The 67,786-nt window shown below is 47.7% G+C and overlaps 2 protein-coding genes and 1 long non-coding RNA gene across 3 annotated transcripts in view; all 3 read left to right on the top strand.

Annotated features, from left to right (window-relative positions):
* Positions 1 to 2,547: 2,547 nt before the first annotated feature.
* Positions 2,548 to 7,156, top strand: LOC139321874 (uncharacterized). Its single transcript, XR_011600816.1, has 2 exons — positions 2,548 to 2,614; positions 5,406 to 7,156. It is a non-coding gene; the product is annotated as an uncharacterized lncRNA (long non-coding RNA).
* Positions 7,157 to 19,225: 12,069 nt separating this feature from the next.
* Positions 19,226 to 53,731, top strand: EHD1 (EH domain containing 1). Its single transcript, XM_070950657.1, has 5 exons — positions 19,226 to 19,690; positions 28,172 to 28,269; positions 42,140 to 42,552; positions 50,194 to 50,358; positions 51,791 to 53,731. The coding sequence occupies exons 1-5, from the start codon at positions 19,287 to 19,289 to the stop codon at positions 52,313 to 52,315; spliced, it is 1,605 nt and encodes a 534-aa protein (XP_070806758.1). The 5' UTR covers positions 19,226 to 19,286; the 3' UTR covers positions 52,316 to 53,731.
* A 9,643-nt stretch (positions 53,732 to 63,374) lies between these two features.
* LOC139322202 (serine/threonine-protein kinase MRCK gamma-like) overlaps positions 63,375 to 67,786 on the top strand; it is a 106,981-nt gene continuing 102,569 nt past the window's right edge. Inside the window, 2 exon segments of the mRNA XM_070951219.1 lie at positions 63,375 to 63,521; positions 63,523 to 63,547. Of these exon segments, the coding sequence (XP_070807320.1) occupies positions 63,375 to 63,521; positions 63,523 to 63,547 (172 nt within the window).

Genomic DNA, 67,786 nt, shown 5'->3' with positions numbered 1-67,786 from the left:
AAAGCTGATTTGTAAATAAAGGCAGGGGTCAGAGGTGGGTTTCAGCAGGTTCTGAGCAGTTCTGGAGAACCGGTAGCGGAAATTTTGAGTAGTTCGGAGAACCGGTAGTAAAAATTCTGACTGGCAACGCCCCCATCTATTCTCTGCCTCCCGAGTCCCAGCTGATCGGGAGGAAATGGGGATTTTGCAGTAACCTTCCCCTGGATTGGGGAGGGAATGGAGATTTTACAGTATCCTTCCCCTGCCACACCCACCAAGCCACACCCACAGAACCGGTAGTAATAGTTTTGAAACCCACCATTGGCAGGGGTGGATAGAATTAGAGTAATGGGAGATGCAATGGGCGGGGGAGATAATGTATTCACTTTAGACACTTTGGATAAGTTGTGACAACATCAGTACTAAGCCAATGAGGAAAAGGTGGGAGGCAAATTTGTAAGGGCCGCAGGGGATATAAGGAAAACATATTGATTAGTTAAGGTGTGTCCACTGTACCTGCCTCTGCATGGGGCACCCTCTTTGCAAAGTAGTAAATAAGATTACCATTGTTTTCTCTTGGATGTTTTGGCTGGTGATGGTTGATTTCAAAATTAGACAACGAATCCTACATAAATGACTGTTTTCTAGGCAGCGACTCTTCCTCCTTATTTCCCAGAATTCCCCAGCCAGCATGCTTTGAGATATGTGGATTTTAACTCCCAGAATTCCTCAGTAAGCATCTTTTAAGATGGTTGGACTTCAACTCCCAGAATTCCTTGGCCAGCATGCTTTGAGATATGTGGACTTCAACCAGGGGTGAAATGCTCTCGGTTCAGTCTGGTTTACCCAAACCGGTAGTAAAAAATGTAAAAAAAAAAAAAAAAAGTTCCGATGATCAACTGAGCGATGCGCAGTTCTCCAGAACCGGTAGTTAAAAATGCTTTAAAAAGTAAAAAAAAAGTTCCGAAGATCGCACGTTGCTCAGCTAATCGTCGTAACTTTTTTTTTTTTTTACTTTCTAGGCATTTTTTTACTACCTGTTCTCTGGAACGGGTAGTAAAAATGCTTTTTAAAAGTAAAAAAAAGAGGCTCCAACGATCACAGCTGTGCCACGCGATCGTCAGAGCCTTTTTTTTTAACCTTATAAAAGCATTTTATTACAAGCTATTCGGGCAAATAGGTTGTAAAACAATGCTTTTAAAAGTAAAAAAAGAAAGGCTCTGAAGATCGCGTGCCACAGCTGATCACGCCCCCTCCCGCACACTTTTCTACTTACCCCATGCCTCCTTTTGGCATGCACTGTGTGCATGCACGCACCTCACATTTGGTGCGTGCTGGGCACTGCACATGTGCGTGCTCAGTGCACAAGCGCAGCCAGCAAACTGGTAGTAAACCGGTTCAGATTTCACTACTGACTTCAACTCCCAGAATTCCCTAGCCAGAATGCTTTGAGTTATGTGGACTTCAACTCCCAGAATTCCCCAGCCAGCATGCTTTGAGATAGTTTGACTTCATCGGGGTGAAATGCTCCCAGTTCGGACTGGATCGCATGATCCGGTAGCGATGGAGGCGGATGGTTCAGAGAACCGGCAGCAAAAATCCCTGCCCCACCCCTCCATTGTCCAGCTGAGCCGCACAATCATTAGAGGCTCTTTTGGGATCATCAGAGGCTTTTAAAAGCATTTTGTTTACATTCAGCCGAAGAGGTTGTAGAAAAAATGGTTTTAAAAGTAAAAAAAAAAAAAGTTGGCCACGCCCACTCAGTCATATTACCCCCCACCACCAAGCCACACCCACAGAACTAGTAGTAACAAATTTTACATTTCACCACTGGACTTCATCTCCCAGAATTCCTAGCCAGCATGCTTTGAGATATGTGGATTTTAACTCCCAGAATTCCCCAGTCAGCATGCTTTAAGATGGTTGGACTTCAACTCCCAGAATTCCCCAGTCAGCATGCTTTGAGATGGGTGGACTTCATCTCCCAGAATTCCTCAGCCAGAGTGGCTCACTGGGGAATTCTGGGAGTTGAAGTCCACTTATCTTAAAGTTGCCAGGTTGAGGAACACTCTGCTGGAGTCTGGATTGCTAATGGTAAAACTTCGAAAGAAGAAGGTCAGCTAGGCAAGCAAAATTGGGGGACAGTTTCTCTCCTCGGAGAGGGACCTTGGATGGTCATCTGGGGGGAGGGGGGCGGTAATGAGACCCCAGTGGTTAACATGAGGAGGTCTGACTCAGATCAGGGGTCCAAATTTGCTGTTTGAGCAAATTTTATGTTGTGTTTCTGTTTTAAAATTTTGCTCAGGTGCCTGGAGGGCTTTTTCCATCAGGAAAGTAAGGATACCTCTTAGGTCACTTTGAGCTGGTGGGGGGGGACATGAAGCCCCCAGGGTCTCCAGCGATCATGGCACCTGTTCTCCCCCCCCCCCCTTCCTGGGGTGCTGCCCTTTGAATTCTCCCAGCACTTATCAAATATTTGCAGCAGGCTAATCATTAACCAGCTGCCCTTTATGAGCGAACGGCCCTGCTGGGTGGAGCTGATCTGACTTTGCCCGTTTCCTGGATGGGTGGGGGGCTCTCTCTACCCAGCAGCGGCCACCGAAGTGCAGCACCAGACTGGGGGCCCTTGGAGAAGGTAAGGTGCAACCTTGGGTGACTGAACCATTGCCCCTTCCTTCCTTCCTTCTCCCCTTCTCTCCTTCCTTCCTCCTTCACTCCTTCCTTTCTTTCTTTCTTTCTTTCCTCCCTCCCTTTGTATTTCTCCTTCCTTCCTTTCTTCCTTCTCCCCTTCTTCCCTTGTCGCCTTCCTCCTTCACTCCTTTCTTTCCTCCCTCCCTCCCTTTGTATTTCTCTTCCTTCCTTCCTTCTTTCCTTCTTTCCTCCCTCCCTCCTCGCCTCTTTCCTTCCTTCTATCCTTCTTTCCTTCCTTATTACCTCTTTCCCTTCCTTTTTCTTCTTCTTCCTCCCTCCCTTCTTTCTTTTTCCTCCCTCCTTTTGTATTTCTCTTTCCTTCCTTCTTTCTGTCCTTCTTTCCTCCTTGTCTCTTTCCTTCCTTCTGTCCTTCTTTCCTTCCTCATTACCTTTGCATTCCTTTTTCTTCTTCCTCCACCCTCCCTTCTTTCTTCTTCCTCCCTCCCTCCCTTTGTATTTCTCTTTCCTTCCTTCTTTCATTCCTTCTTTCCTCCCTCCTTCCTTGTCTCTTTCCTTCCTTCTGTCCTTCTTTCCTTCCTTATGACCTCTTTCCCTTCTTTTTTCTTCTTCCTCCCTTCCTCCATTCTTTCTTTTTCCTCCCTCCCTCCCTTCCCTATCTTTTCCTTCCCTAGAGTGAAAAGAAGAAATGTCCTCCTTCTGATTTCCCTCCAGCAAGTGAAAAGGAGAAGGGGGAGATTGATTCCAGACCTTCGCTTGACTCAGAAAAGGAAGATTCTTAAAAAGTTTCCGCCACCTGTAAATCTTCCCTTCTGGGCTATGCTTTGAATTACCCTTGAACTATCTGCTGAAAAGGGTGAGAGGTTGGAGCAGCTCCCTGTTAATCAGTTTTGACTTTACAACATCCCTGAGAGGTAGACCAGGCTAAGGTTGCAGAAGGGACGGACTCAATTTCCTGGGTCCAAACTCACGTGGGGAGAGTCCATTTATTCCAACCACAGCAGCCCTCACTGCATTGCTGCCCTCCCGGTGGGTTGGGGCAGCAGTTGGGAATTCTCCGTCAACCAGGGGATTATGGGTGGTGTAGTCTTGATACCCATGGAATAACAGACTGCAAAAGGTGTTTTTGGTCCCATCATCCTATCTGAGGAACTTTGGAGAAGGTTGGAGAATTTATCTGTCTCAATTTTGGTCACCACACTATAAAAAAAGATGTGGAGACTCTAGAAAAAGTGCAGAGAAGAGCAACCAGGATGATGAGGGGCTCAAACAGACGATGAACGGTTGCAGGAACTGGGCATGGCTGGGCTAGTGAAGAGAAGGACCAGGGGAGACAGGAGAGCATCTTCCAATACTTGAGGGGCTGCCCCAGAGAGGAGGAAGGGGGTCAAGCTATTTTCCAAGGCATCCGAAGGCCAGACAAGGAAGAATGGATGGAAACTGACCAAGGAGAGATTCAAAATAAGGAAAAAAGGAGAAATTTTCTGATGGTTAAAGCAATCAACCCATGGAATAGTAGTTGCCTTCAGAAGTTGTGAGAGCTTCATCACTGGAGGCTTTCAACGAGAGACGGGACTGCCATCTGTCAGAAATGGGGTAGGGTCTCCTGCTTGAGGGGGGGGTTGGACTAGATGACCTCCAAGGTCCCTTCCAACTCTGTCATTCTGAATTGCCTCACTGCCAACGGCAGTGCCATGCCCCACTGTTTGTGACGGGAGAGCAGGGCCTGCTTCCGGGAGCTTCAGGCCACATGCACTGCCAAGTTCAGAGTCCAACATCAGGCGGGTCAAGGATGGCCCTGGGCATGGCTGACAAGTGGGGGTGGGGGGTGGGGGGCAAGGTTCTTCCTGGGAGCCAGGGGTGGCACTAGAGAGGGTGTAACTGACCCGGGTTAGCCAGCCAGGTGGAAGACAGAAACTCAGTTATGACGCTGTGCCAAGCAAGAGACTGCTGGGGTGCCCCCCTCTGCCCACAGAAGAGAAGAGTGGGGCATGGGGGAGATCTGGGCGCCAGGACCGAAGAGGGTCTCCTCCTGAGCCCCTCCTGCCAAATGGATAGAGAGAAGTGGGGAGAGACGGTCCCACAAGTGACCTCAGCAGCTCTTTCAGGCAGGGGTGAAATGTAAAATGTGTTACTACGGGCTCTGTGGGCATGGCTTGGGGGGGGTAATGTGACTGGGTTGGCATTGCCAACTTTTTTTTTTTTTAAACTTTTCAAAGCATTTTTTTCTAAGCATTTTCAAAGCATTTTTTCTAATGCTTTGAAAAGCCTCTCTGCCGATCAAGCAACTCAGCTGGGATCGTCAGAGACTTTTCAAAGCGTTTTTTTTACCACCTCTTCGGCCAAGAGGTTGCAGAAAAAAAATGCTTTGAAAAGCCTCTGAGGATCCCAGCTGAGCCGCGGGATCATCAGAGGCTTTATTTTACTTTTAAAAGCATTTTTTCGTCGGAAGAGGTTGTAGAAAAAATGCTTTTAAAAGTAAAAAAAAAAAAGCCTCTGATGATCGTGCGGCTCAGCTGGGCATGGTGGGGGGGGCGCAGGGATTTTTGCTACCGGTTCTCTGAACCACCCGCCGTCATCGCTACCCGATCGGGTGATCCAGCCCAAACCGGGAGCATTTCACCCCTGTTTTCAGGGCAAGAATCTCAGGCAGGGAAGCCCCAGCTGAAACCAGAGGGAAAAGTGGGGGGTGGGGAGGTATGTTGAAGGCAGGTGGGAAAATACCCCTTTGCAAAGAGCATGAACTCACCTGGCTGCCCGTTCTTCCTTCTCCACAGGTGAGCATCCGGGAGAGGGAGGCTACCTGCACAGCCCCAGAAGGGCTCCCCAGAATGGTGGGGAGAGGGCTGCAGGGGGGGCTGCCTACTGAAGGGGGTGTCTATCGACTGTAACAGCAACTCCATGTGGAAGCTTGAGGCTGTTCCCGTGGGGGGGCTGTTATTTTCGATGGGCACTCAAGAGCTGCCTGGAAACACACACCCCCCCCACTTCCTGGTCTGGAGAAGGAGAAGAGGCCGGTCTGTGACCCTCCCATCCACTGGATCATAAATGGATGCAACCCACTGGATTGTGAATTGATGCATCAAACCCCTGCTGGGTATTTAATTGATGGGATCCACTGGATCATAAATCGATGCCATCCACTGGATCACATATTGAGGCAATCCGGCGGCTGTAAATGGATGGATTGTGAATTGATGCCACCTACTGGATCGTAAATGGAGGCAATCCGCTGGATCGTAAATGGAGGCGATCCACTGGATCGTAAAGTATTCGATGTGATCCGGTGGTTGTAAATGGATGGAACCCGCTGGATTGTAAATTGATGCAACCTACTGGATCATAAACTGAGGCGATCTGCTGGATCATAAATGGAGGTGATCCACTGGATCAAGTATTGATGCGGTTCAGTGGTTGTAAATGGATGTAACCCACTAGATTGTAAATTGATGCAACCCACTGGATCAGTGGTGAAATCCAAATTATTTTACTACCGGTTTTGTGGGAGTGGCTTGGTGGGCGTGGCAGAGGAAGGATACTGCAAAATCCCCATTCCCACCCCACTCTGGGGCCAGCCAGAGGTGGCATTTGCCGGTTCTCCGAACTACTCAAAATTTCCGCTACCGGTTCTTCAGAACCTGTCAGAACCTGCTGGATTTCACCCCTGCACTGGATCCTGAACTGATGCAAAGGGTTGGGCTTGCCGAAGGAAAGGGGAGGGGGAGGGACATTGTGAAACTGACTAGGGGCAAATCTGTATTGAAGCTGACGAGGCGTGTAGAAGATTGACCAGCTGGTGAAGGGTCTGGAAGGGGAGGCAGTGAGCAATCCTGAAGGGCCCTGGGGAATGTTGTGGCTGACACAAAAGACAACAGAGGGAGGCACGCTGGCCAACTCAAACTAGCTACCCGGTGGCCGGAGAGGAAGGGAGGTGGCTACCTGCATGAAATATGGTGTTATATGGCACAAATGGCCTTGTTAGTACATTAACCAGCCGCTGCAGTACAGTGTATGAAATTTGCTGACTGTTGTGGCCTATTGGCCGCCGGCCCCTCCAGCAGCCGAATCAGAGGAGAAGGAGGAGGAGGCATGGGATCAAGGCAACCTTGATTCCCACGCCAAGGCAACCTTGGAGCTCTGAGAGGGAGGAGGGAATGGAGTTGGCAGAGAGAGAGAGAGAGAGGCAGAGCCTGGGCCGTCCGTCAGCCCTCAGATGGAGAGTCGACAGCCCCCAGGTCTGGAGGTGGCTGGTGAGGAAGAGGAGGAGCAGCTGGGTCCAGTGCCTGATACGCAGAAGGCAGAGGAGAGGAGAGCAGTGGAAATCTATCGGCCGGTCCTTGGGACAGAAGAGCCACCACTGCTAGTGAAGCCCCACCCTAGCTCTGGGGATAAAAGGCAGAGGGAGGAGATGAATAGACATGTCAGACAACAATTCATCTCACTGCAGGACAGACTTATTAGCCTGCGTTGAGAGATAAACTTTTTGCCGAGGCTGCTGGTGCTCCTAATAAAGGAATCATTGATTCAACTTCAGAGAGTTTGTCGTGTTTGGGGAGCTGGGTCAGAACACTGAGTCACTCTACTTAACCTACGCCACAAAGTTGTTGTGAAGACGAAACTGGGTATGAGAACTGGAGACAAAACTGCTGACATTTTAGCGACATCAAGTCTCCCCCAAATCGATCTCACGGCAGAATCTGACATCCTAGAAAGGTTAGCGGCTGCCTTTTTCTTTCAAGAGACTTTGCAACTTCCCACTGTGGTCCTAGGATCGCCTAGTGGCCTCCTTTTGAAGGAAAAACAGGGCTTAAGCTAAATGCAGAAGGCAGCCAGGCTCAACTAGGCACTGCCCCCTGATGGATCAGAGAGGAATCGCTGTAACAAATCTCCAGCCTTGGTTCAATGGGAAAAAAAACATTCCTCAAAAATCAATCTGGAATTTAACAATAAATGGAACTAACCAAGAAATAAATAAATTTGGTCTTTGGTCTTTTCAGGTCACGGATGACCTCACTCATGTATCCCTCAGGCTCTCTTTGAAAAAGCATATCGCAAGTTGCATTGTGTGTGTGTGTGTGTCTATCTTAAACTAAACACAGTCATGTGGCCAATTAATAACTTACTTACTAAACTGCACTGTTGTGGTGTGCTTTTGTTGTTTGTTTTCTCTTCAAAACTATGGTCAAAGTTCATGCATCAATGTTTGCAATAGCCTTAAACCAGGTTGGAGAAAAACCTATTGCACTGCAGTAATGGAACGGTTTATTGCAGTGTTTTTCCAATTAAGTCACTTTAAGAGAGTGGATTTCAACTCCCAGAATTCTCTAGCCAGCATGCTTTAAGAGGGGTGGACTCCAACTCCCAGAATCCCCCAGCCAGCATGCTTTAAGATGGGTGGACTTCAACTCCCAGAATTCTTCAGATAGCATGCTTTAAAATGAGTGGACTTCAACTCCCAGAATCCCCCAGCCAGCATGCTTTAAAATGAGTGGACTTCAACTCCCAGAATCCCCCAGCCAGCATGCTTTAAGAGGGGTGGACTTCAACTCCCAGAATTCTTCAGACAGCATGCTTTAAAATGAGTGGACTTCAACTCCCAGAATTCCCCAGCAAGCATTCTTTAAGAGGGGTGGACTTCGACTTCCAGAATTCTTCAGATAGCATTATTTAAGATGGGTGGACTTCAACTCCCAGAATTTCCCAGCCAGCATGCTTTAAGTGGGGTGGACTTCCATTCCCAGAATTTCCCAGCCAGCATGCTTTAAGTTGGATGACTGGGGAATTCTGGGAGTTGAAGTCCACAGATTTTAAAGTGGCTAAATTTGAAAAACACTGGCCTATTCAATTAGTTTAAGATTTGCTCCGTTGAGCAAGGTCTCCAAATGTAGGAGCAGAGTTAAGAGTGTGAATGCAACCCCTGCCTTCTTTCTGAACCATCATTTACTGAACAAATAGAAATGGCTGGATTGCACATTACATTATAAATAATGGCTTACTAATCCATGCTAAAAGTAAGCTTCTACATTTAGGCAAGGAAAACCAAATGTACACTTAAATAGGAGCCAGCCTTGTGCTGCAGCAGCCAAAAAAGCCAACACAGTTCTAGGCTGCATCAGACCGATAGAATGAAGATCCTGTGAAGGATCTTGGTACTACAGTGGTTTAAAGCACCCTGTTATTAACACAGCTGCCTGCAATTTACTGCTGGTTCGAATCTCTCCAAGGCTCAAGGTTGACTCAGCCTTCCATCCTTTCTAAGGTAGGTTAAATGAGGACCCAGTTTGTGGGGGCAATAAGCTGACTTTGTATAAATATACAAAAGTATGAAGGCTATTGCTTAACGCACTGTAAGCCGCCCTGAGTCTCCGGAGAAGGGCGGCATATAAATCAAATTAAAAAATAAAAAAAAAAAAAAAAAAGTCTTAATACCACTTTACAAGGCCTTGGTAAGGCCACACTTGGAATCCTGCATCCAGTTTTGGTCGCCACGATGTAAAAAAGGTGTTGAGACTCTAGGAAGAGTGCAGAGAAGAGCAACGAATTAGAGGACTGGAGCAGTGGTGAAATCCAAATTTTTTTACTACCAGTTCTGCGGGCGTGGCTTGGTGGGCGTGGCAGGAGAAGGATATTGCAAAATCCCCATTCCCTCCTAACTCCTGGGGGAAAGATATTGCAAAATCTCCATTCCCACCCCATTCTGGGGCCAGCCTGAGGTGGTATTTGCCAGTTCTCTGAACTACTCAAAATTTCTGCTACCAGTTCTCCAGAACCTGTCAGAACCTGCTGGATTTCACCCCTGGACTGGAGGCTAAAACATAGAAAGAACGGTTGCAAGAACTGGGTATGTCTAGTTTAATGAGAAGAAGGACTAGGGGAGACAGGATAGCAGTCTTCCAATATCTCAGGGGCTGCCCCAAAGAAGAAGGGGGCGGGAGAAGAAGCAAGGGGTGGAAACTAATCAAGGAGAGAAGCAATTTAGAACTAAGGAGAAATTTCCTGACAGTTAGAACAATCAATCAGTGGAACAACTTGCCTGCAGAAGTTGTAAATGCTCCAACACTGGAAGTTTTTAAGAAGATGTTGGACAACCATTTGTCTGAAGTGATGTAGGGTTTCCTGCCTGGGCAGGGGGTTGGACTAGAAGACCTCCAAGGTCCCTTCCAACTCTGTTATTCTATTCTATTCTATTCTATTCTATTCTATTCTATTCTATTCTATTCTATTCTATTCTATTCTATTCTATTAAGACATGCTTCGCAGTGGCTCAGTTCACACAAGTGGCTAAACTAAAGGCAAGCTGAGTTTGGCACAATATGTAAATTTAAACAGGAATCACAGCTAAAAAAAGATGAAATCTCCTTCAGCTCAGTTGTCGGTGACTTCCTGCATTTTGGCAAATTTACGGATGTGGTACATCACCGCATCCTCTCAAACTTTGTCCCAGCTTCCTGGTGACCTCCCCTTCAAAGACCAATCCTAGTTCAGCTAGGATTCAGCTCATCTTCTTTGAGCCAGCTGTTAAAATTGAATTGATAAAAGATAAGGAGCCTTGGTGGTGCAGGGGACTAAAGCACCGTTAAGTAACACCAGCTGCCTGCAATTACTGCAAGTTCAAATCTCACCAGGCTCAAGGTTGACTCAACCTTCCATCCTTCCGAGGTAGGTAAAATGAGGACTCGGATTGTGGGGGCAATAAGTTGACTTTGTATAAAAAAGAACACCGCTTGGGGGGGCCGAAAGCCCTACTAAGCAGGTTGATACAAAAGTATGAGGGCTATTGCTTAATCCATTGTAAGCCACCCTGAGTCTTTGGAGAAGGACAGCATATAAATCGAATCAATCAATCAATCAATCAATCAATCAATCAATAAAGAGCCCTGGTAGTACAGTGGTCTAAGGCACCCTGTTATTAAGCTGGTTATTAAGACCAGCTGCCTGCAATTACTGCAGGTTCGAATCTCGCCAAGGCTCAAGGTTGACTCAGCCTTCCATCCTTTCTAAGGTAGGTAAATTGAGGACCCAGTTGTGGGGGCAATAAGCTGACTTTGTATAAATATACAAAAGGATGAAGGCTATTGCTGAGCACATTGTAAGCCGCCCTGAGTCTCCAGAGAAGGGCGGCATATAAATCAAATTATAAATAAATAAATAAATAAATAAATAAATAAATAAATAAATAAATAAATGTGACTAAGGACATCTTTAAAAAATATATGTTTTATTAATACATTTTTATATCATAAAAATCCATATCTATCTGAACAGCATGTTGTCTGGGCACAATTACTTTTAAGTAAAAGGTAAAAGGTAAAAGTTCCCCTTGCACATATGTGCTAGCCCTTCCCGACTCTAGGGGGCGGTGCTCATCTCCGTTTCAAAGCCGAAGAGCCAGCGCTGTCCAAAGACGTCTCCGTGGTCATGTGGCCGGCATGACTCAACGCCAAAGGCGCACGGAACGCTGTTACCTCCCCACCAAAGGTGGTCCCTGTTTTTCTACTTGCATTTTTTACCTGCTTTCGAACTGCCAGGTTGGCAGAAGCCGGGACAAGGAATGGGAGCTCACCCCGTTACGCGGCACTAGGGATTCGAACCACTGAACTGCCAACCAGTCCCTGATTAATTTTAAGTAGAAATGCCATATTGATCAACATTAATCATAATGATAAACATAATAAACATATCAGTAATAGTTGCAAAATAGTAATACAATTCGTTTATCTATCTTACAAAGTTTTCAATACAAATGCTCTGATTATCTTTTGGATCTTTTTAGATTTTAATCTCTGATTCTGTTAATTAACCATTGGTAAAATAAATTGCATGTCAAAAAGTATTCTGTTTCTCCTTTTCTTTTCTTTTAAGTGTTGATCTGTCCATCTCAGCACATTCTAATATTTTTTTATAACACTTTCCTCTGTAGGAATCTCTTTGTTTTTCCATGGTTGTGCAAACACAATTCTTGGGTTTAATACATGTAAAATTAAATATATTTTCCCTTTGTCATACTGTTCTGGTAATATATCCAACAAGACTATCTCTGGTTTAGAGCTGTTCCTACTGGGTATCCTTCCAGAGAAAACTAGTAAAAAAAAAATACCTATTTGATTATACATGTAATAACAGCTGCAAGGATTGTTTTTGCAATTGGAAAGAAGAGAAAATACCCTTGGAAGGAGAAGTAATTAAAAAAATTTTAGATTGTGCAGAAATGAATAGATTAACTTTGATGATTAAAGAAAGAGAAGATTTAGAATACTTTAAGATATGGGATCAATTTTACCATTGGTTAGAAAAGAGATACAGATAAACTAATAGCTATGTAAAAAAATTGTATAATTAGAATACTCTATTTTTGGAGAAATGTTGCAATAGATTTGGTGAAAATATAGATAGAAGAAACAAAAAAAGAAAATGAAGTCACAGAGAAAATGCAGAGATGTCACCTGGGAGGGATGACTGATGTATTAAAGGTTTGTTTGTGTATTAAAAAAAATATTTTTTTCAAAAAAAAAAGAATATCTCTGGTTTCAAATCTTTATGTTGTTTTATCATTTTTTCTAGCCAAGTATGTATTTTAGTCCAATATTGTTTCGCCTTTTAGCATGTCTACCACATACGATAGTATCAACCTGGTATCTGAATTTAAACTTAAATTTAATTGATAAAAGATAAAAGTGACTGAGGACATTTTTAAGCAGTTTAGAAGGAAACGGAGCGTTTATATAGAAAGAAGAAATTACATCAGATGCAGAATGGACCAGCATTTGGTACAAGTGTTCTTCGAATTACGACCACAAGTGAGCCTCCAAATTCTGTTGCTAACCAAGACTGGTTAAGTGAGTTTTGCCCCATTTTTTGACCGTTCTTGGTTGTTAAGCAAATCACTGCAGTTCTTAAATTAGTCACACGATTGTTTAAGCGAATCTGACTTCCCCATTGACTTTGCTTGTCAGAAGGTTGCAAAAGGTCATGACATGAACCCGGGACACTGCAATCGTCATAAATACGAGTCAGTTGCCAAGTGCCTGAATTTTGATCATTTGACCATGGGGAGGTTGCAACAATCGTGTGAAAAAACAATTTGCCAGTTTTTTCAGGACTGTTGTAACTTTAAGCAGTCACTAAAAAAAGGGTTGTAAGTCAAGGACTTCCTGTAATGGGTGGAAGCTTGTTTAAAGAGAGATCTAACTTTGAGTACTACCTGTACTCTAAATCAGGGTTTCCCAATTCTAGCCACTTTAAGATGGGTGGACTTCAACTCCCAGAATTCCCCAACCAGCCGCTCTGGCTGGGGAATTCTGGGAGTTGTAGTCCACACATCTCAAAGCATGCTGGCTGAGGAATTCTGGGATTTGAAGTCCACCCAGTGATGGGATTCAGCCGGCTCGGGCCGGTTCAGGCAAACCGATTGTTAAATTGGTGGCTGGCCCAGCCCCTCCCCTCCCCGCCCCTTCCAGGAGTCCCCACACACTGTTTTGGCTCCCAGGTAAGTGCAGGGAGGCCTACTAGGCCCAAAACGGGGCACGGGCGGGCAGCGCCCCGCCATCCCCCCCCTCCGCAGCCCGTTTTTGCTCCCAGGGAGGTGCAGGAGGCTGACTGCTGCTTGTCACACCCCCTGGCCACACCCACTATGGTCACGCCCACCCAGCTGGTCATTAGTGCAGATAACTGGTTGTTAAATTATTTGAATCCCACCACTGAGTCCACCCCTCCTAATACCTGCTGACTGGGGAATTCTGGGAATTGAAGTCCATGCATTTTAAAGCATGCTATCTAAAGAATTCTGGGAGTTGAAGTCCACCCATCTTAAACTTGGCAAGCTTGACAAACACTGCCCTGGATTGTTTTTCCAGGGTCACATCTAGGCCAGCTCGGGGTCTCCTGAGGTTGCAGTGGGGGACCCCCTAATGCAATCAGCCTCCTCCCCTCTCCAGCTGTGGCTTTCATCTCCTTCCAGCCTCAGCTTGGCTGTCTTTGCTGAAAAGGGGTTTCCAGCTGGGCTCTCTCTGCGCTGGCACAGCGTCACGTGGCATGGACGCAGCTGCAGGGCAGGAGGTGAGAGCCCAGATGTTGACGGCTGCCGTCCAAATTTCCCTTCTCCGCTCTTGGACGGGCCGGGAGAGACCTCCTCCTTCTGGGGAACGAACGAGGGCTCCTTGGAGGCTGCAGGGATGTCCTGAGAGGCCTCCTGGATTGGGGGGGCTGAAACCCCCTCCTACCCTCAACTTCTTGGCAAACCCCAAGTGGCTGAAATAAACACAGGCACTCTGGATTGATTCTCCCCAGAAGTAGCCATATCCACGCTGGCAGCAGCACCCCAATTCTGGCTATTTTGGATTTATTTATTTTTTTCATTTCCTACCTCCTCGTATGTATGTATGTATTTATCAGTGGTGAAATCCACATTTATTTTACTGCTGGTTCTGTGGGCGTGGCTTGGTGGGCGTGGTGGGCGTGGCAGGGGAAGGATACTGCAAAATCCCCATTCCCACACCACTCTGGGGCCAGCCAGAAGTGATATTTGCCAGTTTACCAAACTACTCAAAATTTCCGCTACCAGTTCTCCAGAATCTGTCAGAACCTGCTGGATTTCACCCCAGGTATGTATGTATCAGGGGTGGGTTCTAAATTTTTTTACTACCGGTTCTGTGGGCATGGCTTATTTTGTGGGCGTGGCTTGGTGGGGGGTAATGTGACTGGGTAGGTGTGGCCAACTTTTTTTTTTTTTTTTACTTTTAAAAGCATTTTTTCTACAACCGCAGAAAACAATGCTTTGAAAAGCCTCTGACGATCCCAGCTGAGCTGCGGGATCATCAGAGGCTTTTTTTTTTTACTTTTAAAAGCATTTTTTCAGCCGATGAGGTTGTAGAAAAAATGCTTTTAAAAGTAAAAAAAAAAAGCCTCTGATGAGGTGGGTGGGGTAAGCCAGCGGCACCCGGGCCGAGGACCAGTTCGGGGATATGGCCAACCAATGTTATTACCAGTTCTCGGAACTACTACAAATTTTTACTACCGGTTCTTGTGAACCGGTGCGAACCGAGAGCAACCCACCACTGGTATGTATGTATATGGCAGGGGTGAAATGCTACCGGTTTGCTCTGGTTCAGGCAAACTGGTAATTTAAAAAAGCTGTGGCCAAAGCAGTAGTTAGCTAGTTAGTTTAAAAAGCTACAGGTTTGATCGAACCGGTATTTCTGATGATCAGCTGTGCCGCACTGTTTAGCTTTGCTAGAAAGCAGAAAAAGCTAAATCGCGCAGCACAGCTGATCCCCCCCCACTCACTGTTCTACTTACCTTCCCAAGCCACCTTTTGGTGTGTACTGCGCATGCGCGGCCAGCAAACCGGTAGCAAACAGGTTCAGATTTCACCACTGGTATGTGGTCACCCTTTCAAAGCTGTATGCAATGAAATTTCATTTTTAATGTATGCCAATTAGTGTAGAAAGTGACAATAAAGTTTGTCTGTCTGTCTCTCTCCTATCTATCTATCTATCTATCTATCTATCTATCTATCTATCCATCCATCCATCCATCTTTCTCTCTCTCTTATCTATCTATCTATCTATCTATCTATCTATCTATCCATCCATCCATCCATCCATCCATCTTTCTCTCTTATCTATCTTTATTTCTCTCTCTCTTATCTATCTTTAGTTCTCTCTCTTATCTATCTATTTATCTATCTTTATTTCTCTCTCTTTTATCTTTCTCTTATCTATTTTTCTTATCTATCTTTATTTCTCTCTCTCTTATCTATCTTTATTTCTCTCTCTCTCGTATATTTATCTATCTATCTTTATTTCCTCTCTTATCTTTCTCTCTTATCTATTTATCTTTATTTCTCTCTCTCTTTTATCTAGCTGTCTATTTATCTATCTATCTTTATTTCTCTCTCTCCTATCTATCTATCTATCTATCTATCTATCTATCTATCTATCTATCTATCTCCTCCCTCCCTTGCAGTGGAAAATGTGTGTCGCAGGTCTGCTGGGATTTGTCAGGATGTGGCTTTTCCCATATTTGGAAGGAAAATTTCATCCTTTTCCTTTTTCTCCCCAGCCCAACTTCCCTTCCTGGCTTCCTGGCCCAGCTCTGCCTGGAGCCCCTGATGCGCCCGGTCGGAATTTCTGGCTCCGATCCTCGGAATGCAAGGAAAACAGACCAGGCGCAGCTTAGCAACGACTCAGCAGCCACGGAAAAATCACGCTACCCACCCCAAATTCCAGGATTCGGCTTTCTGACAGCCCCCACCAAGTCCCCAAGAGTACAGGTAGTCCTCAACTTACAACAGTTCATTTAGTAACCGTTCAAAGTTACAATGGCACTGAAAAAAGTGAGTTAGGGCTGTTTTTCACACTTACGACCGTTGCAACATCCCCATGGGCATGTGATCAGAATTCAGACGCTTGATAACTGACTCGAATTTATGACGGTTGCATTGTCAATGGGGAAGCCAGATTCACTTAACAACCGTGCCACTAACTTTAACAACTGCAGTGATTCATTTAACAACCGTGGAGAGAAGTTGTCATAAAATGGGACAAAATTAACATATCAACTGCCTCACTTAGCAACAGAAATTTTGGGCTCAATTGTGGTCCTAAGTCGAAGACTACAATTTCCCTTGCCGAGCCAAATGTGTTGGACCTGATTTTACGACCGTTTTTGCCACGGCTGTTAAGCGAATCACTGATGTTGTTAAGTGAATCATGCAGTCGTTAAGTGATCCGGTCTCCCTCCTTGAATTTCCTCACAGGAAGCCAGCAAGGAAAGGTGAGAAAGGGTGACCAGATGACCCCAGGACACTCTAAATGTCACAAATGAATGCCAAGCAGCTGAATTTTGATTATGTGACCGTGGGGGGAATGCTGCAACAGTCATAACTGTGAGGACCAGACGTAAGCCTTTTCTTCAGTGCCATTGTCACTTTGAAATGGTTGCTAAATGAATGCTTGTTAGGTTGAAGACTACCTATAATTCCAAGGTCTGCTCAGAAAGAATACCACTCCCCAAGAAAGCAGCCTCTGATTGGAGGGACTCAAAGTGCCAACCCAGAGCATGCACAGTCTTTAAAATGCAACTTTTGGGGCAGTTTTCTCAAGCTTGGCAGTTTTTAAGATTGTAGACTTCAACTCCCAGAATCCCCAGCCAGCCAGGGGAATTCTGTGAGTTGAAGTCCACATGTCTCAGAGCATCCTGAGCGGGGAATTCTGTGAGTTGAAGTCCACATGTCTCAAAGCATCCTGAGCAGGAAATTCTGGGAGTTGAAGTCCACATGTCTCTCAAAACATCCTGAGCAGGGAATTCTGGGAGTTGAAGTCCACATGTCTCAAAGCTTCCTGAACGGAGAATTCTGGGAGTTGAGGTCCACATGTCTCTCAAAACATCCTGAGCGGGGAATTCTGTGAGTTGAAGTCCACATGTCTCAAAACATCCTGAGCAGGGAATTCTGGGAGTTGAGGTCCACATGTCTCAGAGCATCCTGAGCGGGGAATTCTGGGAGTTGAGGTCCACATGTCTCTCAAAGCATCCACAGCAGGGAATTCTGGGAGTTGAGGTCCACATGTCTCAGAGCATCTTGAGCGGGGAATTCTGGGAGTTGAGCCCATGTCTTAAAGCATCCTGACTGGGGAATTCTGGGAGTTGAAGTCCACGTCTCAAAGCATCCTGAACGGGGAATTCTGGGAGTTGAGGTCCATATGTCTCAGAGCATCCTGAACAGGGAATTCTGGGAGTTGAAGTCCACATGTCTCAAAGCATCCTGAGTGGGGAATTCTGGGAGTTGAGTCCATGTTTTAAAGCATCCTGAGCGGGGAATTCTGGGAGTTGAGTCCCTGTCTTAAAGCATCCTGAGTGGGCATTCTGGGAGTTGATATCTACAAGTCTTAAAGTTCCCAAGCTTGAGAAAGACTGCTATCTCCCAGCCTTGGAAGGGGCTGTGGAGAAGGAACAACCTGTTATTTTCCCATCATTATGTAGCTCTTCGGGTAGCTTCTATGTAACCGACAATCATGGTTTGCTCTGTCTTGACTTATCCAGCAAACCAGCATCTTACCCCAGGGCAGCCTGGCCATTCTGGAACCCGCTGACCTCAGCTGCAACCCGCAGGCCGGTTCACAAAGAGGAGTTCCATCTCAGGCGGGCGGTTCAACTGCCGAGGCTGTCATGCAAGGGGCTCAGGCCCTCCGGAATTTGGACATGGACGAAGGCAGCTCAGGTCGGGGGCTCCCCTGCCCATTGAAAGGGGAACAGTGGGATGGTCCAAAAGGTCAAAAATGGCAGCCCACAGTGGCCTGGTTTTTATAAGCCACGATTGCAGGCTTATTCGGGGGCCCCTTTGGGAACAGTTGAAAACTGTTTCCCAGCCAAAAAAAAAAAGGCATGGCTTTGGGGGAATCTAGGTTTGAGTCCACCTCAGCCATGGAAGCTTATGGATGTCTTGCACCAGCCCACCTCACAGGGTTGTTGTTGGGAAGAATGGGAGGAAAAGCATGCTGGCCTGAATCCAAGACGGATAAAATGCAGGAAGGATAATTTATTTGGAAGACCACTAAAAATTTGACGTTCTATCCCCGGCTTAGTCCCAGCAGGGAGTCCGAGGGGGTCAAAAAAGTCAAGATGGCGGATGGCGGAAGTGGCTGTAGGTGGGGAGGATCAAGGCTCAATTTCTTTTTTCTTTTTTTTTACGCATGGTGCATTGAACAAGGTCTAGGGCAACGTGGGTGGACTTCAACTCCCAGAATCCCCCAGCCAGCCTGGATGGGAGTTGAAATCCACCCATCTAACATTGCTGAACTTGGTTTTTTAATCAGTTTGAGATCTTGGTGGTGGACATTTAATTTAGGCAGCCCTAGATTCCGAGGATTAAAAATATAATAATCTGGTCCGAAGTACTCTGCACATGCTCAGAGGCACTCCCAAGGCCCACACTCCCCTGCTCCCTTTTAGGTCACCTCTATATTTTTGTAAGTGCCATAGATCCCTGAACTACGCTACACTTCCGCCTCTGCTGCAATGGCCGTAGCCAATCAGAGCCTGGGCCGAGGCTTTTTCCAAGGGGAGAAGCGTGGCCGGTGGAAAGTGAGAAGAGCCAATTGGCGCTGAGGGGGGCGTGCCCCTGGAGGTGGCCTTATAAGGGGAGGGCCTCCAGAGAGTGTTAGGCCAATCAGCGCTCAGGTGTGTTGCCCAAGTCAGAAACTTTGTGTGAGGAATATGCCTAGTGCTATAGGCCAATCACCGCCGAGAGGGCGGGGCCGGAGCACAGGCTTTCTAAGGGGAACATACCCTGGGTGGGTAGGGCAAGGCGCGGCCGCCAGGGAGAAAAGCCAATCAAGCGCCGAGAAGGCGGGGCCCGGGCGCAAGGCATTTTTAAAAGGAACATTCCTGAGGGGGGGGGAAGCCAATCACAGCCGAGAGGGCGTGGCCCGAGCGCAGGCTTTCTAAAGAGGAACATCCCTGGGTGGGCGTGTCAAGGCGGGCGGAGAGGGCGCGGCCGCCGGGCGGGAGCCAATCCCGGCTCGGGAGTGGGGCGTGGCGATCCGGGCGGAGGCTTTATAAAGGGCGGCGCTGCGGGTCGCGTGGCCAGTGCGGGCGGGCGGGCGAGGGTGGGGTGCGCGCCGTGACTGAGCGGCTTCCCCGCAGCAGGGCTGGGCTCGGCCATGTTCAGCTGGGTGAGCCGCGACGCGCGTCGGCGCAAGGAGCCCGAGCTGTTCCGCACCGTCTCGGAAGGGCTGAAGCAGCTCTACGCCGGGAAGCTGCTGCCGCTGGAGGAGCACTACCGCTTCCACGACTTCCACTCGCCGGCGCTGGAGCCCGCCGACTGGGAGAGCAAGCCCATGGTGCTGCTGGTGGGCCAGTACAGCACGGGCAAGACCACCTTCATCCGCCACCTGCTGGAGCAGGACTTCCCCGGCATGCGCATCGGGCCCGAGCCCACCACCGACTCCTTCATCGCCGTCATGGGCGGGGAGAGCGAGGGCGTCGTCCCGGGCAACGCGCTGGTGGTCGACCCCCGACGCCCCTTCCGCAAGCTCAACGCCTTCGGCAACGCCTTCCTCAACAGGTGAGGCCTCAGCCTGAGGACTAGAAACGCGGCGGCTGCTGCTGCTGAGCCAGGGTGGTGGCAGCAGGGACACTGGTCTTGAGGACTAGCAGCACCGGTTAGGTTTGCAGATGCAAGGGGGGGGCGGGGCAACAGGGAAGCAGGAGAGGGGCTTTTGAGGCTGGTCTTGAGGACTAGCAGCACCGGTTAGGTTTGCAGTCGCACTGGGGGCAGCAAGGAGGGAAGAGGACTCATCCTGAGGACTAGAAGCGCTGCTCCTAGCTCTCCAGCTGCGGGGTGGGGGGGCGGGGGAAAGGCTGATCCAGAGGACTAGAAACACTGCTGCTAGCTCTCCAGATCCAGGGTGGTGGGTGGGGGGGGAGGGGGGGAGGGAGGTGGCAGCAGGGACTGGTCTTGTGGACTAGAAACAACCGTTTAGGTTTGCAGATGCAGGGGAGGGGAGGGGAGGGGGCAGCCAGGAGGGAAGAGAACTGATCCTGAGGACTAGAAGCGTTGCTGCTAGCTCTCCAGCTGCAAGTGTGGAGCGGGGCAACAGGGAAGCAGGAGGGTCTTTTGAGGCTGGTCTTGAGGACTAGCAGCACCGTTTAGGTTTGCAGATGCAGGGCAGGGGCAGCAAGGAGGGAAGAGGACTGATCCAGAGGACTAGAAGCATTGCTGCTAGCTCTCCAGCTGTGTGTGGGGGGGGGGGGGAGCCTGATCCTGAAGACTAGAAGCACTCCTGCTAGCTCTCCAGAACCAGAGTGGGCGGGGGAGGTGGCAGCAGGGAGGAAAGAGGATCTGATCTTGAGGACTAGAAACACTGCTGCTAACTTTCCAGCTGCGGGGGGGGGGGGGGGGGCAACAGGGAAGCAGGAGAATCTTTTGAGGTTGGTCTTGGGCACTGGCAACACCATTTAGGTTTGCAGATGTGGAGGTTGGGCAGCAAGGAGGGAAGACGACTGGTCTTGAGGACTAGAACCACTGTTTTACCTTTCCAGATGTAGAATGGGCGGGAAGGGGGCAGCAAGGAAGAAGGAGGGGAGTCTGATCTTGAGGACTAGAACCACTGCTGCTCAACTCTTGGTGGCTTTAAGATGGGTGGACTCCAACTCCCAGAATTCCCCAGCCAACCATGGAAAAGGTGCAGATCTTTTCCTTTGCAGCCAAAAGAGGCACTTCGGTGCCCTCCTAGTGCCAGGTAGTGCCCAGGAGCCCAGGGCAGATCAGACTACAGAATCATAGAGTTGGAAAGGGTCCTTCGAGGTCCTGTAGTCCAACCCCCTTCTAGTCCAGCAAGAGAACCCATTCCTAGAAGGCGGATTATATATTATATATGTATATATATTAATTTGATTTATATGCCACCCTTCTCCAGAGACTCAGGGCGGCTTACAATGCGTTAAGCAATAGCCTTCATACTTTTGTATATTTTATACAAAGTCAGTTTATTGCCCCCACAAACTGGGTCCTCATTTCACCTACCTTAGAAAGGATGGAAGGCTGAGTCAACCTTGAGCCTGGGGAGAATTGAACTCGCAGTAATTGCAGGCAGCTGTGTTAATAACCAGTTTAACAGGGTGCCTTAGACCACTGTACTACCAAGGCTCTTTATTTAAGGCAGTATATTTAATTCATTAACTGATCAAGCAACTCTGGTTTAGCATAGAATTGGATAAGAGGAGAAGAGAGGCAAAGGGGCATCTCCATCCACTTACGGTGCCAGGCCAGGTTGACTTAAACCCAGTTAGTAGCATTGCAAAACAGCTGACTTCACATCATCCCTGCCCCAGCGGTGGGCAAATTCGGCTGGAGTTCATTTGCGGTTCTGTGAATGGAGTCCAGTCAATAGAGAATTGTGAGTCATCAGGTGCAGCTGCCACAAGCCTGAGTGACCCAGAATAACAGAGCTGGGAGAGGGACCTTAGAGGTCTCCTAGTCCAGCCCGCTGCTGAGACAGGAAGCCCCTATACTAGTATTTCAGACAAATGCCTGTGCAATCTCTTCTTAAAATCTTCACCACTTCTTGAAATCAAGCCGTTTGCTCCGGTCAATTGTTCTCATTGTCAGGAAATTTCTCCTGGATTGCCACCGAGGGAGGGTCAGAGGTCAACAGGCTCTCTTGCAAAAACATCTTGAGTAATGGCAGCCCCCCCCCTCCCTTTCTCCGGGTTGGTGTAACTACACTGGAATTATCTTCTCTCTGAATCACTGCAAATCCTGGGCGTGGCTCCTTGCTAGCTTTTTTTCTGCCAGCCTGTGCCCAGCTCGGTTGGCCGTCCGCTTGCAACCATTGCAGCCATCTCCTGCCCGGCTTCCCCTCCTCTCAAGCTTCATGCTTGATTTCTCTCTCATTGGCCTCGTGACGTCCGGTCGCACCCCACCCAAAAGCCTTTTGAAACTGGGAAAGTCTGAAAAACTCTTTAAAAAAAAAATCACATATAAATCTAAGTGGGCTTCCTTCCCCGTTGCAAAAACCCATTATTCCGAGTCGCATTAGAAATCTCTGCTTTGGAATAGACTAGAGCGTGCAAAAAACCCCAAAAAACTCTGTGGATTTAATCTTCCTGTTTAAAAGTGGCATCCAGAGTTGGTCCATTGTTCTCTTTATTGCCGGGGTTGCTCGGAGGCGTCTGCCAATTGTGTCGGCCAACCAGCCTCATTAATTCACAAAAGAAAAGAAAAAAATTCCTGGAATGCTGGCTTTTGCAGCTGTAGAAACATGATTTTTTTTAAAGAAGGAGAGAGCGGTGAAAGCTCTGGATATTTATAAATATTAAAAATAGCTTGGCCTGTGCTGAGCGAAAAGCCCAATAAAATACATTTGCTGAATGTTCACGGTGCTTAAAATTCAGGGATATAAGCTGAGGCCCCGGGGATGCAGGCAAGCCTGCCTTCCATTTGAAAACGTTTGCAACTTTTCTGCTGTGTCAGATAATTGGTTTTGTGGTCTGGAAAAAAGGACTTTGCGGGCCCGGGATCAGCCCCATCAATCCATAGAACTTTCTGCAGCCGAAATTCTCGAGTTGTGTTGTGTTCGCATAACACAAACCGAACCCCAGATTTTTTTTAATTTTTGCAAAGCCTTAAGACTGCTGGTTTGCAAACTTGCCCAAGTTTAAGAATGGGTCGACTTCAAATTCCCAGAATTCCCCAGCTGGGGAATTGTGCTGGGAGTTGAAGTCCACCCTCTTAAACTTTGCCAAGGCTGCTTTGAATTATGAGTTAACCAAACTCTAAACCAGGGGTCTCCAAACTTGGGAACTTGAGGACTTCAACTCCCAGAATTCCCCAGCCAGCATCACGATGCTGGCTGGGGAATTCTGGGAGTTGAAGTCCTCAAGTCTTCAAGTTCCCAAGTTTGGAGACCCCTGCTCTAAACTCTCTTCCCCAAATACACCAGGGTTAAAAAAAAACAAAAAACCTGAATATGGTTACCATGTCCTTTTACTTGGTGAAACTGAACTGGCTTTGCCAACACACAGCTGCAACGTTGGGAACTCAAAAGCAGGCCCAGCTCGGGAGAAGGATCGTCGCTTGGGTAGCTCTCCCCCCAAGATTTGCAAAAGGTTTTCGGGATCCTTCCTTACCACTGGCAGAGTTTGCAAAAAAAAAAAATATATAAGGCACCCTTCTCTTGTTGCTCCTGTGGGTTGGGCAGTCTTGTACAGACCAGTTGCTGGGCGTGTTAATTCAGATTTCAGTCCTGGGCAGGCAGATTTTTGTGCCAGTGTGCACCAGGTGTCCTTTCCCCACCCTGTCCAGTCATTGGGGAATGCCCGGCTTAAAGAGAAAGTGATGATCCCGAAATTCTCATTGTGGCTCAACTGGATGGAAACTCCCCTCCCTCTTCCCCCCCAAGCAGGAGGCTCTGGGGTCAAGGATTTGGTTTTGGCCTGGTTAAACAGCAACACTACAATCTCACTTTTTATTGTTGTAGGGCGATGATAAGAGAAATTGGAAAGCAAGTTTCGGTAACGATAAAGGGGAATATTTGTAGTCAGGGTTGAATTGTGGCATCGGCTGTGCTCTCTGATCCTGGTCATTTTCTTGCAGACGTTTCATTACCGTTGTTACAGTTAGGGAACATCATCAGGAACAGAAGAGAATGTAGTGCGCAGAGTGGAGGAGGAAGAGTAGTTAGGACACTGAAGGCTGTGGGGTCCTTGGTGCTCTCTGAGCCTTGGTTGTTTTATTGAAGATTTAGAATAGAAACGAACCACCCGGTATCTTTCTCACCCTATGAAAAATTAACCTGTGGAATTCATTGCCACCAGACGTGACCGCTAAGTCAACTGGCAGGGCTTTAAGAAAAGAGCTGGATAAATTTAAGGAGGCAGATTCTTTTTATGTTCCAGCATAGGGGAATACAGATAGTCCTCAATTTACATCACAACCAGGACTGAAATTTCTGTTGCGAAGCAAGGCCGTTGAGTAAATTGTGCCTGATTTTACAGCCGTGGTTGTTAATTAAGTGAATCGCATCTGGTTGCTAAGTGAATTATGCGGTCATGAGGCAAGTGTGACTTCCTCCATTGACTTTGGAAAGCCCAAAAAAATCTTGAAAGCCCACCAGAGTTTCAGTTTAACAGAGTTGGAAGGGACCTTGGAGGTCATCTAGTCCAACCCTCCGCCCAAGCAGGAGACCCTACGCCATTTCTGACAGATGGCGGTCCAGGCTCTTCTTGAAAGTCTCAAGTGATGAAGCTCCCACGACTTCTGAAGACAACTTCTGTTCCATGGGTTGATTGTTCTCACTGTCAGAAAATTCCTCCTCATTTCCAGGTTGAATCTCTCCTTGGTCAGTTTCCATCCATTCTTCCTTGTCTGGCCTTCGGGTGCTTTGGAGAATAGCTTGACCCCCTTCCTCCTCTCTGCAAAAGCCCCTCAAGTATTGGAAGATGCTCTCCTGTCTCCCCTGGTCCTTCTCTTCACTAGACCAGCCAGGCCCAGTTCCTGCAACCGTTCATCGCATGTTTTAGCCTCCAGTCCCCATCATCCTGGTTGCTCTTCTCTGCACTTTTTCTAGAGTCTCAACCTCTTTTTTATAGTGTGGGGACCAAAAATGGATGCAGGACTCTAGGTGTGGCCTTACTAAGGCTTTAAAGAGTGGTATTAGTACCTCCCTTGATCTTGATTGTATCCCTCTGTTAATGCAATGACCCCAAACAAGATCAAGGTATAGGATGACATTTTCTCACACTTTCCTGTTTCCCACCATGAAGTTCCTGCAACACGGACTTGATCTCTCCGCTCTGCAACTTGGTTTTCTTGTGACATCCACACGGATTTTGTCATCCTTGGCAAATTGTAAAGGAAGGGAAGATATTTCTTCAGAAGCCAACTAAGCTGGTCTCACTTTCCAAAGTAAAGAGTGTTGAAAGATGATGGCCCGGTCCGGAGTTCCTCATTCTCACAGCTCTTTTGGGCCGAGGAGCGATTACAAACCCACGTTAGGTGAACTACAAATCCCATCACCTCTCCAGCCAGCACCAGCTTGGTGAAGGCAGATCTTCCCAGGGGAATGTCTTCCCTCCCCCCTCCGCTGCCTTTCCCAGCCTGAGTTTTCGGTCCAGTCCGCCTCGCAGGGTTTTTGCATGCAACTTCCCTTCTGCAGAAACTTGAAGCATTTTGTAATCCCGCGAAGGATGTGGGTTTGTGGCTACACTGTGGGAAAAAAAAAACCTACAGAGATACTCCTCGACTTACGACCACAATTGAGCCCAACCTTTCTGTTCCCCTAAGCGTAATGGTTGCTGAGTGAGTTCTGCCCCACTTTATGACTTTTTCTTGCTGTTACGCGAAGTTGCAGTTGTTTTAAGTTAGTGATGTGGTTAAGTGAATCTGGCTCTCCCCCCCCCCCCCCTGACTTCACTTTTCGCAAAAGGGATCACGTGACGTCCCGGGACACTGCATCATTCCGTCATAAGTAGGAACCAGTAGCCAAGCGTCTTGATTTTTTTGATCACGTGACTCGGGGGTGGGATCGTAAATGTTAAAACACATTTTAAAAGTTTTTTCCCGGTGCCGTTGTAACTTCAAACAGTCACTAAATGAATGGTTTATAAGTAGAGGATTACCTGCAAAACCTCCCAGAGACTTTCGTCGCTAAGAAAAACCTCCCTGGATGGGATTGGGGAAAACGTCTCGTGTGTGAGGGGCCTGCTTGTTGGGGAAGGCAGGATGGACAAATGCTCTCTGCTCCTCCGGAGGCTGGTTTCTGTGCTCTTTGAACCCGCTGGCCTCCAATTCCTCCACGCTGCTGGCTTGCTAAGTGCTTTTGCAACAAAGCAGGAGTTCTCCTGCTATGCCAGGGAGCCTGGACTTGGGACCGGAAAGCGGAGAATCTGAAAAATGCACACACAGAGCCCTAATTCAATTCCAGGTTGGATCTCTCTCTCTGATAGGCTTCCCTCCATTCCTTCTTAGTATCTATCCTATGACTATCACTAAGTGATATCTTATGGTTCTTGACGAAGGTATTTTTTCTTTTTATGTACACTTGAGAGCTTATGCACCAAAGACGAATTCCTTGTGCGTCCAATCACACTTGGCCAATGAAGAATTCCGTTCTTTATATTTTTTTTATTATTTTTTTAAAATACACATCCATATTGTGTATGAACAGAGTTGGTTCTGGGTATCATATTAATCCAATTTGCAGTAACAATATTCTCTTCTATTTTCTCTTCTATTTTTTTCTATATTCTTCTCTTCTCTATTCTCTTCTATTCTGAGTTCTATTCCATTCCATTCCTTCTATTCTATTCCTATTCCTATTCTATTTCTATTCTATTCTGAATTCCATTCCATTCTGTATTCTATTCTATTTCTATTTCATTCTGAATTCCATTCCATTCTATTCCATATATTATTCTATTCTATTCCTATTCTATTTCTATTCTCTTCCTATTCTATTCTGAATTCTATTCTATTCTACTCTCCATTCCATTCCATTCTTGCCCTGCCCTGGAGTGGATGGAAACTCATCAAAGAGAGATGCAACCTGGAAATGAGAAATTTCCCGTCAGTGGGAACAATTAACCAGTGGAACCACTTGCCTCCAGAAGTTGTGGCTGCTCCATCACAGGAAGGTCTTCAAGAAGAGATTGGACAAAACAATCTGTCCGAAATGCTATAGGGTTTCCTGCTTGAGCGGCGAGTTAGGCTAGCTGACCTCTGAAGTCCCTTCCAGCGCTAGGATTCTGTGTTCTGTGTCTCAGCGCATTCTCTGGAACTCAAAGCTTGCCATATCTCTGGGGTGTTTTTGATAGTTTGAGAATGGGGAGGGGAGGAGGATGAATGGGGGGGGCTGGGATTGCACACGTGCACACACACACACACAACTTGGGATATCCTCCGTTGCTTTCTAATGCAGAAGCAGGCCTTTTAAAAGACTCACACTCACGTTTTCATGCCTTTCCAGGCAGGAAAAATTTCGGCTCAGCAAACCAGAGTTTTCAGCACTTGTCTAAGGAGATTCTCAGTCATTCAGCTCATGGTTGTCCCAAAGGTACTTTTTTCAAGAGGCAATTTTTCTTGTTTTTTCTTTGAAGACGTTTCGCTTCTCATCCAAGGAGCTTCTTCAGCTCTACCAGGATGGTGAGGAACGGAAGGATTGATGCTCTTTGCGGACAGCTGGAAATTTGCATCCTTTTAGAGGGTCGTTGAGGCCACTTGGAGGTTTCCCTGTGTCCTCAGGGTCACCTGAGTGGTGCAAATGGAGCCTTCTTGGAACTGCTAAGAGGATTGGGGAAACAAAACAACCACTTCCTAAACGCATGCCACAACATAGAAGAACAAACCCATCAGGACAAAATCCAGCAGTCCATCTGGATTTAAAGGACAAAGGCCACTCTTTTGAAGACAACGAAGTCCACATTTTGGACACAGAGGACCGCTGATTTGAAAGAGGGGTCCAAGAGACCATCTGTGTCCCTAATTGATAAGCCCTCCCTCAACAGAGAGGGAGGGATACAACATCTATCTCCAGTCTACAACACAGTCCTTTCAGCAGTTCCAAGAAGGCTCCACACCCTTTTGCACCACTCAGGTGACCCCGAGGACGTAGATAAAGCCTCCAAGTGGCCTCAATGACTCTCTCAAAGGATGCAAATGACCAGCTGTCTGCAAAGAATATAAATCCTTCCATTCCTCACCCTCCGGTCAGAGCTGAGGAAGCTTCTTAGATGAGAAGTGAAACGTCTTCAAAGAAAAAAGAAGGAAGTCCAGTTGCCTCTTGAAAAAAGCACCTGAGGGGTTTTCAGCACTGGTCATCCAGGGAGATTTTGAGGGGTCAATATGGGAAGGCTCGGGGTTTGCCCATCCTTGAAGTCACCCAAGCCGTGATCTCACCCCCTGCAGGTTTAATGGATGAGTCAATCGTCTTTTAAGTTTCAGGAAAAGAAATGAGCAGTTCAAGCAGAATGGCAAAAATTCTGCCCCATTTCTGCCCGTGCTCGGACCAGCCGCCTCCTAATCCTATCCCTTCCATTCCCTTTGCAGATTTATGTGCGCGCAGCTGCCAAATCCCGTCCTGGACAGCATCAGTATCATTGACACGCCGGGCATCCTATCTGGGGAGAAACAGCGGATAAGCAGAGGTGAGGCTTAAGAGCAGGGCTGGGCTTCAAACATTTTAGCAAGAGGTTCTCTGCCCGGTTGCTGGATGGGTGTGGCCATGGTGGGTGTGGCCTAGTCAGCCTCCTGCACCACAGCCGGGGGGGGGGGTTGCCCTCCCCAGGCTCCGGAGGCTTTCCTCGAGCCTCCGAGAGGGCGAAAACGGCCTCCCCAGGCTCTGGAGGCCCTCTAGAGGCCGGAAACATTTCCGGCCTTCCTGAACTTCCGGTAGGCCCGTTTTTCGCCCTCCCCGAACCTCCACGCGCGCCCTGCACTTACCTGTATCCAAAACGGGTGGCGTGTGGACACCGGGGAGGGGAGGGGCAGAGCAGAAGGGCCCAGCCAGGAGTGGGATTTGGGGGTTCTCCGAACTGCACAGAATCTTAGCTAGAGGTTCTCCCAAACCCCCAGCAGCTCACCCCTACTTAAGAGATGGTGTGGATGGTTAAAAGTCCAGGTTCCCCGTTTTGCAGGGCTTCTCCTACCCTCCCCAAGAAAGAAAGAAAGAAAGAAATATAGGTTTTAAATACAGGTAGTCCCGTATTTAGTGACAGCCCACTTAGTGCCCGTTCATTTAATGACCATTTGGAGTTACATCACTCAAAACAAAATGACTTATGACCATTTTTCACACTTACGGCCGTTGCCCCTTCCCCTCAGTCACATGATCGAAATTCGGACGCTTGGCAACTGACTCCTATTTATGACAGGTGGGCAGGGTCTCCCGCGGTCACATGATCCCCTTTCGGCGACCTCCCGACGAGCAAAGTCAACAGGGAAAGCTGAAGCAACTTAGGAACCGTGTTCCTAATTGAACGACCGCAGTGATTCGCTTAACAGACGTGGCAAGAAAGGTCGTAAAAATGGGGCAAAACTCACTGAAGTCCTCACTTAGCAACATTAAATGTTGGACTCCATTGCGGTCATAAGTTGAGTTACTCAGGGTCATATGCAGTCGTGGGTTTCAATTTTTTTTTGCTACTGGTTCTGTGGGCGTGGCTCGGTGGGCGTGGCAGGGGAAGGATATTGTAAAATCTCCCCTCCCTCCCTGCTCCAGGGGGAAGGTTACTGCAAAATCCCCATTTCCTCCCAATCAGCTGGGACTCGGGACTCGGGGCCAGTCAGAATTTTTACTACCGGTTCTCCGAACTACTCAAAATTTCCGCTACCGGTTCTCCAGAACTGCTCAGAACCTGCTGAAACCCACCTCTGGTCATATGTGAGAAAGACCTTGGGGGATGGATGAACGCCTAGGGCAGTGATGGCGAACCTTTTGCGCGGCTTCCCCCCCCCCCCCCCCCCCGTGCGCTGTGTGCACAATCGCACCATTTACACATGCACACAATTTTTGCCCGTGAGATGCACATGCATGAACGCCATCTATAGGAGAGCTCCGAAGACTAACTGGATCTCCTGAATTGCGCATATGCGCACCGGAGGCCCAAACAGCAGTTGGGAGGCGCGCACATGCGCAGCTGCAGGTGAGTTCTGCGACAGCTCGCGTGCCTGGAAAGATGGCTCTGCATATCCACCTCGGGCACGCGTGCCATAGGTTCGCCAACACGGCCCTAGAGAATAGGCTCCTTTCCTGGGTTGGAAAAAAATTGTATTTTGTGATGTGATCTCCTAGCCGGCTTCCGATTCAAAATCAATCCAGAAGCGAGATTTGCTTAAAGACCATACAATTCGCTTAATGGCCGCATGAATCCTTTGCCTACACCTGATTTGTTTAACGACAGCGGCATATAAAGGATGTAAAATTGGATACAACTTCTAGCGTCAAGAGCTGCCTTTCAGAGTGTTTCTTTTAGGGAAGAAAGTTTCCCTCCACCCACAAAATCCATCGCTAAAGGTCCACTTGCGATTTTAAAAAAACCCAAAAAACACCAGACAGCTAGCTACGTTTTCTTTTGGCTTTTGAAGTTTTAATAAAAGAGGCTAAGAGAAGGTACGAACTCATAAAAAGGAAGAGAAAAGGTAGAAACCAATGAGTGGGAAAAAAAGGGGGAAAAATGGAACAGGGGGGGAAAAAATGCAAAGAAGCAGCTTTTTGATCTTCTTTACAGCCATTATAAATAGAGTTATAAACTGAATTCTTGCTCTACAGTTACGACATAACTCTCTTCTGTCTATAATCTATCCTGACTAAGTATCAAAACCAGAAGTCATCAGCTATTTCTTTCCCCGTTTCCCTCCAAAAAAGGGAATGAGGGGCTCCATTTCCCACCTCCCCCACTGTCTAGAGCCCATTCCCAGGAAGGAATTGCATTCTGGGAGCAGAATAACAGAGTTGGAAGGGACCTTTGGAGGTTTCTAGTCCACCCCCTGCTCAAGCAGGAGACCCTATACAAGTCCAGACAAATGGATGTCCAGTCTCTTCTTAAAAGCCTCCGGTGTTGGAGCAACTCCACAACTTCTGGAGGCAAGTTGTTCCACTGATTGATTGATTGGTCTACAGCAGTGATGGCTAACCTTTTTGCCATCATGTGCCAAAAGTAGGGGAAGTATGGGGGGGCCACCCGCCCATGTGCCCACACCCATAATTCTATGCCCCCTGCACATGCGTGCAGACCCCCCCCCCCGTGCTTCCCCCGCTTTTGGCACGAGATGGCACAGTGGGCCCATTTTTTGCTCTCCCCAGGCTCCAGAGCCTTTCTAGGAACCTGGGGAGGGCAAAAATGGCCTTCCCCGCCCCCATGGAGGCCCTCCGGAGTTTCCGGCCTCTCGGGGTGTGTGGAGAAGGCCATTTTAGCCCTCCCCAGGCTCCTAGAAAGGCTCTGGAGCCTGGGAGAAGCGAAAAAACGGGCCTTCTCCACCCTCCCGAGGCCTTCCGGAGCCTGGAAACAGCCTGTTTCCCTACTTCTGGTGGCCCAGAAGGCCCAAAAATCAGGTGGCGGGAGCTGAGCTTGCGTGCCCACTGATATGGCACCGAGGGCCACCTGTGGCACGCGTGCCATAGCTTCGCCATCATGGGTCTAGAGTCTCCTGCTTGAGCACGGGGGTAGACTAGAAGACCTCTTAAGACGTCTCTTCCAACTTCTGTTATTCTTTGTTCCATGCTGGGGGGGGGTGTTAAATGTGGTTTCCCATGCGGGGTTGGTGGATGAAATACAGCACTGGCCAAGGACTCGGTTGGATAAAAATAGCTGCCCATTCTCAAATGCTTTTCCTTCCTTGATGGATCTCAGCGGGCACCCTCCTTGCTCGGGGGGGAAGCCTTCCCATCCCAAGTTCTCTATCTGTGCCCCACCCGACCCCACCCAGCCACAGTTTGGGACTCTTGAGCGGTGCATTCCTCTCTGCGGGAACTCAAGATGGAAAGTTTCCTGGCTGAGTCGAAATCCCCGGCGTGCCCAGCCGCTGCAGGCAGGAAACGCTGTGATCCATGATAAGGCCCGGCTTGACCCCGGCGGGCGAGGGAACCGTGGGTGTGGCGCCCAGCGAAATTCAGCGTGGGAGATTTGGCTGGCTCTTTGGAGCCCACGATTAGAGAGCCGTCCCTCTGCTCCGCAGGGCTCAATACCTTAGTTACCCCCCCCCCCCATTCCTGGGTGGAGAAATACATGCGCTTATTTCCCCAGTGGGCATTTGACCCCTTTGAGAGCTGCCTTCAGACATTCTCGGGACACCAGTGCCGCCAAATAAGGGAAGATGGGAGACGCAAATTCTGGTGTGTTTTTTCCAGGCAGAGGGTGGGTGAGGGTCCCTTTTCTCTCCTTTGCACAAGTTAGGACAAAACGTTTCAATGAAGGGAGGTCCTAATCCCACTCTATAAATCCTTAGTAAGGCCACACCTAGAGTCCTGCATCCAGTTTTGGTCACCGCACTATAAAAAAAGATGTGGAGACTCTAAGAAAAAGTGCAGAGAAGAGCAACCAGGATGATGACGGGACTGGAGGCTCAAACATACGAAGAACGGTTGCACGAACTGAGTTATGTCTAGTCTAGTGAAGAGAAGGACCAGGGGAAACAGGAAAGCATCTTCCAGTATTTGAGGGGCTGCCCCAGAGAGGAGGAAGGGGGTCAATCTATTCTCCAAAGCACCTAAAGGCCAGACAAGGAAGAATGGATGGAAACTGATCAAGGAGAGATTCAAAATAAGGAAATGAGGAGAAATTTTCTGACGGTTAAAGCAATCAACCGATGGAACAGAAGTTTATTTATTTATTTATTATTTAAATTTCTATACCGCCCTTCTCCTTTCGGACTTGGCGGTGAACAGCCAAAAATAAAACATTTGTACACAAAAGTTAAAATAGTTTTAAAATAATTAAATAAAATTTGGCCCATAATTTAAAACATTCCAATTAAAATCAGTATCAATTTTAAAAACCAATAACTGAAAGAAATAGGTTTTAAGGGCCCGATGAAAAGTCCGGAGGTCTGGGATCACTCGTATCTCTGGGGGTAGATTGTTCCAGAGGGCAGGTGCCACCACAGAGAAGGTTCTCCCCCTGGGGGTCGCCAGCCGACATTGTCTGGCTGACGGCACCCTGAGGAGGCCCTCTCTGTGGGAGCGAACTGGCCGGTGGGAGACTATTGGTGGCAGAAGGTGGTCCCGTAAGTACCCTGGCCCTAAGCCATGGAGCGCTTTAAAGGTGATCACCAACACCTTGAAGCGCACCCGGAAGTCCACCGGAAGCCAATGTAGCTCGCGCAGGAGAGGAGTCACATGGAAGCGCCCCGTCGCTCCCATAATCCCCCGCGCGGCCGTATTCTGCACCAGTTGGAGCCTCCGAGTGCACCCCAAGGGGAGCCCCATGTAGAGAGCGTTACAATAGTCCAGACGAGAAGTGACGAGTGCTTGAGTGACCGTGCGTAGGGAGTCCCAGTCCAGAAAGGGGCGCAACTGGCGTATCAGGCGAACCTGACAAAAAGCCCCCCTGGCCACGGCTGTCATATGCCCTTCTAAGGACAGCTGCGCATCCAGGAGGACACCCAAGTTGCGGGCCCTCTCTGTGGGGGCCAATGATTCGCCCCCAATAACCAGCGATGGCGTCAGCTGGCTATACCGGGACGCCGGCAGCCACAGCCACTCGGTCTTGGAAGGGTTGAGTCGAAGCCTGTTTCTCCCCATCCAGACCCGCACGGCCTCCAGGCACTGGGACATCACTTCCAAGGCATTGTTGGGATGGTCTGGGGTGGAGATGTACAGCTGAGTATCATCAGCGTACTGATGGAACTCCACCCCAAAACCACGGATGATCTCACCTAGCGGCTTCACATAAATGTTGAACAGGAGGGGCGAGAGGATCGACCCTTGTGGCACCCCACAAACAAGGCGCCTCGGGGTCGACCGCTGCTCCCCTGTCAACACAGATTGCGACCAGTCGGAGAGGTAGGAGGAGAACCACCGCAAAACGGTGCCCCCCCCCACTCCCAGTCCCTCCAGCCGGTGCAACATGATACCATGGTCGATGGTATCAAAAGCCGCTGAGAGATCTAACAGGACCAGGATAGAGGAATAACCCCTACCCCGGGCCCTCCAGTGATCATCCACCAATGCGACCAATGCAGTTTCCGTGCTGTACTCAGGCCTGAAACCGGACTGGAGCGGATCTAAATAGACAGCTTCATCCAGGTACTGGGAAAGCTGCCGCGCCACCACACTTTCAACAACCTTCGCAATAAAGCGAAGGTTGGAGACTGGACGATAGTTAGCCAAAACAGCCGGATCCAGAGAGGGCTTCTTGAGGAGGGGCCTCACAACCGCCTCTTTCAAGGCGGCCGGCAGGACACCCTCGCTCAAGGAAGCGTTAATAATCCTCTGGAGCCAGCCTCGTGTAACCTCCCGGGAAGCCAGCACCAACCAGGAGGGACACGGGTCCAATAAACATGTGGTCGCATTCAGCCGTCCCAAGATCTTGTCCACGTCCTCGGGAGCCACAGGATCGAACTCCTCCCAGATAACACTCTCAAGCCCTGCCTCAGTCATCTCGTCTGAACTAACCCAGTCAGCGGCCAAGTCTTCCCGAATCCGAGTTATTTTATCATCCAGATACTGTACAAAATCCTCAGCTCGGCCCTGCAAGGGGTCCTCCCGCGCTCCCAGATGGAGGAGGGAGCGGGTCATCCTAAACAGGGTGGCTGGGCAATTATCTGATGACGCGATAAGAGTGGCAAAATAGCTAGATTTCGCCGCTTTTATCGCCACTAGGTAGGTCTTAATATGAGACCTTACCAGTGTCAAGTCGGATTCGGATCAGCTGGCCCTCCAACCGCTCTCTAGACGTCTTTTCCGGCGCTTCATCTCCCTCAGCTCCTCGGAGAACCAAGTTCGGTGCCGGGTCAGAGGCCGCAAAGGCACGACTCAGTCCAAAGCCCTGGCGGCCGCACTGTCCCAGGCGGCCACCAGGTCTTCAGCCGCGTCGTGAGCCAGGGTCTCAGGAAATGGCCCAAGCTCCATCTGGAACCTATCAGGATCCATCAGGCGCCTGGGGCGGAACCACCTGGTCGGCTCCGCCTCCCTATGACGGGGTGCGGCGGTCAGAAAGTGAAGTCGAAGGAGCGAGTGGTCAGACCATGACAAGGGTTCAATGCCTATATCCCCTGTATCCAGGCACTCAACCACTGACCAGAGATAAAAACTAAGTCCAGAGTATGTCCACTATGTGAGTAGGGTCATGAATTACTTGGGTCAGGTCCATGGCCGTCATGGAAGCCATGAACTCCCGAGCTACCTCAGACGTTTCACCGATAGATGGCAGGTTAAAATCCCCCATGACCACAAGTCGGGGGGTATTAGCCACTACCTCAGCTATGACGTTGAAGAGCTCGGGCAGGGTCGTTTCCACGTGGCAGGGAGCCAGGTACGTGATCAACAAACCCATCTGCACCCCACGACCCCACTTCACAAAAAGGGACTCGCATCCGGCTCTCTGAGGTACAGTGGTCTCCCTCGGATCCATTGCCTTCGGAAGTTGTGGGAGCTTCATCATTGGAAGCTTTCAAGAAGAGACTGGACTGCCATCTGTCAGAAATGGCGTAGGGTCTCCTGCTTGGATGGGGGTTGGACTAGATGACCTACAAGGTCCCTTCCAACTCTGTTAATCTGTTAAGTACTCAGCATGGCTAGTCTAGTGAAGAGAAGGACCAGGGGAGACAGGATAGCTTCTTCCAATATTTGAGGGGCTGCCCCAGAGAGGAGGAAGGGGGTCAAGCTATTTTCCAAAGCACCTGAAGGCCAGACAAGGAAGAATGGATGGAAACTGAGATTCAAGCTGGAAATGAGAAATTTCCTGACAGTGAGAACAATCGACCCATGGAACAGAAGTTGCCTTCAGAAGTTGTGGGAGCTTCATCACTGGAGGCTTTCAAGAAGAGACTGGACTGCCATCTCTCAGAAATGAGGTAGGGTCTCCTGCTTGGGCAGGGGGTTGGACTAGATGACCTCCAAGGTCCCTTCCAACTCTGTTAACCTGTAAACTACCCCCAGATGCCCAACCCAACTCCGTTACTGGATGGGAGATTTACATGCAATTGTTTTGCCTTCCAAGGGGAACATTTTTCTCTGCTGTTGCTACAGTTTTCCACAGGAAAATGTTTGGCTTTTTAAGAGTTTAATTGTTCCATAACTTGAAACTTGGCATAGATGAATAGTTTTGAGTGCCTGGGGTGGGTAAAAATCTAAGCTTTGGGCATTTTTCCAGGTAGCGATCTTTTTTTTAAAAAAAAAAAAAACTGCATATTTATGCAAGTGTAAAAGCAAGCCTGCTAAAATTGATGCCTTTTGTGTTTTTCTTACCCTCGATTTTCCATTGCAATTGTAAATACTGAAAAGTAAGCAGGAGCATAAATCTGCAGATCGGTAAAAATACAGCCCTTTATTTTTCTGAGTTGTTTGCAAAGTTAGGGAGATTGGTTCTAAAAAAAGCGCTCTGTTTTGGTTGAAACCTTGCAATTAAAATGGTCCTAAGTCCCTCTTGCCTGCTGATTTCAGCCCAGTAAGTTGGTCTCTGTAATACAGGTAGTCTTCCACTTAGGACCACAATTAAGCCCAACATTTCTGTTGCTAAGCGAGACATTTGTTAAGTGGGCTTTGCCCCATTTTACGACCTTTCTTGCCACAGTTGTTAAGTGAATCACTGCGGTTCTTAAATCAGTAACACGGTTGTTAAGTGAATCTGTCTTCTCCCTTGATTTTGCTTGTCAGAAGGTTGCAATAGGGGATCACGTAACTCCGGGACACTGCAACCATCATAAATATGAGTCAGTTGCCAAGCATCCGAATTTTGATCACATGACCTCAGGGATGCTACATCCTCTTTTAAAATGACCCCATAATCCCTTGTGGGGGATGGAATCTGGGCAACTGAATGGAGCAGAGTATTTCCTGGCCAGATGCCCTTCCTGTTGCCAGGACAGAGTTTTGTTCAGCAGATCTATTCCCAATGTGCCCAGAGAGAGAAATATCTGCCTCTACCTAGGATTGAACTCACAGCCTCCTGATTATGAGGCGAGAGCTCCACCTCTAGGCCACCGTACCACTCACCTCATGGATGATACAACAGTCGTAAAAGTGAAAAACAGATATAAGTCGTTTTTTTCAATGCCGTTGTAACTTTAAACACTCACGAAACAAACTGTTGGAGAGGTCAGGAACTATCTGTAACCTGCTTTGGAATATTTTGAATTTTTCCATCTTTTGGAGACAAACCAAACCAGGGAAGCAAAATGCCTGTTATAAAACACTCATTTTTTGAAAAGCAGTGATTTATTTGACTCTAAAGAGACCTAGCATAGAAGATGTTGAGCGGACATGGTGATTAGAGCCACAAAGAGGATTAACTGATTAGCAGAGTTGGAAGGGACCTTGTGAGTCATCTAGTCCAACCCCCTGCCCAAGCAGGAGACCCTCCACCATTTCTGAAAGATTCCAATCTCTTCTTGAAAGCCTCCAGTGATGAAGCTCCCACAACTTCCGAAGGCAACTTATATTCCATGGGTTGATTGTTCTCTTCTGTCAGAAAATTCCTCCTTATTTCCAAGTTGAATCTCTCCACGATCAATTTCCATCCATTCTTCCTTGTCCGGTTCAGGTGCTTTGAAGAATAGCTTGACCTCCTTCCTCCTCTCTGTGGCAGCCCCTCAAATACTGGAAGATGCTCCCATGTCTCCCCTGGTCCTTCTCTTCAGTAGACTAGCCATGCCCAGTTCCTGCAACCGTTCATCATATATTTTAGCCTCCAGTCCCCTCATCATCCTGGTTGCTCTTCTCTGTACTCTTTCTAGAGTCTCCACATCTTTTTTTATAGTGTGGGGACCAAAAATGGATGCAGGATTCTAGGTGTGGCCTTACTAAGGCTTTATAGAGTGCTATTAGGACCTCCCTTGATCTTGATTCCATCCCTCTGTTAATGCAATTTAGGATTGCATTGGCATTTTTGGCTAATAAGATGATTCGGGGACTGGAGACTAAAACATATGAAGAAGGGTTGCAGGAATTGGGAAATGTCTATTCCAGGGGTCTCCAAACGTTTTGAAGTTGAGTCCAGAGGTCTTAAAGTTGCCAAGTTTGGAGACCCCTGGTCTAGTCAAGACAAAGAGAAGGATCACGAGTGACATGATAGCAGCCTTAAAGTGCATTAGAAACATTTTAAACAATGCACTGCAGTGTCTCTGAAAGGCAGTAAAGAGGATTTTGGTGGAAGCATGAAAAGAGAAATTGCAAGTAACTTAGATTGGAGGTAGGGGGGAGGATGCCTGGGCAGCATTTTGACAGGTTTAGCAACACACAAGCACAAAGTTTTGGGTTTCCCCTGTTAACAGGAAAACATTGAACTGCTGAGATCAGAAAAACCGGGTGGGAAACTGGGCCACTCACCCCATCAAGGCTTGCAAAATGCTGATGCAATTTTTCCGAGAAAATTGCACATAATTTTTTTTTTTTTAAAAAAAAACATCCTTAAGCATTTTGTGGATTGGTCTGCAAAATGGGGATATTTGGTCGACTGCTATTCTGTCCAGGGCTCTTGACATGAGTTTTCTTTTTGCTTTCTTCTTCAAGATAGCAATCTGAAATGAGGGATCCTGATCTTGGTTCAGTTCTTGTGCAGTAAAACTGAAAACCCTAGAACTGCATTCGATTCCTGGAATTGTGTTTCAGACATTAATGCAGGTGGTCCTTGACTTATGACCGCAGTTGAACCCAAATTTTCTGTTGCTAAGCAAGACAGTTATTTAAACGAGCTTTTCCTCCTTTCACGACCTTTCTTTGCCAATATTAACAGAGTTGGAAGGGACCTTGTAGGTCATCTAGTCCAACCCCCCGCCCAAGCAGGTGACCCTATAGCATTTCTGAAAGATGGCAGTCCAGTCTCATCTTGGAAGCCTCCAGGGATGAAGCTCACAGAACTTCCGAAGGCAACTTCTGTTCCATGGGTTGATTGCTCTCACTGTCAGGAAATTTCTCCTTATTTCCAGGTTGAATCTTTCCTTGGTCAGTTTCCATCCATTATTCCTTGTCTGGAATCAGGTGCCTTGGAGAATAGCTTGACCCCCTTCCTCCTCTCTGGGGCAGCCCCTCAAATGTTGGAAGATGCTCTCCTGTCTCCCCTGGTCCTTCTCTTCACTAGACCAGCCATGCCCAATTCCAGCAACCGTTCTTCGTATGTTTGAGCCTTCAGTCCACTCATCATCCTGCTTGCTCTTCTCTGCACTCTTTCCAGAATCTCGAAATCTTTTTTATAGTGTGGTGACCAAAACTGGATGCCGGACTCTAGGTGTGGCCTTACTAAGGCTTTATAGAGTGGGATTAGGACCTCCCTTGATCTTGATTATATCCCTCTGTTAATGCGATTTAGGATTGCATTAGGATGACCTACAAGGTCCCTTCTGTTAATCTGTCTCACTTGACAGCAGACAGGTTGGGTTCAATTGTGGTCGTAAATCGAGGATTACCTGGACATCAATAAAATCAATCCTTATGTGGCCAGCTGACACACTCCAACATTCTTGGCACGCTCCCATGGACCGAAGTGGATCCGTCCACCCTGAGTGTTTTTTCCTTTCTTCCAAATGGCTTGACATCTGGGCAAAACCTGGGAGTTTTCCTGTCGCAGAGACCTTTGGGAGGGGTGGGTGCACTTAAGCGCATGCATGGAATTTTTTCCCCCTTTCTCGATGCATCTCCCTCCCGAGCGCATATTTCCATCGTTTGCAAATAGGTTTCAGAGCCAGGAATGATTCCAGCGGGGAGCCGCTCGCTCTCCCCGCCCTCTTCCAAGAAAGCTGGCTTGTGCAACCTTAGATATTTTTCTCTCCTTCGGCCTTCCTGGATTTGAGACAAAGGAACTGTCTTTCTTCCTCTGTGGCCTTCTTCCTCTCTGCCTGGGCGGAGTAGCAAGGCTTCCCTCCAGAGAAAATAAAGGTTGTAGTCCTCAGGGTTCAGAAGGAAAGGGAGAGATTTGGCCTCGGTGCGAATCCGGACAAGGAAGGTGGCAAGGATGGGATTCCCCAGCTTGCTAAATTTATGGAATTTGCAAGAAATGGCTAAATTAAACTTCTTTGGTTAGAGGGAAGACAATATCTGCATTTGTGGCTGAGTGGAAATCCCATAATAGACATTTTGCATAAAATGGAAAAAAATGCACTTACAATTAGTGGTTTTGACGATTAGGGGGAAAATATGGAGAAAACAGTGAGCTCTTTTTTGTAAGCCTAGACTAGAGGGAGAGATATTTTTGAAATTGTACTTAGATTTGCTGCAATGGAAATCCCAAGCTTGCTTCCTTTCCCCTCTTTCCCCGCCTCCCTCCCTTCCTTTTCTTTTCTTTCCTTCCTGCCTTCCCTTTTCCTTCCTTCCTTTTTTCCTTTCTTCCTTTCCTGTCTCCTTTCTTTCTTTTTTCTTTCTTTCCTTCCTTCCTTCTTTCATTCCTTCCTTCCCTCCCTCCCTGTCTCTTTTCCTTCCTTCCCTCCCTTTTTCTTCCTTCCCTGTTTCCGTCCTTCCTTCCTTGATAGACCTGCTTTCACCCAATTTCTTGCAAAGTTTCTCCCAAACTTACTTACTTATTTTTTCTTTCTTTCTTTTTCTTTCTTTTTCTTTCTTTCCTTCCTTTCCTTCCTTCCTTCCTTGCCTCCCTGTCTCTTTTCTTTCCTTCCTTCCCTCCTTCCCCGTCTCTTTTCCTTCAGAAGGAAACAGAGAGGTTTGGGCTCAGCAGGAATCCCTAGTGGGATGGTCGAGTCCTTTTCAAAGACACATTGCCTACAGATTGTCTTCGACTTGCAACTGGGTTCTTATCGGCAGTTCAGAGGTACAACAGACTTTTCGGGGATACATACGACCTGGTTCTCAGGGCCAGATATTTTCCCTCCCCCTCCATGTTATATGACCCCTCTGGGCTGCACTGCACAACGGGCCTGTGGCCATCTTTTAAGACATTTTCACCCAAACCTGCCATTTGCTCTTGATTTTCAAAAGCCAGCCTATACATACCCATTGGGTCACTTAATGACCACGGGATTTCCTTTGCAAAAAGAAAGTCATAAAATCGGTGCACTGATTTGGGCGGACTTGGGCTTTTGACCCTCACGACATACGACTCCTACGGGGCAGCCCCATTGCAGTTTTAAGACAAGGGCGCACCCTCTAATTGTGGTTTTAAATTTGAGTTTCGGTTCCTCGGACAGGACAGGACTGTTTCTTGGAGCGGCGATCTTGTTGGGAAGGCCAGATTCAACTGGGAAAGGGGGAAAGGGCCGTGGGGGCTTCTGTTGAGCATCTCTCAAACCTTGGCAGCTTTCTGACGGGTGGACTGCCCAACTCCCAGAATTCCCCAGCCAAGCCTGGCTGGGTTTTGAATTCTGGGAGTTGGAATCCACCTGTCTGAAAGCTGCCAAGGTTTGAGAAACATTGAACAATAGAACAGAATGGAATAGAATGAGCTGGAAGGGACCTTGGAGGTCTTCTAGTCCAGCCCCCTGCTCAAGCAGGAGACCCTACACCATTTCAGGCAAATGGCTGCCCAGTCTCTTCTTAAAAGTGATGAAGCACCCACGATTTCCGGTGGCAAGCTGTTCCACTGGTTAATTGTCCTCACTTGTTAGGAAATTTCTCCTCATTTCCAGGTTGAATCTCTCCTTGGTCAGTTTCCATCCATTCCTCCTTGTCTGGCCTTCAGGTGCTTTGGAAAATAGCTTGACCCCCCTCTTCTCTGTGGCAGCCCCTCAAATATTGGAAGATGCTCCCATGTCTCCCCTGGTCCTTCTCTTCACTAGACTAGCCAGGCCCAGTTCCTGCAACCGTTCATCGTATGTTTTAGTCCCCAAATCCTCTTGGTTGCTCTTTTCTGCACTCTTTCCAGAGTCTCAACATCTTTTTTTTATATTATGGTGACTAAAACTAGATGCAGGATTCCAGGTGGGGTCTTACATGAGAGTACAAAGCAATACATGAGAGGAGAAAGTTTGAATTTGCAAAGCTCATCCTGGCAGGAGACTTAGGAGTGGTGTGGTGGCCTAAAGGTAGAGAGGTCTCGCCTCACAATCAGGAGGCTGTGAGTTCGATCCTAGGTAGAGAGATATATTTTTCTCTCTCTGGGCACGATGAGAATATATTTGCTGAACAAAACTCCGCATTGGTGACAGGAAGGGCATCCGGCCAGTAAAACACTGCTAGCTCCATTCAGTTGCCCAGACTCCACCCCGCAAGGGATTATGGGGTCCTTAAAAGATGATGATGATCCTGGCAGGGGACTTGAACTATCCCCGTTTGCATGACAAGTTTGTGGCTTTTGATTATCCAAAATCTGGAGGAGTTGGCCGTACGAATTCAGCTCCTCTGGACGAGTTGGACGTTCCCAACGGGGCTGGCCAGGCGTCTCCAGCCGCTGACCTCTGCCTCGGTTTTCCCCGCAGGATACGATTTTGCCGCCGTGCTGGAGTGGTTCGCGGAGCGTGTTGACCGCATCATCCTGCTCTTCGACGCCCACAAGCTGGACATCTCGGATGAGTTTTCGGAGGTGATCAAAGGTCTCAAGAACCACGAGGACAAAATCCGGGTGGTGTTGAACAAGGCGGACCAGATCGAGACGCAGCAGCTGATGCGAGTCTACGGGGCGCTGATGTGGTCGCTGGGCAAGATCATCAACACCCCGGAGGTGGTGCGCGTCTACATCGGATCCTTCTGGTCGCACCCGCTGCTCATCCCGGACAACCGTAAACTCTTCGAGGCGGAGGAACAAGATCTCTTCAAGGACATCCAGTCGCTGCCCCGCAACGCCGCCCTCCGGAAGCTGAACGACCTCATCAAGAGGGCCCGGCTGGCCAAGGTCAGTGTTCTAACCCAGCTCCCCAAACACGACAAACCCTCTGAAGTCGAATCAATGATTCCTTTATTAGGAGCCCCAGCAGCCCCAGAAAAAAGTTTCTCTCTCACCGCAGGCTAACAAGTCTGTCCAGCAGTGAGATTGTCTGCCCCATCTATTCCTCTCCGCTCCCTGCCTTTTATCCCCAGAGCTAGGGTGGGGCTTCACTAGCAGCGGTGGCTCTTCCGTCCTAAGGACCGGCCCATAGATTTCCACTGCTCTCCTCTCCTCTGCCTTCTGCACATCTACGTGTCAGGCACTGGACCCAGCTGTTACTCCTCTTCCTCATCAGCCACCTCTAAACCTGGGGGCTGTTGACTGTCCATCTGAGGGCTGATGGACGGCCCGGGCTCCAGCCTATAGATTTCCACTGCTCTCCTCTCCCTTCTGTGCATCCACACATCGGGTACTGGGCCTAACTGTTCCTCCTCTTCCTCATCAGCCACCTCCAGACCTGGGGGCTGTTGACTGTCCATCTGAGGGCTGACGGACGGCCCAGGCTCCACCTCTTGTCTCTTTCTCTGCAAGCTCCATTCCTTCTTCCCCCTCGGAGCTCTCAGGTTGGCCTGATGCTGACCCTGACTCACACGCTCCTCCTCTTCTAATTCGGTTGCTGGAGGGGCCAGCGGCCGACAGTCAGAAGCGCCACCCGTCCAGACACTTGGGAGATGGCTGGGGATGATGGAGACTGCAGTGGTGATGGGGGATAGGTAGCCTTGGGCATCTTTGGAGTGGTTAGAATGCTATGGGCTATCAGGGGCAAAGAATCAGGACTGCGTGTTAAGAGCACTTAGCTATCACACTTATAAGGTCGTCCTCTAACTTACAATAGTTCACTTTTATTCGAAGTTACGGCACTGAAAAAAGTGACTTACGACCGCTTTTCAACTGACTCATATTTTTGACGGTCACAGTGTCCCGGAATCACCTTTTGCAACCTTCTGACAATGGGGAAGCCAGATTCGCTTAACAGCCCTGTTACTAATTAAACAACTGCAGTGATTCCCTTAAGAACTGTGGCGAGGAAGGTCGTAAAATGGGGCAAAATTCACCTAACAAATGTCTCCACTTAGCAACAAAAAAAATTGGGCTCAGTTCCGGTTGTAAGTCGAGGACTGCCTGTATAGCACCTCCTAGTTAACTTCCAATTAATTAAGCTGATTTTATTGCTCTTGCCTATAGAAAATAGTCTCGTTTAAAGGTTAGCAGAGAAGAGTTGAGGGGAATTCAAGAGGATTTAAACCATTTGTGAGAATGTACCGATTCTAGGCTAATTCCTTTCTTGACACCGCCCTCCCCCCAGGCTCTGCCTCTCCTTCTCCTACACGGGCAGGAAGGCAGGCAGGACCCTTGCCAATCCCCTAAAGCAGGGCTCTCAAACTCAGGGCCCACTTAAATCCAGCCCACGGGGTCTCCCGCGGCCCCTGTGCCCCATTTTGGCTTTGGCAGGGTGCTGCAGGAGGCATCCATCCTGTTCCCTCCCCTCCGCTGGCTCGTGGAGGAAAACTCGGGTGAAATGCTACCAGTTCGCTCCGGTTCAGGCAAACTGGTAGCGGAGGTGGCACAACGCTCCACCCAGGAACGATACTTCCTGGTTTTAACTAGGAAGTAACCTGTTTTTGACCCTCTGTGCATGCGCAGAGAGTCTACAATTGGACCTGATGATGGCACATGCGCGGACTTCCAAACGGATAGGGAAGGTAAGTAGATTTCACCCCTGGGAAAACTACACTGATCTGGCCCTCAAAGAAATCCAGTTTGACACCCCTGCCCAAAACAAGGGTCTCCAAACATGGCAACTTTAAGACCCATTGCTGGCTGGGGAATTCTGGGAATTGAAGTCCACAAGTCTTAAAGCTGCCAAGTTTGAAGACCCCTGCCCTAAAGCATCCCATTGTACGGACAGCAGACTGATCTCTTGACCACCTCCTGCAAAATACAGGTAGTCCTCGATTTACAGCGACTGAGCCTGGTATTTCTGTCAAGTCACGGCAGTCATAAAGCGAGTCATCACTCAGGCAGAACTGATTTCACTACTATTTTGTGACCCTTCTTTTGCCCAGGTTGTTAAGCGAGGACGTCAAAAACTTTAAACTTTTGAAGGACTTTTCTTTAAATGTCCAACAATGACCGCTGACTTCCTAATTTTTCCCCCCCCCAAGTTTTAAAGAAAGTTTTCAAGTTTTAAAAATTAGATGTGTGTTTATTTATTCTTTCACTGCGTGTCTGTACTGGCTCCGTTCATAGAAAATCTGGCCTTTTGGGGTATTAATTCCAAAAAGCCGAGACTGTAGGGATGGCTTAGAAAATTTCCCACCAAAGGGATCCTATTTTTAGGAATTTTTGTGAAGGCATAAACAGCCACAGCAGAAGCCGCCTAAGGCGCAGCTCTCTTAAAAGCTCCCTTTGTAGAAATGCACAAATTTTCCAACAGAGGATCCTTTAATTATGGGGAGAAAAAAATCTGCATTAATGGCCCCATTGAGGCAAAACGAATGATGCACCTGGGTGAGTGGAATGGGGGTAGAATTCTCTTAAATTGGGATTTAAAATTTAAATTTAACTCCGATCTTAAATTGGCCCTTTGTTTTTGCAGTAATGTTCACATGTCCAGTTGTCTTCAAGAGATGCACGACCATCAAAATCCCAGTTAACCTTTGAACTTTGTAACATGCATCCTCAGCAAAAGGAGAACTTCCTTTTTTTCCCCTGCTTTTCTCCCAAAATTAACGTTTGATGTGCTAAAGGAAAAAAAAAACAATAACCGTTTTTCTGAAAGAGTTTTGCAGAATCACAAAACAAAAAAAAAAACCCAAAAGAACAGTGTGTGCTTTTTAAATAAATGCAGCCAATTAAAAGGAGAAGTCACACACAGCAAAATCTGATCTTTGTGAAAGTTTTTAGGGAATTAGAAAAAAATTCCAGAAAACTCCCTTTCTGAGTTCCTGGTCCAAGCTGGCAAATTCTTGTCAAGTTCCATAAAACTTCCTTTGTGTTTTGCAAGGGTTTTTTCCCTCCGCATACATCCAAGTTTTGCCAGCTTTAGGAAGTGTGGACTTTAACTCCCAGAATTCCCCAGCCGAGTTTTAACAGACACTGCCATACAGCAGTAAAGAAATTACCTGTCTCAGTTAATACATAGTACTTGACTTACAACCTTTCGTTCACCAACCATTCAAAGTTACAAGAGGGGGAGAAAATTGACCAGGCGATATAGGTAGTCCTTTTTTTTTTTTTTTTAATTTGATTTATATGCCGCCCTTCTCCAGAGACTCAGGGCAGCTTACAATGTGCTCAGCAATAGCCTTCATCCTTTTGTATATTTATACAAAGTCAGCTTATTGCCCCCACAAACTGGGTCCTCAATTTACCTACCTTAGAAAGGATGGAAGGCTGAGTCAACCTTGAGCCTTGGTGAGATTCGAACCTACAGTAATTGCAGGCATCTGGTCTTAATAACCAGCTTAATAACAGGGTGCCTTAGACCACTGTACTACCAAGGCTCTTCACTTACAGCCGTTAGTTTAGTGGCTGTTTGAAGTTATAAGATCAACTTTAATGACAATAATGGAAAAACAGTTACTTATGACCAGTCCCCGCACTTATGACCATCACAGGTGGTTGTCAGAGACGATGTAGGGTCTCCTAGCAGCAGAATCTTCACCACGAATATGGACTAGCTGCTGGTCCCTCAGTGTCAGTCCAATTATGCAAAGAGCTCGTTCGTTATCCCGAACAAATTTAGCTATTTTCTTCTTCGTTATCTTCTGGATTCCATGCAGTTACATCCGGTGGATTATTAACTACATCCCATAGTCCTTCCTTGCGTAAAAGTAGGCTGCATTTCATGGACCATGAAACATAGTTTGTTCCATCCAATCATGGTTATACTGGATGACTGTTCTTTTGCCATCTTGATTTGGATAATAAATAACAAACACAGCTGTCTGAATATAGTACTGTATATTCACACCCACTCTCAGTGTCCTGGGCCCATAATAATGATATTCTTGGCTAATAACCGATGTTGTGGGTTATTGAGCAGAGTACCCTTGGAGTTTACGCACGAAAGCGACTGAGAATGATTGTGGATAATAACAGTTCCCATACAAACAAACTGGGTTTTGATAATATTTTACTTTTAGGGAAAAAGCAAAATCATAGTCCAAAAACATTCCAAGTCATACACATCTAAAGTGCGATAAAGATCAGTCCAGGGATATTTTCCAATATAAAGTCTTCTTACCAGTTGTAGAAAAATACAATAAAACAGATCTTCTTTAGTTTCATTCAGGAACAACAGTTCAATATAAAAACAGTCAATAAATATTAGAAAAGCAATAAATAGCCATGATCAAGCCATGATCATGCAGAGAGATCAAATATAGAGTTACAGCATATCAGCAGGTAAAATGGTGTAGTGTCCACACAAACCATAATTTAGCTCTCCTTAAATACATTGGCTACAGAGCTCAGCCAATCAGGATGCAAGATGATGCAACACCGTTTTTAAAGCTACATAATACTTTTAGCTACAAACACACAATATTGGTTTATATATTTCCTGACCAACCAGTTGGGTAATAACAATTTCCTAACGGGGGTTAGACTAGATGACCTAAAAGGTCCTTTCCAACTCTGTTAATCTAATCTAAACAATATTCCCACAGTCCCATGATCAAAATTCAAGCATTAGTAAATACACCGGCATGGATTTGCAACAGTTGCAGAGTCCTGGGGTCACGTGATCCCGGGGGGGCGGGGGGTGTCCAACAAGCAAAGTCAGTGGGTGAAGCCAGTCGCTTCATAACTCTGGGATTCACTTAATGACCATGGGCAAGAAAGGCTGCAAAATCGGACGCAGCTCACTTCATGCTTCGGTTAGTTTTGGTCCCAATTTTAGTAAGTTGAGAACTACATATAAAGCGGAGCAGGACTGGATTTTTTTTTCTTGGATGAGACACCACCAGGAGATGCCAAAGCCATAGATTTAAAAGCCAAAAAAAAAAAAAAAATCTGGAAGAAGGTGATAGCAAACCATTTTTTTTTTTTTGTATCACTGGTAAGAAAACTACCAAGTTAAGAATCAGATTTGAGTTGAGGTTGCCTGTCTTCATGTGTCTTAAAATAAAAATGATGTTTCTTAACCTTAAAACAATGCTGGCTGTGGAATTCTGGGAGTTGAAGTCCAGACCATGTTGCTACGATTTAGAAAAACACGTGTTTGAAGGGCTAAAGCCAATTTGGATCTGAATTTATTTTTAGGGCTGCTTGGACCCTTTCAAACTTTCTAAGCCCCTGAGAGCCGCATGGGAAGATGTGTTGAGAGGCACATCTGTCAACACCGTTGCACTGGCAGGTTTGAAGGGCTGCCCCCTTCTTCTGTTTATTTATTTTCTTTAGATTTATTTTTATAACAGCCCTAGATCCCAGTCCAGTCTGAACCCTGGGCCTTATCCAACAAATTCTTTGGTGAGAAAAATAAAGTCTTACACTTAGGCAAGAAAACCTCAAAGTGCACATACAGACTGGCTTAAGAGCAGTGACTGTGAGAGGGATCTTAGTGGACAACCAGTTAAATAGGAGCCAGCAGTGTGTGGTGGCAGCCAAAAAAGCTAATGCCAAGCTGCATTAACAGAGGGATACAATCAGGATCAAGGGAGGTCCTAAAACGACTCTCTAAACCCTTAGTGAGGCCACACCTAGAGTCCTGCATCCACTTTTGGTCACCACACTATAAAAAAAGACGTTGAGACTCTAGAAAGAGTGCAGAGAAGAGCAACCAGGATGATGAGGGGACTGGAGGCTAAAACATATTTAATTTAATTAATTCAATTTATATGCCGCCCCTCTCCGAAGACTCAGGGCGGCTCACAATACATTCCAAAAAAATCATTATAAAAAACATTTAAAAATTAAAAACATTAAAAACAATTAAAACTCATTCACACCATTCATGGCCGGATCTTGCCAGATCGCAAAGCGAGATCAACGGCCCCAGGCCTGCCGGAAGAGCCAGATCTTCACCGCTTTTCGGAAGGCCAATAGGGTGGGGATGGTCCGGATCTCAGGAGGTAACTGGTTCTAGAGAGCTGGGGCCGTCACAGAGAAGGCCCTCCCCCACGGCCCCCCCAGCCGGCATTGTTTAGCTGACGGGACCTGGAGGAGACCAACTCTGTGGGATCTTACCAGTTGCTGGGAGCTATGCGGTAGAAGGCGGTCTCGAAGATACCCTGGCCCTCAGCCATGTAGGGCTTTAAAGGTAATAACCAACACCTTGAATTGTGATCGGAGACCAATCGGGAGCCAGTGCAGCTCGCGGAGAATTGGTGTAATGTGAGTGTACCTAGGTGCACCCACGACAGCTCGCGCGGCTGCATTCTGGACCAACTGTCCACTTTTCAAGGATAGCCCCATGTAGAGCGTGTTGCAATAATCTAAGCCTGAGGTGACAAGAACGGTGGCAGGAACTGGGCCTGGCTAGTCTAGTGAAGAGAAGGACCAGGGGAGACAGGAGAGCATCTTCCAATATTTGAGGGGCTGCCACAGAGAGGAGGAAGGGGTCAAGTATTTTCCAGAGCACCAAAAGGCAGGACAAGAAGCAACAGATGGAAACTCATCAAGGAATTAAGGAGAAACTTCCTAACAGTGAGGACAATTAACCAGTGGAACAGCTTGTCTGGAACGTTAGAAGGTCTCCTGCTTGAGCAGTGGGGTAGGACTAGAAGACCTCCGAGGTCCCTTTCTGTTGTGTTATTCTTTATTATGGTTTCCCCTACAGTTTTTGCTTCTGAGAAGCTTGGCTGAGAAGGTTGCAAGAGATGTTCACAGGACACACACACACACACCCCCCGAGATGCTTCAACTGTCATAAATAACATGCCAGTTGCCAAGTGCCCAAATCTTGATCCTGTGACCACGGGGAAGGGTGCGTTGGTCATAAGGGTGAAAACCATAAGTCATCTTTTTCAGTGCCTTCACTACTTTGGACAGTTGCTAAATGAATGGTCCTAGGACCTACCGTATTTTTCGGAGTATAAGACGCATCTTTTTCCCCCTTAAAAGGGGGTGAAAATTTAGGTGCGTCATATACACTGAATGTAGCCCCGCCCACCCACTGGCCCCCACCCTTTGGCCTCTGCCTCGCAGCAGTTACCTCCTTGCAAGCAAACAGCAAGAAAAAACAGCTCCTTTCAGCTTCAGCACAGCCTGATTAGCATAAGTTGATTGGATTGGCCTCCCGACTCTCAGCTGATTTGCTCTCAGCTGTTTTGCGCAGGGCCTCTGCTGCGTGCTGCAAAGAGGTAAATTGCTGGAGCAGATTTTTTTTTTCCTTGTGCTAATCAAGCTGTGCTGAAAACGAAACTGAAAGTAAAGCAGGCTGTTTCCTGTTTGCTGGAAGGAGGCAAAATTGCTCAGAGGCAGAGGGAGATTTCTTTTTTTTCTTTTCCTCACCCAAAAAGGTAGGTGCGTCTTATACTCCTAAAAATACGGTAGGTGTATTCTAAGCCTCCGATGTTGGCAAGCAGCCCCCACTGCCAGTCCAGAGTGACTCGGTCGAGAGGCTCCTTTCTCAAAACCCCATCCCTTCTGCTTCTTGGTTAGGTCCACGCCTACATCATCAGTTCTTTGAAGAAGGAGATGCCCAACGTCTTCGGCAAGGAGAGCAAGAAAAAGGAGCTCTTGAACAACCTGGGTGAAATCTACCTGAAGATCGAGCGGGAGCACCAGATCTCACCTGGAGATTTTCCCAGCCTCCGTAAGATGCAGGTAAGAGTCCTGGGTCAGGTCCCGAGGAGGGACAAGCTGTGGGAAGAGGGATCACACGTGGTCATGTTATCCCCTGTACAGGTGATCCTTAAATTACGGCCACAATGGAGCCCAAAATTTTCCTGTGGCTAAGCGAGACATTTGTTTTAAGTTGAGTTTTGCCCTGTTTTACAACCTTTCTTGCCACAATTGTTAAGGGAACCAGTGCTGTGGTTGTTAGTAATGTGGTTGTTAAGTGAATCTCGCTTATTGGAAGGTCACAAAAAGGGGATCACGGGAGCCCGGGTCACTGCAATGGTCATAAATATGTTGCCAAGCGTCTGGATTTTGATCGCGTGTCCACGAGGATGCTGCAAAGTGGGAAAAACAGTCATAAGTCACTTTTTTCAGTGCCGCTGCAACTTCGAATGGTCACTAAATGAAACTGTTGTATGTTGAGGACTACCTGTACTCTTGGGGACTTGGGGGAGGTGGAGGCTGTAAGAAAGTCGAATCCTGGAATTTGGGGTGGAGTGATCTTTTCGTGGTTGCTGTGTCAGGATTCCAAGTAACCCACCCACAGCAATCAAAACTCCGAGGTAGGTGGATTTTTCGAAGAATTTATTGGACATGTCATGGTGACACGACCTGGTGAAAACCGACTCTTAAGTGTTCCCGCAGTTTTCACCTAATTAAAAGTCCTTTCATTTTCTCCCAACAATCAGTCACATGGTCCAGTCAGTTGCTAGATGACTCCAGCCCCCTCCTTCTGGACACCTGGTGGGAATGTCCTTGGTTTCCAAGAGAAAGTACTTTATTTTGGCTACAGCACCCCAGCTATCTCTGCTCCACCCTCCCGTTCCCACAGCTCCAGTTTTGGCAGCACTGAAGCCCCAAAATGGCCACAGCCAGATCAGCTTCAGGGTTGACACGCTGAGTCGTTGCTAAACTGCGACTGGCTTGTTTCCCTTGCATTCCAAGGATCGGAGCCAGAAATTCCAACCGGACCTTTAAATGGTCACTAAATGAGCACAAAGAACCGTGGTGGCACAGTGGTTAGAGTGCAGTACTGCAGGCTACTTCTGCTGACTGCCGGCTCCCTGCAATTCGGCTGTTCAAATCTTACCAGGCTCAAGGTTGACTCAGCCTTCTGTCCTTCCGAGTTCGGTAAAATGAAGACCCAGATTGTTGGGGGGGGGGGGGAAATATGCTGACTCTGTAAACTGCTTAGCAGTTTATAAGTCTAAGTGCTATTGCTATTGTTAAATTGAGGACTGCCTATTGATTGTTTCCCACCAAACTCTTATGAAGGGCAGTTAAATGTCCTCCCAGTTGGGCCCCTGTAGATTTGGGGGTGAGAAACTCCTGGAGTTGACCTCTCCAACCGGTCAACACATCCCACCGTTGTCTCTTGGCCCACGAGTCACAACTCGGTGTGTTTGTGTGTCCTCAGGAACAGCTCCTGACCCAGGACTTCAGCAAGTTCCAACCGCTGAAGCAGAAGTTGCTGGACTCGGTGGACGACATGCTGGCCAACGACATCGCCCGGCTGATGGTGATGGTGCGCCAGGAGGAGTCACAGATGCCCTCCCAGGTGGTGAAGGGCGGGGCGTTTGAGGGCACCATGAATGGGCCCTTCGGCCACGGCTACGGCGAGGGTGCCGGCGAGGGCATCGACGACGTGGAGTGGGTAGTCAGCAAGGACAAACCCACTTATGACGAGATCTTCTACACTCTCTCACCCGTCAATGGCAAGATCACGGGCGCCAGCGCCAAGAAGGAGATGGTCAAGTCCAAGCTGCCCAACACCGTCCTGGGCAAGATCTGGAAGTTGGCCGACGTGGACAAGGATGGGCTGCTGGATGACGAGGAGTTCGCCCTGGCCAACCACCTCATCAAAGTCAAGCTGGAAGGGCATGAATTGCCAGCCGAACTCCCTTCCCATCTGGTGCCGCCTTCCAAGCGCAGGCATGAGTGATCCCCCCACTCCCCACCTCCGGACGGACGGGCCGAGCGCAGCAATGCGCTCTGGGTGGGAGATGCTCTGAGTGCTGCCTGCAGGGGGGACCGAGTTCGAATCTCCCTGCTCTGCGCGAAGCCGAGTCGCCCAGCCTCAAATGTACAATACTGTATGTTCTGATATATATATATATATATTGATATATCTACACTTGGTTAGATATGTCTGCATATATATGTGTGTGTGAGTTTGTCTCCTGGAAGAAAGTGTAATACAATGTTTTAAGGCTGTAATCTTCTCTGGTGCTGCAGGAAAAAAATGGCTCACTTTTTTATTTTAGCCAGAATATAATCCTGGGATTCCTCGCGGGATCTGGGAAATGGGGATAGCTGACCCCAGATTGTTACCATCCTTTGAACAGGGCATGTTTTTTCACAAAGCCGGATGGCTGTCCCAGGACGAGCACACAGGATTCTTTTTTTCTAGAGAGAATCGGTAGTCTTTCTCCCCTTTTATGTTTATCCTTATTCCTGGAACCCGGTGCCGAAGAAGAAAATTGGATCACCGCTGAGCACACTTCCTCACTGCCCACAAAAGTCCACACTCACCACATCTCTGCCGGAAGTCCCTCTCCTCTCCCAGTCTTATCCCTTCGCCCTTTTCTGGGGAAGGATTCACGTTCTCGTTGCCATTGCACATTTTTTTTGGGCCCTAAATGGTGTCTGGTGGCGAAGCAGGGTTCCTCCGGAGTAGCTGTAACATCCTTGGGCACAAACCAGCATCCAGGACATAGTTTTGGTAGAAGCCAAAAAGGTTCAGCAAACAGCAGAGCAATGTTTCCCAACTTTGATGATGGGTGGACTTCAACCGGCTGGGGAATTCTGGGGAGTTGGAGTCCACCCATCTTAATTAATCTGGTTGAATTTGAGAAACTTGCTCTGAGGCAAAGGCAGGAGATTGGGGGAGGGGGGAGCAGGACTTGGAATGAGCATTGAGGCAAAGCAGGATGGACCCCTTCCCACCTCCCAGTTCCTTGCACCGGCTGATCCTGTTATCTGTGGGCCCCCAGACCCGATTAATTAGCCCTGGAATGGATTTTGCAAGAGAGAACGGAGTCTCAAAAGGGGACACAATGCTAAAGCATTGACATTGCTGAGAATTGTTGGAATTGGGCTATTCATCAGCTGGGGGGGGGGGGGTCTTGTTTAGGGATAGCTGGTTTATGAGCGGCTTTCAGTCTGGAATGTACCCCAAGATTGGGGGGGGGCAAGATTAGCTGTATTTCTGCCCCCCTCTTTGCAAAAGGGGGGTGAAGTGGAAGAGAGCCTATCATTTTACTTCTGACCACAAATCCCAGTTAATCTCTAGTCTCTGGGAGTGGGGGACAGTTAAAACACCCCACCCGTTATCCCCTGCATTAAAAACTGAATTCAAGAGTACTGCGTCTGGATGTTTCGTCGTCCCATCATCCCCGAAATCCAGCACATCCATTTTCAGCGCCCCCCCCACCCCCCAATACTTCCCCGTCTCGGGCTTCCTGAAATAATTTTTTTTTAATTTCCCTGCTGGGGCTTGCTTTGAACGTTGAGGACTAGAAACTTGGGTTGGAGTTTGATTTTTGCAAGCCTGGTCAGAAATTCTCCAGCTGGTGCCGAATTGGGCGTGATGGTGAGGTGGATCCCAAAAAGCAGGGAAGATTTCGAGTGCCCCCCCCCACCCTCCTTCGGTTTTCAAACTTCTGCCCTTCGACCTCCTGAATCTTGGAAAAGCTAGAAACGAATCCTTCACACCTCCTAGGAGCTTGTGTTTTGCACAACTGTGGTTTTGCACTCTTCAGCCCTTGCCCGTTTTTCGTTCTTGATCGCTCTGCTTGTTTAAATGCCTGCATTTTCTCCAAATTGTTCTGCAAACTAAAAGCATTCACCTCATTGCAGAATTTTTTTTTAAAAAAAAAAGTACATTAAAAAAACACACACAACCCATAACCTATTCTCAATATTCTTACAAAGTCCTTGGAAACCACTGGAAAAAAAATTTACATTCTGGCTTAAAATGGGAGCATCTGTTTGTCAAAGACAGAATTGGTTTCAGTCACTCTTTAGCTTACAGATATGTAGAACTCCAGTTCCAATATTACTTTTCCACTGAGCTGGCTGAGGATAATAGGGATCGTAGTTCCTGGTTAAATGTTTGGGTTGGAGACTTGATATTTGGGGGTACAGACAACAGAAGCAGTGCAATTTTATTCACTCTGGTGTGGTTTCTAAGCACTTTTCAAACAAGCCATGATTAAGGTTAACTGTGTTGGATCCTATAATGGGGTCACCTGTGTGAATGCAGCCTTCTAACGGGAAGAAAATCTGGATCTGATTGACGTTTTACTTTATCATGGTTTCTTTAGCTTAGTACCTGAATCTAAACAATGCACCAAACCAGAAATGTAAATCTTTAACAAATTAACAGAGTTGGAAGGGACCTTGTAGGTTATCTAGTCTGACCCAAATCTTGCATTCTTTGTGGTTAGGTTCTCACAGCTGCCTGGAAAAAAAAATGTGATGGCTGAATTTTGGTTTAGTGCAGAGTTTTTCAAGCTTAGCAACTTTTAAGATGCGTGGACTTCAACTCCCAGAATTCCCCAACCAGCATGATTTAAGAGGGGTGGACCTCAACTCCATGCTGGCTGGGGAATTCTGGGAGTTGAAGTCCATGCAAGTTGCTAAGCTTAAAAAACACTGGTTTAAGTGTGTTGCGTTATATTTGTACACTTTTTTTTTGTTTTTGTTAAAAAAAATTTTTAGATTTCACCCCTGATGTAAATCCCTTGGGATCCCTTGGGGATTTTCTCCGTGATATTCTTTTATATATATTTCTTGATACTAATATTTACCAAGTGGATTACAGCTATCAACCACAATTAATCCTGTCTGACCTTAAAAAAGCAAAGCAGCGATGGGAGACTATGCGTAATCCTCGATTTACGAGCACAATTGGGACCAGAACCTCGGTCACTAAGCGATGCGGTCATTAACTGAGTCACACCTGATTTAACAACCTTTTTTCCCTGAGGTCGTTGAGCAAATCCGGTTTATGCATGCCAGTTGCTAAGTGCATGAATTTTGGTCACATGTAGAGGGATGATTCTGCGAAGGTTGTAAATTCTTGGACCCGTCATAAGTATGAGGACTGTTTGTACGTGTGAGGACCAGTAGCTTTCCTCAGCAGCATCATAACTTCAAATGGTTGTTAAACAAATGATCGTAAGATGAGGACTAGGAACTCCAGAGTTGTCATAGAGGCGGAGAAGTTGTAAAATACTCTATGGGGAAAAAAGCTAAATAAATAAATAAATAATGTTTTAACGCTGAGAGGTCACCAAATCTTTGAAGGCAGCTGAATTTTGCCTCCAAAGAATCATAGAATTCTAGGGCTGAAACGGACCTCAGAGGTCTTCTAGTTCAACCCCCTGCTCAAGCAGGAGACCTCATACCATTGTCATTGTGGACAAAGGGCCGTCTAATCTCTTCTTAAAAGCCTCCAGTGTTGGAGCACCCACAACTTCTAGTGGCAAGTTGTTCCACTGGTTAATTGTTTTCACTGTCAGGGAAGTTTCTCCTTAATTCCAGGTTGCTTCTCTCCTGGATGAGTTTCCATCCGTTGCTTCTTGTCTTTCCTTCTGGTGCTTTGGAGAATAGGTGGAAACCCCACCCCCACCCCTCTTCTCTGTGGCAGCCCCTCCTCAAATGTTGGAAGACTGCTGTGGCCTAGAGGTGGAGCTCTTGCCTCACAATCAGGAGGTTGTGAGTTCGATCCTAGGTAGAGATAGATGTAGGGTCTCCTGCTTGGCCAGGGGGTTGGACTAGATGACCTACGAGATCCCTTCCAACTCTGTTAATGTTTTTAAGCCACAGTTTTGTTGAGCCCAGTTCATTGCGCAACTAGCCAGATGTTCTGGGGTCCATATTCTACACAGCCCCTGCAGATACAGAGTCCATCTCCTTTCAAATTCACCGTAGTCTGGTCATTTTTTTTAGAAAGTTTCAATTCAAAATGTAATTGACGATGCTGATGATTAGATTAGGCAGGGGTGTCCATCTTTGGTAACTTTTAAGGCCTGTGTTATTCATGATTAATGTCAGTATTATTTTTAATGTATTGTATCATCTATTGCTGGTCGATGGCCGTAATAAAAGTTTTTATTCATAAGGCCTGTGGACTTCAACTCCCAGAATTCCTGAGCCAGCATGACTGCCTTAAGGAATTCTGGGAGTTGAAGTCCCCAAGTCATCAGGGAGCATAGTTGCCCACCTCGCCTTATACCATGAAAAACGGCATAGAATTAAATTACAACCAAGAGCATCTGTTAACGCTGGGATTTTCCATACTGTCTGCTTCAGGGAAGAGGGCTGGACAGATGGAAGATAAGTAAAGCTGCTTAGGGATCATACAGGATCCCTGCCCAGTTTCCTCACCAGGAAAGCCCAGGTTCCAGGGCACAGTCGCTATGTGAGTCATTTTCCTCCCTCCCCCCCCCCCCCCAATCCATGTATAGCCTGCATTTCCGGCATTCTTTAATGTCTTCCTTGGCTGTTAAGCCTCGACTGGTCAGCCTAGCACTGAACGGAGGAAAAAATAGGAAACTGGCAAAAAGGTGCATAATTTGGGCAGCCTCTTGAAGCGGTTGGCATCCCTCTAACCCTCTGTTTCTCAACCTTGGCCACTGGAACAAGGGTCTCCAACCTTGGCAACTTTACGACTTGTGGACTTCAACTGCCAGAATTCCTCAGCCAGCATGCTTTAAGATGTCTGGGCTTCATGGCTGGCTGGGGAATTCTGGGAATTGAAGTCCACAAGTCGTAAAGTTGCCAAGGTTGGAGACCCCAGCACTGGAAGGTGGGTGGACTTAAACTCCCAGAATTCCCCAGCCAGCATGCTTTAAGATCTCTGGGCTTCATGGCTGGCTGGGGAATTCTGGGAGTTGAAGTCCACAAACCTTACATCTCAAAGTAAGATACTGAAGGGGGGGGGGGAGTTGTCTGTGGAACTCCTCCTAGGAACCTTTTTTCACATTACCTCCTCCAGCAGTTACAAAAGTCTTGCTGGGCAGACCTAAAGCACTCTAGAATGAGGCAGAAAACCAGAAGCCTCTTCTACAGGGAGAATACCAGGAAGTGCAGGAGGGTGGGTGTGGATTTGGGGGCAGACTCACAGAGTGTCCATGTTGGCTGAGGAATTCTGGGAGTTGAAGTCCACAAGTCTTAAAAGTTGCCAAATCTGGAGATCCCTGGTTTAAGGAAAGGCTGAAGAATCATTGCCATTTTGAAAAGGCCAACCATGAACAGACGAGGCAGCCTAATAGAGGAACCATTAAAAGCTTTACAAACCAGTAAACTAATCACTAGCAGTCAGCAGGGGTTTGTTAAAAACAGATCAGGCTAAAGCAATCTTATTTCATTCTTTGACAAAGTGACTGAATTAGTAGACGAGCGAAATACTGTGGACATAATATACTTAGACTTCAGCAAAGGCATTTGACAAAGTAGACCACAACCTACTTCTTGGTAAGCTAGAAAAAAGTGGGATAAGATAGCTTCACCACCAGATGGATTCATAACTGGCTGACAAACTACTCAACGAGTAGTCCTTAATGGATCTACGTCTACATGGAGGGAAGTAAGCAGTTGGGTACCACAAGATTCTGTCTTAGGCCCAGTACTCTTCAATATCTTCATAAACAATTTAGATGAGGGAATAGAAGGGGAACTTACCAAATTTGCAGATGATACTAAGCTGGCAGGAATAGCTAACATCCTAGAAGACAAGCTCAAGGTCCAGATGGATCTTGACGGACTGGAACACTATCTAACGAAATGAAGTTCAATGTAGAGAAAAGTAAGTCTTATGCTTAGGCAGGAAAACCCCAAGGAAAAATATAGACTGGGTAAAACCAGGCTTAAGAGCAGTGACTGTGAGAGGGACTTTGGAGTCTTAGTGGACAACCAGCTAAATTTATTTTTTATTTTATTTTATTAAATTTTTATACCGCCCTTCTCCCGGAGGACTCAGGGCAGTGTACAGCCAGAGATAAAACCCACAACAATATAAAAGTTAAAAGACGAATTAAAAGTACTAAATAATTTGGCCGAAAAAGCTAAAATAAAGACAACCCATTAAAATAGCATTAGGCCACCCCTGCTTGGTGAAACAATAGCGTTTTGAGGGCATGGCGAAAGGTACGAAGGTCGGGAATCCTACGAATCTCCGGGGGCAGTTCATTCCAGAGGGCAGGTGCCCCCACAGAGAAGGCTCTCCCCCTGGGGGTCGCCAGTCGACATTGTTTGACCGATGGCAACCTGAGGAGTCCCTCTCTGTGGGAGCGTACTGGTCGATGGGAGGCTATCGGAGGCAGAAGGCGGTCTCGTAAGTACCCGGGTCCTAAGCCATGGAGCACTTTAAAGGTGGTGACCAACACCTTGAATCGCACCCGGAAGACCACTGGGAGCCAGTGCAGCTCGCGCAGGAGAGATGTTACATGGGAGTGTCGAGTTGTTCCCATAATCCCCCGCACGGCCGCATTCTGGACCAGTTGGAGCCCCCGGGTGCTCTTCAAGGGGAGCCCCATGTAGAGAGTGTTACAGTAGTCCAGACGGGAGGTGACGAGGGCGTGAGTGACCGTGCGCAAGGAGTCCCGGTCCAGAAAGGGATGCAACTGGTAGATCAGGCAGACCTGATAAAAAGCCCCCCTGGCCACAGCTGTCAAATGGTCTTCTAGGGCCAGCTGTGAGTCCAGGAGGACACCCAATAGGAGCCGGCGGTGTGCAGCGGCAGCCAAAAAAGATCTGGTAAGTTCAGCCTAGCAGAGATTCAGAGAGAACTTCCTGACTAGTGTATAGAAGTGATGGGTAGTCCTCAACTTTCAATAGCAATTGGAACTAGCATTTGTATGACCTTGGAGTCCTAGTGAATGATCACTTGAATATGAGCCAGCCGGGTGCAGCAGCAGCCAAAAAAGCTAACACAATCCTGGGTTGTATAAACAGAGGCACAGAATCAAGATCACACGAAGGATTGGTACCGCTTTACAAAACCCTAGTAAGGCCACGCCTGGAATCCTGGAACCAATTTGGTCACCATACTACAAAAAAGATGTTGAGACTGGAAAAAGTTCAAAGAGCAACTGAGATGATTAAAGGCCTGGAGACTAAAACAGATGAAGAAGGGCTGCAGGATTTGGGTCTGGCTAGTCTAGAGAAAAGAAGGACCAGGGGTGACATGACAGCAGAATTCCAGTATTTGAGGGGTTGCCCCAAAGAAGAGGAGGGGGTCAAATTATTCTCCAAAGCACCTGAGGGCAGGAAAAAGAAACAATGGATGGAAACTAACCAAAGAGAGAAGCAACCTGGAATTAAGGAGAAACTTCCTAACAGGACAATTAACCAGTGGAACAGTTTGACACCAGAAATCGTGGGCCCTCCATCACTGGAAGTTTTTAAGAAGAGACTAGACAGCCAATTGTCTGAAATGGGATAAATTCCCCTGCTTGAGCAGGGGGGTGGACTAGAAGACCTCCAAAGTCCCTTCCAGCACTATTCTATTCCAATTCGTATTGCTATTCTATTCATTTCTGTCGCTAAGCGATATGGTCTGTGGAACTGCATGCTCTCTGATACAAGGAGCCATTTACAAGTAGTCTTTTGACTTATGATCGCAACTGGGACTGGAATTCTGGTTAAGGTTATAAATCGAGGCACATATGATGGGACCCGATATATTTTTTTTACGGTGGTTGTTAAGCAGATCTTGCAATCATAAACTGAATACACTTTCCTGAATGGGCATTTTCTGTTGTTAAATGCCTGGTCGTAAATTGAGGATTACCTGTACTAGAATCTTTCAACAGGGAATGGAGGTTGCCCTGGGGGGTGGCGATAGAGGACCTCTGAGGTTCTTGACGACTCTAATTCTAGGACGTTGCTTTCTCTTATTTAAAAAAAAAAAAGTGCCCTCCAACGGAATGAGTGGCAAAAGCAATTTCTCCACAATTGTGAGCAGGAGAGGTGATACACCTGGATTTAAGTTCCAGGTGTATTTGGCACTCCCAAGATTTCAGATCTCTGGTAAATCCTGTTCCCCTTTTGCACACAGATTTCCCAAACTCGATTCAGCGGGAAAGAGATCTCGGTGCCCAGCAGGATTTCGGAAGTGCAAAATGACTCACCATGATGTCATCTGCAAATGGTCCTTCCTTCCACCTTTGCTCCGTACAGAACAATGGAATGAAAGGAAACTTAACAGGAAGAAATATTTGGATGTGGAAAGCTGGCTGAAATTCTTGGCTCAGAATTGCTGTCAGTCCGGGACTAAGTTTGCGCAAACACAAACACACTAGGCTGGGGTCAAATAAGTTGTCTCAACTCAGCATGTTAGCCAGACTATTTTAGGAATTATTTGGAATAATTTAGAAAGTCTGGATATAAAGCAGCGTTTCTCAATTCACAAGGCAAGTCCAACAATAGGTCAATTCAGCAACCAAGTTACGCATTTGTGAGAATCTACCCCCTTCAGCCAAGATGCCTAGATAAGTATTGCTCAACTTCTGCCACTTTAAGATGGGTGGGCTCCAACTCCCAGAATTCCTTAGCCATCCACATACTTCATGCTGGCTGGGGAATTCTGGGAGTTGAAGTCCACCTATCGTAAAGCATGTTGGCAGGGGAATTCTGGGAGTTGGTCCACTCATCTTAAAACGTGCTTGGCAGGGGATTCTGGGATCTGAAATCCACACACTTAAAACATGCTGGCAGGGGAATTCTGGGAGTTGACGTCCACACACTTAAAACATGGAGGCTGGGGAATTCTGGGAGTTGAAGTCCACCCATCTTCAAGTGGAGAAGGCTGAGAAACATGGGTGTGGCTGTGGAATTCTGGGAGCTGAAATCCACACACTTAAAGCACGCTGGCAGGGGAATTCTGGGAGTTGAAGTCTGCCTATTTTCAAGGGGACAAGATTGAGAAATACTTATTTAGAGACCACGAGGCCAAGAATTGGGTTGGGGCATTGCTCGCTGCCAGCCTAAAGCTGCTGGGGCAGGGGGTGATCCCAGCGCTTTTGGGATGCTAACCATGGTTTATGGCTGAGAGCGACTGTGGGAGGAAAGTGTTAGTCCTTGATGCAAAAAAAAAAAAAAGTTAGGTGAGATAACTCCTCATTCACCGAACAATTCTGCCTTTTTATCACACTTGTAAATTGGAAAATATGCTGGCCTTGCAGGCTGAGGTGGGGTGTGTGTGAATCATCTTTATCAGTGTTTCTATTGTTTCATTCTAACAATAACCCTCCCTATCTGACTCAGGGTTTGGATCATTCAATCACAGGGTTCGAAGGGACCTTGGAGGTCTTCTAGTCCACCCCACCCCACCCCCCACTCAAGCAGGAGACCCTACACCATTTCAGACAAATGGCTGTCCAGTCTCTTCTTGAAAACCTCCAGCGATGGAGCCCCCAAAACTTCTGCAGGGAAGCTGCTGCCCCACCGGTTGATTGTTCTCACTGTCAGAAAATGTCTACTCAGTGCTAGGTTAGCTTCCTCTTTAATGATCCTTCTAGATCAGAGGTCTCCAACCTTGGCAACTTTAAGACTTGTGGACTTCGACTCCCAGAATTCTCCAGCCAGGAAAGCAGGGGTCTCCAACCTTGGCAACTTTAAGACTTGTGGACTTCGACTCCCAGAATCCCTCAGCCAGCTTTGCTGGCTGAGGGATTCTGGGAGTCGAAGTCCACAAGTCTTAAAGTTGCCAAGGTTGGAGACCCCTGCTCCAAAGAACCAGCAAAGCTTGCTGAGGAATTCTGGGAGTCGAAGTCCACAAGTCTTAAAGTTGCCAAGGTTGGAGACCCCTGATCTAGATCCAGGACCATTGGAAGCTAATCAATGCACTAAAAACGACAAGACTACGCTTGATTTGAAAGAAGGCAGACTCTGTATCCGCAGCAGTTGTGTAGAATACTAGATGTACCCAGAACATCTGGCTGGTTGTGTGATGAACTGGGCTCAGCAAAACTGTGGCTTAAAAACACGACAGCAGCCTTCCAGTATTTGAGGGGCTGCCACAAAGAAGAGGGGAAGGGTCAATCTGTTCTCCAAAGCACCAGAAAGCAGGACAAGAAACAATAGATGGAAACTAATCAAGGAGAGATTCAACCTGGAAGTAAGGAGAAACTTCCTAACAGTGAGGAAAATTAACCAGTGGAACTGCTTGCCACCAGAAGTTATGGATGCTCCATCACTGGAAGCTTTTAAGAAAAGACTGGACAATCATTTATCTGAAATGGAGTTGAGCACGGGGCTGGACTAGAAGACCTCCAAGGTCCCTTCCAAACCTGGTGTTCTCTGGCTAATTAGGTTTGCCTTGACATCTCGGTTTTATTTGAAGAGCCCCCGCTAGGGGGCAGCAGCTAACCAATCTTGGCTGATCTTTGGAAAGAAAGAAAGAAAGAAAAACCTCTGTACTGTCAGTACAGGGAAAGGGGACCACCAGGAGATGCCAGCAACGGGGAATTTTTTTATTTTTTGCAAGAAAGCCACTTTTACTACCAGAGAAACTTGCATAGCTCGACTCGGGCGGCCAAAGTCGGGGATGGGGGGCGAGGGGGGTTAGTAGCCTCCAGCCAAGTTTGATCCATTTGCAAAAGTGAAGCAGGATCGACTTGATTCCTATTTGGGCATCGGGGGGGGGGTTCCGATCCCCCCCCCAAAGAAGCCAAGAGCGGAGCGGCTCCTATCCGCGCTGCAAAAGCGCGCAGGAGCGAAGACGGAGCGCAGAGTTGCAACCGGGCGCCCGCCGGAGCTGAGAGCCGGCCAGGGGCTCCCGGGGGGGCGGTGGCAGGGGGAGAGGAGGAGGGAGGCGCTGAGCCGGCTGCGGAGGATGGGCGCTGTAGTACGGCCGGCGCGCCCTCCTACCTGGCCCGGTGTCGGGTTGCGCCCAACCCCCGAGCATCGGGGCGGGGCGGGGCGGCGCGGCTGGGCTGGGGCCGCTGCTCCCATTCTGGGCTCCCGCGTCCTCCGCCGCCGCCGCCACCAGCATGTGCAGCCCGGTGGAGCGGCGCCTGGGCGGCCTGCGGGCTCTGCTGGGGGGCGAGGGGGCGGCGGCGGCGGGGCTGGAGGGGCTGCTCGACCTCCTCATCTGCGTCCACCAGGAATGCAGCGCTGCCCCCCTGCGCCGGGAGCGGCCCCGTGCAGCAGTTCCTGGAGTGGGGTGAGTCGGGGGGGGGGGCGTGTGGGGTGGGGGGCTCCTGGGCACGTGCAGAGTGCGGAGCCGCCAGCCGAGGAGCCCTTGGACGAAACCTTGCTTCGGTACCTCGAGGCGAAGGAAAGGGGGGCTTTGCTGGAGCTGGGGAGGGGGGGCTCAGTAGTTTAGCCCACCCCGCTTTGAGGGAAAGGAGTCTGCCACAAGGGGAGGGGTCTTCGTTGGAAGAGGTCCCCCCTTCCTTCCTTCCTTCCTTCCTTCCTTCCTTCCTTCTTTCTTTCTTTCTTTCTTTCTTTCTTTCTTTTCTCTTTCTTTCTTTCTTTCTTTCTGTCTTCCTTCCTTCCTTCCTTCCTTCTTTCTTTCTTTCTCACTCTTTCTTTTCCTTCCTTCCTTCCTCTTTCTCTCTCTCTTCCTCTTCCTTTTTCTTCCTTTCTTCTCTCTCTTTTGATGTGCCACCTCTTCAAATGACCTTTCCTTCTTTCCTTCCTTCCTTCCTTCCTTCCTTCCTTCCTTCCTTCCTTTCTTTCTTTCTTTCTTTCTCTTTCTCTCTCTCTTGCCCATCTCTGCAAATGATCTTCCTTCCTTCCTTCCTTCCTTCCTTCCTTCCTTCTTTCTTTCTTTCTTTCTTTCTTTCTTTCTTTCTTTCTTTCTTTCTTTCTTTCTCACTCTTTCTTTTCCTTCCTTCCTTCCTCTTTCTTTCTCTCTCTCATCCTCTTCCTTTTTCTTCCTTTATTCTCTCTCTCTCGCTTTTGATGTGCCACCTCTTCAAATGACCTTTCCTTCTTTCCTTCCTTCCTCTTTCTTTCTTTCTCTCTTTCTCTCTCTCTTGCCCATCTCTGCAAATGATCTTCCTTCCTTTCTCCTTTATTTCTTTCTTTTCTCTCTCTCCCTCTCTCCTTTTTCTTTTTTCTCTCTCTCTCTCTCTTGCCCATCTCTCCAAATGATCTTTCTTTCTTTCTTTCTTTCTTTCTTTCTTTCTTTCTTTCTTTCTTTCTTTCTTTCTTTCTTTCTTTCTTTCTTTCCTTCCTTCCTTCCTTCCTTCCTTCCTCCCTCCCTCCCTCCCTCCCTCCCTTCCTCGACCTGCTTTCACCCCATTTCTTGCAAGCTTTCCCCCAAATTTTCCCTCCCCCCAACCAACTGAATTTTGGGGGGCAGGCGTGGGCAAAGGAACTCTCCTTCTGGATGCCATCAACCCCATGTCAATCCATCCAGTCCCCTCCACTTCCCTGGGTGCCTCCCTCCCTCTGAACCTCCTTCAAACCTTCTACCTGGTGCCTCTTTCCAGAGTTGACAGCTAGAATCCGAAGTGCTTCTCCTCTTTTGAAGCAGAGGAAAACGATTGATGCCCTTCTGGATCGGTGGAGGGCCTTTCTTTTCCTCCTCCAAACGAGGGAGGGCTGGGCAGAGTCGAGAGTCCTGTGGAACTCAGTGCCACTGGGGGTTGAGAGCTGCAAAATAAACTGCTCGGCAAATCTTTGGGGAAGGATGCCTCCTTTGACCAGCGCTGAAAAGTAGGAAGCTGGTGAGGCAGCACTGTTTTTCAAACTTGGTCCCTTTAAGAGGAGTGGACTTCAACTCCCAGAATTCCCCAGCCAGCTGCTGCTGCTAGAGAATTCTGGGAGTTGAAGTCCACTCCTCTTAAAGGGGCCAAGTTTGAAAAACAGTGATAGAGGCAATACAGAGAGGATGCAGTCCAGCTTCCGTAAATCCCATCCAGCAGAGCGGATGGTTATTGTAGTCCATTGAGCCAGCAAAAGATGGGAGAAACTCTCCTCCCTCCCTCCCTCCCTCTGTCTTTCTGTCTTTCTTTCTTTCTTTCTTTCTTTCCTTCCTTCCTCCCTCCCTCCCTCCCTGCCTCCCTCTCTCCCTCCCTCCCTCCCTCCCTCCCTCCCTCCCTCCCTCTCTCTCTCTCTCTCTCTCTCTCTCTTTCTTTCTTTCTTTCTTTCTTTCTTTCTTTCGTGTTTCCAAAAACGAGGACACTTTCTGACTCACCCAGAATTATCAGTAAGCCTTGGGAGGACGAGAACAGGTGAAAATCAGCGTAGGAAACACTGCCCAGATGCCAATCCTGGCTACCCAAAACCCCAAAACCCCATTGCCCTAATCCTCATCTCTCTGCACCAGTTTTCTCTTTCCCCTTATTTGCACAACCTGTCTTTTTTTGTAGGAAGGGAAATCTTAAGAATTGTGGGTGGTGCATCCCAGAAGGGAGAGAACTGAATCCCGGCAGGCCCTAAAGGAAAAATTGGGGCCCGGCTGATTCAGCTCACCCCACAACACACCCCCATGGATCACCCGTCTCGTTTCATTGATGTCATTGGGCGCTTGTTGGCCAAGCCTTGCAAAGCGACGTCAGCACACGAGATGTGTGAGTCGATGGGGCTTCGTGGTAATCCCAAAGTAATTAGTTTGGGGAGGGAGGGGAGGGGGAGAGAGAATCAGAATAGAGCTGGAAGGGACCTTGGAGGTCTTCTAGTCCAGCCCCCTGCTCAAGCAGGAGATCCTATATCTAGGATCTCAGACTAGGTGGCTCAGTGGCTAAGAGTGTCTTCGTTAGGCTAAGACACTGAGCTTGTCGATCAGAAAGGTCGGCAGTTCGGCGGTTCGAATCCCTAGTACAGTTCTCCTGCGTGAGCAGGGGGTTGGACTAGATGACCTCCAAGGTGCCTTCCAACTCTGTTATTATATCATTTCAGTGCCCAGTTTGGGGTCCTGCCCAGTCCTGTTGGTGCTTCTGGAGTTGTGAAAGGGTGTTGAACCCACCTTAGGCTGCAGGAAAATTTTTAAAAATGAAAGATCTCTACATATTTTATATAGGCTTGGGCCTTCTAGAATAGTGTTATTCGATCTTTGCAACTTTAAGATGGGTGGACTTCAACTCCCAGAATTCCCCAGCCAGCCGTATTCTGGGAATTGAAGTTCATGTATCTAGAAGCATGCTGGGTGGGGAATTCTGGGAGTTGAAGTCCATATATCATAAAGCACAATGATTGGGGAACTCTGGGAGTTGAAGTCCATATATCTTAAAGAATGCTGGGTGGGGAATTCTGGGAGTTGAAGTCCATGTATCTGGAAGCAAGCTGGGTGGGGAATTCTGGGAGTTGAAGTCCATTTATCTAGAAGCGAGCTGGGTGGGGAATTATGGGGGTTGTAGTCCATGTATCTAGAAGTGAGCTGGGTGGGGAATTCTGGGAGTTGAAGTCCATATATCTTAAAGAACAACGACTGGGGAATTCTGGGAGTTGAAGTCCATGTATCTGGAAGTGAGCTGGGTGGGGAATTCTGGGAGCTGAAATCCACACTTCTGAAGTTGCTAAAATTTGAGGAACATTGCTCTAAGCACTCTCCCATTTCAAGGTTGTTGTAAATTCCCAGCAGATTCCTGGTTGGCCAAACATCCAAGGGAAAGGTGTAAATAAGATTTTAAACGTGTTTGCTAAAGAGACCACAATTCATCGGAGCTATGAATCACCCTGAGCTGGAAGCTGAGGTTTGCAAACAGTAGTTGCCGGGTTCCCACAAACAAACCACAGTGTGGTGCAGTCGAAGAGCCAAACCTGAGTTAAGCCTGCATTGGTTGATTCTTTCTTACTTCCCCGGTTCCCTTCGGGGAGCATCTGTGGTTTGGTTCTCTTTGGTAACTGCCCAGTGGCAATTCTGGCTTCTGGGCGTGAGGCTGAGCGGACACCAAAAGGATAACTGAGGCCTCATTATTTAATCCAGGGTTGTCCAACCTTGGCCACTTGAAGACCTCTGGACTTCAACTCCCAGAATTCCCCAGCCAGCTATGCTTCTGGCTAGGGAATTCTGGGAGTTGAAGTCCACAGGTCTTAAGATTGGACACCCCTCATCTAATCATCCATATCAATTAAATGTATATGCCGCTTTGAGAAAATGATTTTATTTTTGCACAGTTTCTAGGCTCAAAGAGCTCAAGGCACTGTCCAAATCTTTTCCTGCTTTCTTTTCTTTTTCATCAAGAACAACCGCCCTGCCAGGTAGGCTGTCCTGAAATCCCACAGGGACCCTCCAGGGCTAAAAAGGGATTTCAATTCACATTTCCCTGCTCCTTGTTTACTACCTTGAGTATTGCACCAGCTGGTCTCCACATGCACCATCCTAGAAGTAGCTTTTCTTTTAATTCTATTGCTGTAAAAAATGAATGAGCCAGGAATTTAAGCTATTTAAGCTTCTTTCCCCCCCAAGTTAATGAGTTCTGGATCCATAAATCAAGGCTAGCCTTTGCTT

Source organism: Pituophis catenifer, unplaced genomic scaffold (assembly GCF_029215685.1).
Source record: "Pituophis catenifer annectens isolate HBS135680 unplaced genomic scaffold, rPitCat1.0.hap2 SCAF_10, whole genome shotgun sequence".
Classification (NCBI taxonomy): Eukaryota; Metazoa; Chordata; class Lepidosauria; order Squamata; family Colubridae; genus Pituophis; species Pituophis catenifer.
This window is presented reverse-complemented; position numbering and strand designations above follow the sequence as displayed.

What these genes read in the sequence shown, in the direction of transcription:
- EHD1 (XM_070950657.1), top strand. Translation starts at nt 19,287, where the DNA reads ATGTTCAGCTGGGTGAGCCGCGACGCGCGTCGGCGCAAGGAGCCCGAG. An exon ending in AGAGGGCCCGGCTGGCCAAG is followed by an intron (nt 42,553 to 50,193) that starts GTCAGTGTTCTA and finishes CTTCTTGGTTAG; the next exon opens with GTCCACGCCTACATCATCAG. An exon ending in CCAGCCTCCGTAAGATGCAG is followed by an intron (nt 50,359 to 51,790) that starts GTAAGAGTCCTG and finishes GTGTGTCCTCAG; the next exon opens with GAACAGCTCCTGACCCAGGA.